Genomic DNA, 68,298 nt, shown 5'->3' with positions numbered 1-68,298 from the left:
TGGTCCGCTTGTCCCCGGACGTGGGTTGTAAATAGTTTGCTTGTCCCGGAACGTAGGCTGTAGATGGTCCGCTTGTCCCCGGACGTGGGTTGTAACGTAGATGGTCCGCTTGTCCCCGGACATGGGCTGTAGTTGGTCCGCTTGTCCCCGGACGTGGGCTTTAGATGGTCCGCTTGTCCCCGGACGTGGGCTGTAGATGGTCCGCTTTTCCCCGGACGTGTGCTGTAGATGGTCCGCTTGTCCCCGGACGTGGGCTGTAGATGGTCCGCTTGTCCCCGGACGTGGGTTGTAGTTGGTCCGCTTGTCCCCGGACGTGGGCTGTAACTGAGACCTGCAAAATGAAATTTGACATGGGACTCGTATAGACTATGATTGACTTGACCAACCGACTTGATCAAGCTTTGACTTGTCATGACATGACATGTGTATGACTTGTGATTGTGTGTGTCTTGAGTGAGTGTGCGCTGACACAAGCAATTAAAAATGCAAAAGCAAAAATTTTCCGTCATTTTTGTCATGAGTGGAGGGTACCGACTTTCTCCCGAGAAAGAAAGACGTGAAAAATGAAGTTTTGTTTTTGAACTTCCCCAAAATAAAAGTCATGATAAGAAAAGGGAAGAAGTTTTGAACTTCCTTGTTGAGCAAGACGAAATGAATCACATGGATTTTCTTCTTTTCATATTGAACTGCCCGTCTTGAGTATAATGTATGCATGATGTATGTTCTTAGGCTAGGAGGCTAAGGACAATTACGTCATGTGACACGATAGATGAATGAACTTAGGTCATGGAGCTAAGCATCACATATGGTGTAAAGAAATGATCTTGAACGTTGCTTAGGTTTGGAAGCTAAGCACGTATATAGATGAAGTGATCGATGAGTATCGCATAATGAATGTCACATAGGTCAAGGAGCTAAGCACAATATGCGATGTATGAAACAATGAACATTGCTTAGGTCTAGAAGCTAGGCAAGTATACAGTGTCTCTTTTGATGTTGTCTTGAAAGATGACGAAACATGCGCATCGTTGAAGTAAGAAATCATGATAGAAGGTTCCTAGAAGGAAAGGTGATATGGATATGTATGTGTGAGTGAAGTGTGTGAATGTGATACTAAGGATGGCTGCAAGGGTTATGGTGATGGAAATAGATGTGAGAAGAGTCAAAGATGATGACTCTTTAGGCTGGGTAGGCTAAATGATGTGGGTTCAAGCCCCAAAGTCTAGCTCTAAAGGGGTAGGGATAAGCATTGGATATTCTTTGACTCGATCATGCATGGATATGAATATGAATGTGGATATGAATGTGAATGTGGCCGCACCTCGATGTGAGGTTGCCTACGTATCCGTTAGGAATCAGGCCAACGTAGCTCTAACCGAACTTTGCACAAGTGTGTGTACGCCTCAAAGAGGTCTTTCAAGGGTTGTAAGGTTGTTAAGCTGAAGGTTTAAGGAAGAAAGGGGTAAAAGGCTCAAGACCCAAGAGAAGCCCCCAAGATATGCAATTGTGTATTAGACTTTGCAAGTTTTATTTTTCATATATTTTTTTTTTTTTGAATTTTTCTTTTTTTTTTCGTTTTTCCATTCTTGTGAATCAATGTAGGCAATCTCAGATCATGCGGTCCATCACTCACTTAGCATTCATGTTTCTCAGGCACGGTACCAAGCACTCAATGAGAGACGCAATTTGAGACATGTTCATATCGGAGACATTGGAACACTTGCCTTTAGACATTTTTTTTTTATTTACTTATTTTTTTCCCTTTTTTTTTATTTTTAATTTGAACTTGCTTTCTGATTGTTACACAAATTGCACACCTTCCCATCCCAGGGTTAAGTGAATGTGGGTTGAAGAAATGAAGGTCAAATGTTAGACGAGGCTCAAAGTGGTTGATGAAAAAATGGATATTTGATTGAATGGTTAATGGAGAATGAATGGGTTGCAAAGGTTCCTCAAATCATTGGTATACCTTGTGTTTAGTTCGGCAATTGATGAATCTTTTTTCTTTTTTTTTTTTGCGCAGGACATGATCGAATGCAAAGGAAAGAAATTCTCATTGATGGAACATGTCATATAGACATAAGGATAAGGAGAACCTATGCTAGACTTATTAGGGGAAAAGGGATGAAACGAAAGAAAAAAAAAATGAAATCTTGTATAGAGACTTGTCTTGTGCTTCGTCTTCATGGTTGCTAATGAATTATTTGTTACCGCCAGAGGAACAAGAATTTTGTTATTGCTAATGCTTTGATTGGAAGAAAGGAAGGAAGGAATGACGTTCCCCTTATTCTTCCAACTCTTAACTAGTGATTCTTGAACTCGAGTATTATGGAACGAAATGAGCTCACTTAATGCATTCACTCAATACTAGGATTGGAAAGGAAGAGTGTATGAAAGAATTTTGAAAACCAATGGGGAATAATCCACCGATTCCTATTACGACGGAAAACGACGCATGCATGGTCCTAGTATACGATCATAAACAATATAGTGCATTACTCGAAGACAAAGTGTGTGCAATGACTTAACATGTGTGATTAGGTGAGTTTATTAAGACTCGTGCTATGATCGCATGGCTAGACATGAGGACGTTGTGAAAAACAAAGGACCCAATGACTTAAATAGCACGGAAGACTAAAAGACAAACTAACTTGATTAATTTTGTCCAATTTTAACGTTTATGCTATTTACTCGGTGAAAACGGTCCATTGGCAATCATTAGTCATAAATATGATCAACAACAATCAAATCAAAAAAACACATGTTAAGGTTAGCACAAAAAATCACAAGAAACTAGGAAGAGGACTAGAATTTTAGAAGAGTTATAACTCATGGGTATAAAAAATAAATAAATAAAAAATAAAAATCTATAATTCTATATTATATGAGTTGACACGGATTAAAGGACTTGGCTAATACTAGCTTGACACGAAAAGTTTAAAAAAATAAATAAATAAATAAATAAAAATGAATAAGAAAATTGATGCTAAAAAGACACCTAAACTGGACAGGTTGTAGTATATCGGTTATTACTTTTGATCTGTGACTCTGATTAGGACGAAACCAGCTCCAAGTGAAAGATAAAACTCGGGGCTACATATCCATAGGTTACACGTAACTCTTTCTAGAACTCTGGCTATGACCAAAACAAGTTGACTCTTGTGCAGGATACGAGAATAAAAATCCGGGTTGACTCAAATTTTAAAAAAATCTATGACTCGACTCTAAAAAAAATAAAAAGGGTTTGATAAGAGAAAAAAAAATTAATTAAAAAAAGTCAATAAAAAAAATGCACATATAAGCACATCGTCAAGCATGATGCAATGAAGTTCGCAACCTAGAGTCAAGTTCTATGTTCGACTATGGTCAAGCTTATTTGGGTGTCAAAGGGTACCATGGTTAAGAGTTTGGACGCGTTAGCAAGGCAGCCTCCCTTGAGGGTGTATGCCAATGGGCGGCTCCGCGAGTTCGTGATTAAATCAAACTCGACTCCATGGTTTGGGTGGATTTAAAAACTCGGATGAACCCTTATTGCCATGAGCGTTTTTGGGTTGATAGAGCTTAAATCCCCTGGGCTAGCCACATACGTAGAACACGTACTATTGTGGCAAAATAGGTAAGCTAAAATGCATATCATATGTGACAATGCCAGTTAAATTGCAGGAATACAATTCAAGAATCTTTTAATTCTCACCACTCATCTCAATTAAATACCGATCACTCAAATCGATAAAAAAACCAAGAATCCTCCCCAATGGAGTCGCCAAATTTTAGGCGTCGTTCGAAGTGCGCCTACGTTAAAGCATGTGTGAATATGCTTGGCACTCTTAGGAAGTGGGAATTGATGTATACGATTAGGGACAAGGAAAGTAGGGAGTCGACAACAAGTTTTTAAGGAACTTGTAAACCGTTCACGGATCATAAAAAGGCAACCACGATAAGGGACAACGATTGACCCGTGAAGGTTACACCCCATTCATAATCCATGAGATTACTAACTACATATGGTTTGGAACCACGAAAGGAGGATCGGGGATGATGGTACGAAGTGAGTCATGGAGTCACATTCGCCCGTATTGGCCTCTACTCGATTCTTATTGTGAAAAGCATTCCTGCGATCTCAAAGGCATACAAACAAATATTCAATTTACTCCAAACTATTATTAAGCTAAATTGGTTGAATATTAATGCAACACATAATTCTATAAAATTTGTAATCACTTGAATTAAACAACAAGATTAAAAAGGATCCTAAACCGGTTGTCCAAATTATCTTATTAGGCGTGATTTTCAATTACATATTCCCTTTAAACATGCAATATAGTGATCATAAAAATAATAGAATAAACATTAATATTGGAAGTAATTTAACAATAAATTGTTAGTCAAATCAAATATAAAATAACCCTAATCATGATACTAGCAATATAAAATAATAAGAGTAATTAAATTGATTAATTACTCACATTCTACGCGTTTCTTTAAATTGCTACATCATGAATAAACTATTAGTAACTTCAATGAAAATATAAATCAAATGGAAATTAAATAAAACTAAATAAAAGTAGATTTAATTTGGTCCAAACCCTCAGTTAATTATACATTTCACGCCTTGGTTTAAGTAAAGAACTTCAGGTATTATATGAACTCCTTGGAGTGCTTAAGGAAGGAATAAAAGAATATGGAGGCTAGTGTTTAGGCTAAAGAGGGAGAAGAGAATTATTTGATGATCAAGCTTATTGATGAATCAAAAAGGAGAGATATGACCTCTATTTATAGAGAAAAAAGAAGGTTGAAGAATCAAGAAAAGATAAGAAATCGAATCGGATAAAATCCTTGCGATAGACAGCAGTTTTTGCGGTTTTGTTTTTATCATATCTTTTGATCCATAAATTGGAATAAGATGAATAAGATATCGTTGGAAATCTCTTGAAGTCTAATTTCTAAACCAATTAAAATCAGATTAAAATAAATTGTAGAACAAAAGATATAGCCGAAATAGTGAGACGGTGTAAGTTTTGGATAGAGTTTGACATTTTATTCATATCTTTTCCGTTATAGCTCGGAATTGATATTATAATATATCATTGGAAAGATAATTTCAAGGGCTATCCAACCATATAAAATTTGGATAAAAACTATAAGACACGAAAATAATATCTGTCTATCTTTGAACGTCTTTCAATTCGGATATAAATAGGATTTTCAAAAAGAAAAGTTTTATTCAATTTCAAACTCTTTAATCTTATCTTTTCAAAAAGGATAATTAAGATCTTTTAGAAACTTATAGAAGCTTCCAATTAATCTTAATTGGTTTAGGAATTGGATCTAATAATTTGGACCCTCCACATGATCATTGGGTCGTAGGTAAGGTGGGCTTAGGTTCGGTTTGGGCTAGTTTAATATTTTGGCTATAACTTATTCGTTATAACTCGGATTTGGGCTTATAATATATCGTTGGAAAGCTCTTTTAAATCCCTATCCATCTATTCAATCATTGAAATCATATAATTGACCAAAATCAATGGGATCAAACGTTTTTATAAAAAGGACACGAAATGAATGATTTTAAAGGACACGAAATGAATTATTTTGGGTTTAAAGGCACGAAAAGAGGAAAATAAGTTATGGTTTGCGGAAATGGGCTAGGAATTGGGTTGGTTTATGAAATGAAAATATGGATTTGAATATGGATTTAAGCACTCCAAAGATTAAATACTAAACCCGACCAATAATGGCGGTGAAAGGTTGTTCATCATCGGGTTTGGTTTTGGGGAGACATTTTTAGGTGTCTACAATAACATTAATTAATTGGTTGAACTAATGAATGAACGAGAACAAAAGAACTCTATTGTGCAAGAAACAAAAATAGTTAATATAGGAACTAACGAAAATAAAAGCGAAGTCAAAATTGGCTTAACTCTAAATCCGGAAGAGCGATCGACCCTCATATAGATGCTCAAAGAATTCAAAGATGTGTTTTCTTGGTCATTCAAGGGCATGCCTGGAATAGATAGGGAAATTGTTGAACATACCACTCCCTTGAACCCTACCTCTAAACCAGTATAACAAAAACTTCGACGAATGAAACCTGATGTCGCATTGAAAATAAAAGAAGAAGTACAATAACAGTTAGACACGGGTTTTATTCACGTATGTAATTACCCAGAATGGGTACCGAACTTTGTCCCAGTCCCTAAAAAGAATAGACGAGTTTGCATGTGTGTCGACTTTAGGGACTTTAATAAAGCTAGCCCTAAAGACGACTTTCCTCTACCACATATTGATATATTGGTAGATAACACGGCTGAACATGCAATGTTATCCTTTATGGATGGATATGGAGGTTACAACCAAATTTTAATGGCAAAAGAAGACGAAGAAAAGACATGCTTTATTACCCTTTGGGGTACGTATTGCTACATAGTCATGTCATTCGGTTTAAAAAATGTAGGAGCTACGTACCAAAGAACGGCTACGACTCTCTTGCATGATATGATGCATACAGAAATAGAAATGTATGTGGATGATATGATCGTGAAGTCCAAAGATAGAATGGGACATATAAAAGCTTTACGCAAATTTTTCACTCGCATAAAAGAATACAAAATGCGATTGAATCCAAAAAAATGCGCCTTCAGAGTAACTTCTGGCAAGTTACTCGGATACGTAGTAAGCACACGTTGCATCGAGATCGATCCCTCTAAAATAAAGGCAATTGTTGACATGCCTCCCCCCTCAAACAGAAAATGAAATTAGGGGATTCCTTGGCAAACTACAATACATTAGTCGATTTATCAACAAATTGACTATGACTTGTGAGCCAATATTTAAAAAATTGAAAAAAGAGGAGAAACATGAATGGGACGATCAATGCCAAAAGGCCTTTGAGAAAATCAAAGATTATCTCCAAAGTCCACCAATTTTAGCACCACCAGTACCCAAACTACCTTTTAGGCTATACATTACAGTTACAGACACAGCTATGGGAGCCATGTTAGCACAAGAGGTAGAAAAAGTCGAGCGTGCAATATATTACATAAGTAAAAAATTCATCCAATATTAAACAAAATATAGCACCTTGGAAAAGTGAAGCCTAGCATTAGTGTGGGCAAAAAAAAAATTACGACATTAGATGTTACCACACACTACTCATGTGATTTCTCAGCAAAATCTGATAAAGTATTTGTTTGAACAACCACCCATACAAGGAAGGATATCTAAGTGGTTGGTGATGTTGGCCGAATTTTAGTTAAAATATATTCCTAAAACATCAATGAAAGGAAAAGTAATTTTCGACTTTCTGGCACAACATCCAATTCAAACAAGTCGTTCAGAAACTACTCATCTTCCGGATGAAGAGATTCTCATGACACAAGATGACAAATGGGTAATGTACTTCGACGGTGCGTCCTATCAAAAAGGATGTTGCGTAGGAGTGTTACTCATAAGGCCACCAGCCGATCCAAGAAGGAAATTCAAACCTAATTGGATAGGTCCCTACCGCATAATTGAAATCCTATCAGAAGGAGCCGTCAGATTAATAGATATCGGAGGAGATGAAATTCGCCAATTAATAAACATTGATCGACTTAAGAAATATTACATATGAAATCCGGATAAACTCGTTCACTCATATAACCAATTTTAATTAGCATTCAATTGAAAGATTCTAAGTGTAATGCACTTTCTCGAATAACACGGTAAAATACATAACACTTGGGGGGTAATTTAGAAATAATAAATCGTTCTAAGTGTTCAAATTTTTTCGAACATCACGAAAAAATCTTCACACTTGGGGGGGGGGGTAATAATACATAATTTAAATTTTTTTCTCTCAAGATATTCGTAGCACAGGTTTCGCTCGCGCACAACTGGAAGAGTTGCGTGCAGATGTCACGCACAACAGATTTCGTTGCGTGCGACAGGCTCGCGCAACTAAAGATTTTGCGCGCTCCACCTGATGACAAACTGCGAACCCGAATTATTACGTTTGAATGAAGTTGCGATTTCTACTTGAGGCAAAAAGAGGGTGTTTCTTAAATATAACATATAGTCGGAAAATAAAATTAAACTTTGATGTAATTCTTTTAAACAAGGTTTGATTAATTTTTCATTTAATTTCTACCTAAGAGATTAAAGAAAATTAAAAAAAAAACATAAATAGAACTACGCAAAGACATGATTTTGTAATGTGAATACGTAGGCAATCTTTAGGATTCGGTCATATCAAAATATAAAAATTTAAAGCTCATTTTATTTCATTTTATTTCAAGAAAAGAGAGGCATTGTTGAACTAGATTGTAAACGAAAAAAAAATAACATAGTAGTGATTATACTTTATTCGAAATAAACTAATGATAAAATTTTGTAACACTCTAAGGTTTTACTATGTCCTCGATTGTCACAAATGATGGAGGAGTAGTTTCCATTGCAGTATTTTCAGAATCCTTGGAGCTCTCCCCTACACTCTTCTTTTTCACCCAAACATTGTTTTTCAATTTAGGGATTGAAGCCTTTGCAACCTGTTTTCCTTTCCCTTTGACTATTGGAGCTTTCTTGCGAGTATTTGGTGAAGGGTCTTTGATTTTCACACCTTGTTGCACGTGTTAGGAGGGAGCTTTCCTTTTTGTCTCTTTTGAGCGAGCCTTAGGGGATGAGAAGTCTAATTTTCTTCTCATACCTTTGTTTTGGCCACTAGGATGAGTAGTAGTGGTTGAATGCATCAAAGGCTTAGGTGGATTACGAGCGGCGGCGGTTTGAAGTTGAGACCGAGCTTTGTTTAATTCGTCCTTATCCGCCGCATTCATCCAAGCTTTGTAAAAGGAAGATAATGCAATACTCGCAGTAGGATTTTGTACTACCCATCTAGGAAGCCTTGACCAATACTCCATCCAACGAAAAATTCGATCGGGTTTAAAAGTCACATCTCTAGGGGTATCACAATCTTGCGGGGGAATAATTTGTTTCATCCCTTATTGTCCCATTACCCTGCAAGGAAAAATATAAGTAGTACTAGATAGGCCTAAAAGCCTAATGTAAGGGAAGTTGAGACTATTCCCAATCATACTATTTATGTTCCACCAAGGAATCACAAAACGTATGTCCCATGACAGAAAAACTACATCCTCTCTTCGTTCTTATGCTTATACAGGATTCGACGTCCAAGGAATGTCCTTACTCCATTAGCCTCAAGGTTTTGTGGCTGATCAACAATTCGCAAGTGCTCCATGAACCAAATCTGAAGAAAAAAAAAATTCAGTTTGTGATTTTTACACAAGCAGGTGGCGCGCGCATCAAAATTAGTTGCGCGCGCCCTCCGCGCGCAGCGAAGAAGATTGCGCTAGTCATGCCAGCGCAAATTTGTAACTCGCGCTGATAAACAACAAAAAAAACATACATGTAATAGGAGTGGACTTCCCGTGACACTGTTTTTGTTAGGGTCTCCTCTAAGGCGATTCAAACATAGAACGATTTCCGCCAAAGCCTAAGGAGCGGGTGAATGACATCCCTCTATTTGCTCTATTATGGATACCATGGAATAATCTTTGTATTCTTTGCCTGTCCTAAGTAAACAATTAACAACAAGACAATAACATAAAGCACGAATTTAAAAGCGTTGTTTAGTCATGTTGTCATGAGGGGCGACAAAATATTCAATAAATTGAATCAAGTTCACGCCTTCTTCAGTTCCAATGTTGGTCATATCATTGTCGGAGAAGACAAAAAATCTTTGGAATATAGGTTTGGGATCCAACAAGGTAGGCAAATAAGTTACAGGGATAGTATTTGTAGGGAAACCTAGCAAGGCCTCAAACTCACCGGGAAGGGGGACAATTTCGTCCCCTTTAAACAAGAAAAGATGGTGGTTAGAGTCCCAATGATTTACTACGGCATGAAGAAAATCAAAGTTAACCACTAGTTGCATATAATACAATAGAGGGTCTAGGTGGTAAATTTTGAAAGCTAGTTTGTCCTCGGTTGAAAGGGAAGTGACCCATTGCTTCAAACGTTGTTCAAAGGTCTTCACCATTGTTCAAAAAAAAAAAAAAAAAAAAAGAATGAGAATTTAGAGAGATTAATTCTTTTTACTTTCTTATATCACTAAGCGAATGAATGCGAGATGATCAAAATACTACACGAAATCACGTTTAAATAGACCCAAGACCTTAAAGGAAAGTTCACCAACAGGTGGTGCGCGCAACTAATGAGTTGCGCGCGACATCCGCGCGCAATTCTCGAAGTTGTGCGCGTCTCCCCTGTCGCAGCGCATAAGTTGGACTTATTTCCGTATTTTGGCTCACATAATGACGGAATCTTCAGGAAATCTTAAGACGAATTATACGCTTGCCTTTTAACCCTTTGTGTCCCTTTTCTTGCCTACTTTCTTATTTTCTTTTTTCTTTTTTTTTTTTAATTATTTTCCTACTTTCTTATTTTCTTTTTATTCTCCTACTTTCTTTTTCTTTTTATTTTCTTTTTTATTTTCCTACTTCCTTGTTTTCTTTTATTTTCTTTTTTCTCTTTTTTCTATTTTGTTTTCGTTTCACCTTCTTTTTTTTCAAGTTTTGGTTATTTTTTCGAGGGTGGTAAGTCGGGAACCCTTTCCCTCTCTAGAATTTTTTTTTAATAATAACGTAAACATGGAAACAAAAAATAATAATAATGATGACATATATACAAATGTGTCATATGTACAACAATGCAAAAAAATATATTTGTTTCCTAAAATAAATAACAATATGTGTACAAAAAGAATCAGGGTGATGGCGACTACTAGACGGTTGCTGCACATCCTGCAAAATCCAAAACAAGATTAATACATGAAATTTAATAACTTCGTTGAAAATAAAAGAAATAAAACTTACCGCGATCATCCGATGATCAAGGCATGATAAAGTCAAGAGGGCTCTCCGATAAGCAACTCGGAAAGCACGTAAAGTCCTCACCATGCCTTTCACGGTTTCCCGCGGAACATGTTCTAATAATATAAGGACAGTTAGTAAACAAACGTATATAAAACAAAAAATAAATAGAAATATTTAATTACATATACACAAAAGACATACCGACTCAGCCGTCTTAAGTACAAACAGTATCCCCTCGTCATCCTCTGCTGCTAGAAAGGTCTCACGAATTATCGATCCGACAGCATCGTTATACGAGATCTCCGCTGTAGGAGGCACCCAACCACTTAGCTCGACCCGCTAAAATATATATATCAAAAAACGATAAAAGGGTCAAAGTTCCGAAAAATAAATAAAAACAAGGAAAAAAGAGAGTTAGAGTACTAACTGGAACAAAAGCCGGAAAAGGAGTCATCCTGAATGCTATGAAAGCCGGATAAGAAACCTCCGGCAGCACCACCTGCTCCGCTAGATAACCAAGGATCGCCTAAGCTCGATCCTCGGCCGACAGCAAGTCCGGACGTAGCATTCGGATCGGAGGATCCGCAGGAACCAAAGGCTCCTCGGACGAAAGCTGCCAGAGAACACGCTCGCCTAAAAACCAAGCGTATGTCCTCTGGAGCACCGAGAGTCCAGGATAGAGGGTCCGAAAATGACAACAAATCATGCCAGACTGGATAACCTCTGAGACACCGACGATCAAACTCCAAGGACGGAGATCGATCTATAAAACACAACCACTTGAAAAATCGTCAGAAAATAAATAAAATCAAAAAATGCACATGTAGTTGGAATACTTACCGACGCACGAGTCGCCGAAAGGACCCTCTGGCGAAAGTCGTCGGAAGAAGTGGCTCGTCTCTTCTTAATAGCGACCAATCGATGGGCGATAGGAAAACGAGTAGCCCCAAGCACCCTGGGGGCTAAGAAAGGCAGGTACGAATATCCCCAAGCCTGAAACCGAGAAAAGATAAGCCTAAAGGAAAAAAGCAAAAGTAATAACAGAAAAAAGCATAAAACACGAACCTCAAGGATAAGGCCATGCCACGTAAGCGAGATCCGAGGCACTTCAGTAGCTGCCGCGGAATCCATCACCCGTGTTGCTTGCCTATAGCTGTAAGCATACGGGCATACGACACCTCCGCCCAACTCAGATCACCTACTTGACCCAAATCGTTGAGGCAAATAAGTAACCCAATGGCAAAACGCTCTCCTCGATCACTCAAGATGGTGACGGAAAGCACGTGAGCAATGTATATCCGAGCCAGCTGCTCAAGTATACAATGTCGATCAATCTCGTCATCCGACAACTCGTCGGCAAGAACCGAGTACGAACAAGACTGCGAATACACGTGAAGGGCCGATGCAAGACGGTCCCCCACAAGGTCGTGCAGTCTCTCGTCTGACCCCTTAACGAACTCTATAACTACGGGCTCGCCTCCGAAAGGAAAACCCATAATCATAGAGAAATCGAAAGGGGTAACCGTCATCTCTCCCCATGGTAAGTAGAAAGTGTTGGTGGAATCCCACCAAAACTCCAGTAATCCACAAAGGAAAGCTGGCGATGCAGGCTTACTCGATAAATCACGAAGAGCCGCCAGGTGGGAGTCAATCCCCAAAAGTACTACAATCTCCTTTGCCACCTCGGGCAAACTCTCAAAACGGGCTCGCAGGTCACCAGAGCCGTATAAAAGCATGCTAGGCTCACTCTAAGGGAAATAAAATAATAGAAATAAAAAAAACGGTAATGGTTTAAAAAGGAGAAGAAACAAAAGGAAAAAAAGAAAGAAACAAAGGCGTAAAAAACTCACGATGCCGCGCCACCCTCTGATCGAAACATGATGGTATGGCTCCCACTTAAGGACCCTAGGGTCCCAGTTGGGAGGAGCCTCCCAAACCACATCCTCCTGGCGACGTCGATCGGCCGCGACGCATCGCTCTTGAACTTCCTCTCGAGGACGAGCCACCCTCTTCCAAGGACGAACTACCTCGTCCGGACCACCAAGAATCTCCTCAACATCGACGAATAGAGGCGAGTCCATGCTATGATGGATAAACTTTCTATAATTAGTTTACTTTATTTCCTAAACTAAACTAATATACGTATTCTAGACCCATTTCGACAGCATAACGGCTGCCGATATGGCAAAACACGAAAATCGAATGTCACCCCTACTTGATGTAGGCGTCGTTCGAAGTGCACCTACGTTAAAAGCATGTTGTGAATATGCTGGGCACTCATAGGAAGTGGGAATTGACATAATACGATTAGGGACAAGGAAAGTAAGGAGCCGCCAACAAGTTTTTAAGGAACTTGTAAACCGTTCACGGATCATAAAAGGCAACCACGAATAAAGGGACAACGATAGGCAACAACGATTGACCCGTGAAGGTTACACCCCATTCATAATCCATGAGATTACTAACTCCATATGGTTCGGAACCACGAAAGGAGGATCGGGGATGATGGTACGAAGTGAGTCATGGAGTCACATTCGCCTGTATTGGCCTCTACTCGATTCTTATAGTGAAAAGTTATTCATGCGATCTCAAAGGCATACAAACAAAAATTCAATTTGCTCCAAACTATTATTATGCTAAATTGGTTGAATATTAATGCAACAAATAATTCTAAAATATTGTGATCACTTGATTAAACAACAAGATTAAAAAGGAGCCTAAACCGGTTGCCAAATTATCTTATTAGGCGTGATTTTCAATTACATATTCCCTTTAAACATGCAATATGGTGATCAATAACAAATAAAAGAATAAACATTAATACTGGAAGCAATTTAGCAATAATTCCAACAATATAAAATCGTTAGAAAAGTAATAGAAATAAGAGGAACATAATTCTTGCTTTGATTCTGTTTGTTTGCAACTACAAAATAATAAACGAGTTAGTAACTTCAAGGAAATAATAATAAAACAACAATTAAATTAAATTAAATAAAGTAAAGTTGATTTGGGGCCAAACCCTCAAACAGTTCTACCTTTCACGCCTTGGCTTAAGGATAGAACCACGAGTAAAGTATGGACTCCTTTGAGCACTTGAAGAAGGAATTTTGAAATGAGAAGGGGAAGGCTAGTGTTTAGGCTAAAGCATAGAAAAGAGAAAAATCAACTAGAGAATTAATTGATGCCCCGTACAATAGAAATGAGGGGGTATTTATAGGGAAAATGTGCTGAGGGAGCACACGGAACCCTAAAATGATAAAAACCCTAAAAAAAGTATCCCGCGACACGGCAAACTGTACCGTGACACGGGAAGTCCCACCGTCAGACGGGAAACATTCCCGTGACACGGTGCATTTTTAGTGTGACGCGGGAAATTTTCAGTAAACGGGGAAGAAAACGCGTTAAGGGTTTACGCGGAAAAGACACGGAATTTCCCGTGTCACGGCAGATTTCCTGTGTCATGGGAAATCCCACCGTCATACGGGAATGATTCCCGTGACACGGTGGATACCTGCCGTGGCGCGGGAATTCCCAGCCCGCTTTTCCATCTAAATACATTTTTAACCCTAATTTCATTCGGCATTTTAAGTGTCGATTGATAATTTCGGGCCTTTTCTGACTTATTAATAATTAAATTAAATAAATAAAATGTTTGGGCCAAAAATAAATAATAAAACAATAAAATAAAAAAGGTTTGGGCTAAAATTAAATAATAAATTTGGGCTGAAATTAAAACTATGCTTTTACCAAACATCAAGACTAGTCCATGGACTGTTAAAAAATCTGAATTTAATCAAATACGATTTTTTAAGCACTCTCGAGGTTAAATACTAAACCCGACCAATAGTGGCAGTGAAAGGTTGTTCATCATCGGATTTGGTTTTGGGGAGACATTTTTAGGTGTCTACAGAAGCCCCCACTTTGACTGAGTTTGTAGAAACGTCAGTTTCGAAAACGATAGTCAAAGTAGTCGATAGGGACGGAGAATGATTTAAGACGTTCTGCGATCCTAAATCACTCTGTATACGCCGATACCTGAAGAAAAATGTTAATTCCACAGATAAAAGAGTAAAAGGATAGAATACGTATCTGGCACCAGTGTATCGGTGACAAACGAATTTGGCAGCTTCCTATGCTTGAAGGAATCCACCGGGTGACATTTGTTGAAACGTCTTACATGCTTGAGGAAAGCCGACTGAAGAGTTTGGTAGTTTTCTAAGCCTGAAGAAACCTACCGGATAATACTTTCCATGCTTGAGGAAAGTCGGCGTATGAATTTGGTGTCATTCTATGCTTGAAGAAATCCACTGAAAATTCCTTCCATGCTTGAGGAAAGCCGACAAAGGAATTTGGCGGTTTTCTATACTTGAAGAAAAATCCACCGATAACGCTTTCCATGCTTGAGGAAAGCGGACTTGGCGGTTTTCTATGCTTGAAGAAAAATCCACCGATAACGCTTTCCATACTTGAGGAAAACCGACTTGGCGGTTTTCTATGCTTGAAGAAAAATCCACCGATAACGCTTTCCATGCTTGAGGAAAGCCGACTTGGCGGTTTTCTATACTAGAAGAAAAATCCACCGATAACGCTTTCCAAGCTTGAGGAAAGCCGACGACTACTGCATCATTGAAATTTTCAAATGTATGATTGTTTGATTATCCCCGAACGTGGGCCGCAAATGATTCACACCTTTAATCGATTATCCGACCATATTCTTGCTAGGGGTAAAATGGTAATTTTAGTCCCCTTTAAGTATCAGTTAGAATTTTCCGCGTAATTCCAGCGAAAAAATAACTGCCCAAAAGCCTCGAAAAATCATTCAAACTGGTCAAAAACGCCAGGAATATTCGCTGACAACACGCAGAACTACCGTGCCACGTGGCATTATGCCATGACACGGTAACATCCCCCGTCAGACGGTATGTAACCCCATGTCACGGGGTATTTTTTTTTTTTTTTGTAATTTTTGTTGTTTGAATTTGTCAACGCGTGGATTTTTATGCTTTTGACCCACAAATCCAAGCGCGCCACGTCATCATAGTACCGTTACACGGTAACGGTCACCGTGACACGGTGAACGGGGTGCTTTTTCTTGCTTTAAATTCAAGCTTCTTCTGCCATTTTCTCCATTTCCGCACTCCCCTTCTCCATTTTCTTCTTTTTTTCTCTGCTCAACTTATCGAGCCACGGCAAAAACACACCGGCACCAGAGTCGTTTCCCGTCAGACAGGGTCACTTACCGTGTCATGGCATTTCTGTGTTTTCGTCTTCTTCTTCTTTTTTTTTTCGCTGCAACTTGCTGCTAGTCGTTGCTGCTTGCTGTTAATCGTCGTGCTGTTGTTGCCTGAAGTCGCCGCTGGTGTCGCCGGAGCTCCGTCGTCGTCTCAGAGGCTCCGTGACACGAATGATAACCATCGTGTCGCGGCACTGCTTCCTGTGTCGCGGTGAGTGAGCTGGGTTGCCGGAGTTATTTTCGAGCTTTTGTTGCTCGATTTTTCACCAAATTCACTCCAAAATTTTTGCTATACTCCTCATATTCGAACCTTTACAAGGATCTATGTAAGTTCCTCTTAATTTTGTCTTGAATTTGCCTCAAATGAGTAATTTCATTAAAAACCTTTAGAAATCAATTTGGGGATTTTTTATTTTGAGGTTTTATGTTGAAATTCTTGCCATGAATTTACTTGTATATGTATGTATGTGTGTTTGTGAGAAATTTAAGACAAAAATTGCATGATTTGATGGAGAATTGAGCAAATCACCATTTTTTGTTACTACTTTTAGTGAAATGATGTTCTTGTTGTTCATGTTACTTCTTTGCACTTGAAATGGTGAAATATTGGTGGTAGATCTTTGTAAAATATGTCATGATGTGTTAATTCATCATTTTTGTGCAATTTCGAAACATATTTCGTGTATGTACTATATTGTCATGGAGAACATAGTATCATGCGGCTAGGAGAATTGTAGTATTAGTTTGTCATGGAGAAACTAAATACTATAAATACTTCCATAATTTTCCCAATTTTTAGCCTTGAGGTAAAAATTTAACGTATAATGCGATAAACAACTAAATAACTTAGGAAGTGATGCTAAGCATTTAGATTTTTTATTAAAATGCAACTCGAATTAAATGTCTTAGGAAATGATGCTAAGCATTTAGATCTTTATTTTTACAATAGCATGCCTAGGCGACGGGATCGCGATCTTTCCACCCATGGCCGGCGTCAGGCTTTTCGGGAGGACACTCCCCTATTCCCGAGGGTATGGACGACGATGTCTTAGAGTCCGAGCCTCGGGCTTCTACGAGTAGAGGTAGGTGGGTTCCACCTCTGTGGACTCCAGACCAGTTTGTTTTCTGTCGTGAGAACCACGTTTCTCATCGCTCACTCTCCGGCATAGTTGACGGCACGCTTCGCCACCACGGTTCTAGAGCTGTAGATTTGATTCCTCGACTTCATCAGATCATTACGAGGGATCCTGCTACGAACGCCTTATGGGAATCGGCTGGTTTAGCGGATTTTTACTCGGCGGTCGTAGGGTTTTTCAGCCCCCGGGGTTGCGGTGCGACGGTTGTTTGCACATTGTTAGAGTATTTTTGGGATACTACCAAAACCTTTCATTTTGCTTGGGGGGAGATGACAGTGACCCCTCTGGACTTCAGCATGATTAGCGGGTTGCGCTTCACTGACCGGGCCGTAGCTTAGATGTCTGATCTTTCTTGGGGAGCGGCTAAGGCAGCCGATTTGTTAGGTCCGATCGTTCAGCATATCAGGACCCGACCAGTGTCTCGAGGTAATCCTAGGAGCGGGCGATCAGAGTTGGCTTCAGTTCTAGCTCGTGGCTTCGACATGGAGGAGACATCGGCTGAGCAGCGAATGCGGATCTTCATTCTGATTCTGATCTCCATGACCCTTTCTCCTGATAGGAGTTCACGCGCACTCCTTTGCTACCTACCTTCTTTAGTCAGGATCAGTGAGATAGGATCCTATAGCTGGGCCAGCCTTGGATACGCCGACCTTCTCTTGTCGCTACGTCATGGCTGTCGGCAGCTGAACGACGAGTCTCCCATCACTGTCTACGGTCTGTGGAGAGTCGTAGAGGTGATGATCTTTTCCTCTTCTTGTTTATTTTAATTTGTTCGACTCATGTGCTCAAAGATCACTTTTCATTGCAGCTATGGTTCTACGAGTACTTCCCAGTCTTGGCTCCTCGACGGCGTCGTGGAGCAGTTCATGATTTCCCTGTCGGCGCCAGCTGGCGTGACCGAGGAGAGTCATGGATGGAGTCTGTCTCTGCGCTACGCGGGCTGCTACGCCGAGGCACCTCTTCTGTTGGTGTAAGAATTAGTTTTGTTGCCTGTCATTTTCTCTTTGACGTTATTTCCAGTGTTTCATGCCAACTTTTTATGGTTTTCAGGTTGCCATTGATGTCCAGTATCGTCCTTGGGCTGGGATGACTGATCTTTTCGAGGCCTTGCGTCTTTCAGCGCACCGCACCATTTTTGTTGGTACTGGACGCTTTGTCTGGTATTTGGGGGAGTGTGTCGTTCGTCAGCATAGCGGTGATCGTTCGTCAGCATAGCGGTGATCGTTTTGTGGTGCCCTCATCTCCACCGGAGTCGATGCTGGACTCGCGCCTGCTTAGGGAGTTGATAAACAGGGGAGAGCGCTACACTTTTCCTTGGCAGGAGCTTGTGCACATGGAGGGTGATTATGCGCAGGACATGCTTCCCTCTCTGGCTCCTCCACCCCGTCTTCCTGAGGTATGATTTCTCTTGAGGATTTTGTTACTATTCTCTGTTTAAATAGTCGAATAACTTGATTATTCGATCATATTTTCAGACGATTGTTCGCCTTGTGGGGAGGATTGAGATTCCGACTCAATCTGTCCGCTACCCGGGGCCGATTTGTATTACCGAGGACCATATTGCTGACGCGCCAGAGGGTTACAAACAGGCGCAAGAGTCTCTCCCCGAGGTCTTTGAGCCGGTAAGTTTTTTTTATGCATTATTCATCCTTTTATCATCGCTTGTTACTGATTTTCCTTTGTTTTATCCTCAGCCTAATCGCTCGGAGATGATGGGATTCATGAAGCTGGTTGACGCCCTGAAGTACTGCATCATCAAGCTTCGGTGTGGTGCGAGTTGTCGGAGCAGTTCTAGCGATGTTCTTGAGGTATGTTCATTTTTTTCCACTTCTACCATTTGTTTTATTTTGCGTTGTTGACGTCTTTTGATTTTGAATCTTTCAGGAGCAACAGAGGTCCCGCTCGTGCTCGAGGCATAGAGGCTATGACCAGAAGGAGCTTGGTCGTGGTAGACGATCTCCAGGGATTCACCGGCATTCTCAATACCTGCATTTAAACTCAGTAAATGGGGGCTTCTAATACCCACAAAAGCCATCCTATACCAGCATTAACTATGTATTCAAGGGAGTGTATTTCAAAAATCTCAAAGAATCAACTACTTCTAAACGAATAATATTAATATAAACATGGTTATCGTCTACCAAAATAATTTTGAAGTTTGAACATGGCAAGAGTAAGTGACGAGGGGTCGGGCTAGGTCGTTGGACTAATCCTCCCTAAGCCAAACAAAATTTATAAACACTTAACTAACCTAAATACAAGTATAGAGGTAAGTCAAGGGTCGAACCCAAAGGAACGGTAATGTCTAGGTGCTTTCATTTATGTGCCTAAGCTAGGTCGAAGTCTAAGGATAAAAGGTGACACTAACAACTACTTAAACGGAGAAACCAAACAAATAGGAATCAATATAATGAAACACTAGAGTTTAAGATCCTCAAATATTAGCAATGAACATAGCTAATTGGGATAGGAATTGACTAAGTCGAGTGATGCGAGGGAAAATTAATCATGCAACAGAAAGAGCATATCAGGCTATTTTCCTAGAGGTCTAACTAGCGTCAACTACGATAAACTCTAGCTAGGAACGTTATAAGACACCTCAATCGTTAAATGCAAGCCACAAATCAATGGGTCGTATCAATGTGAACCTACAATGCAATCTATTGTGAATAACTAGAGTGATCAAGCCTAAATCAAACACACACATGCACATAATAAATCAACCAATTTTATCACATCATCAACTCCATCAATTATCCCCCAATTTACATCAATCCATCACATCATATAAGCTTCACCAACACCCTAGCAAGCAAACTACTCTAGCAACATCATCGAATCAACTAACAACTATAGAAGACAAGAATCAACACTTAAAGAAGAACAATTACTCTAATCAAATATCAAAGATCAAAATCCAATCAAAACAAATCAAACAAACAGGAATATTAAACAAAACAATAATTGAGATAGAGTTTAGAAATGCTCATTGATAATAGAGAAGATCTCCAATACAATTGTCACCATTGAATCTTCAATCTCTCAATCACCATTGAAATTCATCACTTTCTCTCTCTAAAATCTACTCCTAAAACTAACCCTAAAACTAGAGAAATAGCTCTCCGCTAAGCTAAGAATATGATCAAAATCTAATATGAAACTTATTCTAAACTTGCCCCAAAAGATTACAAAGATATTTATAGAGGCGCGAAAACACCAAAAACCGAGCAACAAATACTCAGGGAGGCGCGCCCGCACAGCAGGGGAGGCGCGCCCGCACCATGGGGAGGTGCGCCCGCGCCAAGGGGTGGTGCGCCTGCGTCACCTTGTGGTGCGCCCGCGCTTCTCTGGGTTTCTTCGAAATTCTCGCGGCTTCGTGCGTTCGCTACGGTTGCACGACTATGATGATGATGAACACTAGGAGTGGCAGTAGATAATGCCCTTTATTAGTGGTTACACCACTTCTTAATGGTAGCACGACATGAAAGCGCAAGAGGCAAGACTTGGAATTTCCACTTCCTTTCATCTTGAGCTTTCCAAATGCCGTGAGCTTGCTCCAAAGGCTTTCTCCACCTTAGTAGATCACCAATATCAAGACCCGAACCTCGTACAATAGCTACAACCACGGAAATATAGAAAATAAAGGAGCAAAGGCTAGAAAACCAACGAAGTACACAAAAACTACAAAATAAGAGAGGAAAGGTAAAACTAAGCAACAAAGCATAAAACTAAGCATTTATTGAGCAAGAAAGCTATGAAAAGAGGATGAAATCAACGTAAATGTTCATCAAATTGGTGCCATTTATGACACCCATCAAATGCCCCCAAGCTTATCTTTTGTTCGTCCTCGAGCAAAACATAACCAAGGTAGTGAAAATCACGAGCTTATTTAAACAAGCTAAAGAGGAGAAGAGACAAGAATAAACACTAACTCACTTTCGTAGGAATCACGGTCAATTTTAGCAACTAATGACAAGCCATTTAAACCCCTAGATCGCCCTAGAGGACGAGTGACGCTCTCGTAAGGGTTTCCTAAGAGTTTAACCCATAACTCTCATAATAGTACAAACAAGGCAAAGCACGAAAAACAAGTCAAAAGGAAAGCAAAACAAACAAATGTTCATGAAAGGACTTTTCCAAATGTACAAGCACAAATGAATGCAAATCTTTCTAAACAAGTAAGGGAGTGCACGTTCCAAGATACCCAAGGTTGATTGAAACATAAATATGCTAAGCATGGGAACTAACTTTCACAATCCACTTTCATCCCAAACGATCTTATCACGTTCTTCCTACTAGTCTCATATCAACCTCTAGTGAGCATCCCAATGATTCCTCGAAGGAACCGAAAAAAGAGAATTTTTAGGCTACTCGACTTCTTGACTATGCATCCCTTCTCCTTAGGCTAAAACTCACATTTCTCTCCACCAATGAATGACTCAACCACTTAGGTCAAAAGGTCTTTCCCCAAGGTTGTAACGTTAGGCAAAAGGATGAGGGTAGGCTAAAATTTAAATTTTGGTGGTTAACCTAAATTGTGAAGCAAAGATTGCGCATTTCTTTACACCATAACCAAGTAATCACCAAACAAAAAAAAAACACCCACAAGCTTATTCAAAGCTATAAATCACAAACATATACACAAAAAGCGTGAGAACACTTCCCCCCAAGCTTAAATGGAGTATTGTCCTCAATGCTAAAAAAGGAAGAATACTCACATCAAAATATTTTTGCATTTTTCATTTTTCACTTTTTATTTCTTTAATAGTGCTTTGTCCTCGCCTCTTTTAACTTTGGACGGCTTTTCAACTTTGCACTTGCTTTGTCCTTCCCTTTTTTAACTTTGGACGGCTTTTTCATTTATTCACTTGCCATTATTCACAAAAATATTCAAAACACAATCTTGCATTCATTTGAACCAATAACCATACTAATACACCACAAACTCCAAAGTATGACCATTTGCTTCACAAAAACCAAAAATGGAACAAAAAGAAACAAAGGATCAAGAATCTAAAGATGTGGCTTGAAAAGAAGGGAAAAAGCTCAAATGGTTAGCAAGTAGGCAAATGTAAACCCAAAAATAACAAAAAAGATGAATACTATCCTAGAAAAAGAAAAATTACCACCCCGAAAAGATGCCTTTGTCCTCCCTAAATGGTTCGGTCTTGGTCGTAAGAAATATGAGTCAAGATTCTAGATTAGGTCCGCAATAGTCAAGGATCCATGCCGCTCATGCAAATAAATGTTGAAGGATTGAAAACGTATAAACCTCACATGGATGTAGCAAAAACTCACTATTGGTGTCAAATCGACTATAGGAAGCAACTACCTAACATGCCACATACAAGTAGAATCCGATTTCATGATCCCACTAGTTCTAACCAACTACCTTAGCATGCTTTATCCTAGAATCAACCAAGCATACTCTCAAACCGTGCACACCATTACCATTTAAGAAGAATAGCATTCAATTATTCAAGTCCAAATGTTATTATGTCCAAAGCAAGAACAAAACAAAACACATTGCAAATTTGCCTTGATAGAAAAAAAAAATCTTTTTGGAGTTTTTCAAAATATAAGAAACATGGAAAAGCATATACAAAGGTGCATAGCATATATGAATCAACATCCCACCAAACATTATAGAATACCCTCCCCCAAACTTGAATGAGACAATACGCTCAAACATAAATCAAATAATCCATGGGAGGGGAAAACAAGAAGATCAATCCAACATACCAACATATGTCCAACAAGTCATCATCCACTAGAGAAAGAGCAAGGAAGGATATTACCAGATATTAGGTGGGTGTAAATACCCGCAAATGACCGATTAAACCTTTCAAAGCTAATAGGAGTCAACCTTCCTTGATTTTTGATCCAAATCGAAGCACCAAAGTATATCAAGTCATGTACATATCAAAAGGCACACAAACACTCCCGTGAGAGAAAATCTATTCTAAAAACAAAAGAAAATCTAATCTAAAACACTGGTTACTTCCCAATAAAGGCTTGCTTAAGGTCCAAGCTTGACCGCTCTAGTAAATAATATTGCAATGAACGCAAGAGCTTGTCAAATGCACTACTACACATTTCATATGAAAGCAAGTATGCACATGACAAAAATAAGGCATGTAACAAGCATAGTGTACACCTATGAGGAGAGAGATGCCAAGAGAAGGAAGAAGAATCAAAAGAAAACTCAATAAAATAAGAAGAAAAAGAAAAAGAAGGCAAACTCTCCTCAAAATATTTTTGGGTGGCAACATCACCCTTTTCCTCAATTGGAGACAAATGAGCCTCATACAAATCATCATAGACAAGGGGGTCCCCAATAGGCTCACTAATAAAGGAAGGGAGGAATAAAGGAGTGTAGGAGATATGGTTGAAACTCCTTGAGAAAGGGGCGTTAGAGGAGGAAATAGGGGCTATGGTCTCTCTAATGGACTCTTCCTCACCACCATGCCTTAAATCACCTATAAGAGCATGGAAATCAATCATAGAATCCTGAAATGAAGAACACTCATGACCACCATCTCCCTCAAACATCCAACTCCCAAGAGGAACCACAAAATCTCCTCCACTACATTCATGAACAACTACACCCTCAACTTCCTTAAAGCCCAAAGTCTCAAATCCATGCATGAATGGATGCAAATTTAACTCAAAATCATCTCTCCCATGAAGCATCCTCAATGAACTTGCATAAAAGGCTATGGATATTCCTTATACACTCAATAAACACATTTGACATATCCTCAAACGAGTCCAAATACTCATGGATAGAAGAGTCACATTCATACACTTGAGACTCATCACAGTCAACAAAGGAAGAGATGTCTAGACTTAAAATATCATCAAAATCATCATCACTCTCGACTCTCTTTCCTTCACTCCAATTCTCAACAATAGGATACTCACACACTCTTGGTTGCTCGAAATTATCATCATCACCCTCAACACACACATTGGATTTGAAATTTTCCCATACAAGCATCAAAGATGAGAATTGGCTTTCTAGCTCTTCATTTCTCTTTTTTCCCTCCTCAAGACGCTCCTCACTCTTTTTCATCACCTCCAATTGACTTTTCATAGAATTAAGAATCGACTCCTTTTTAGGCCCAAGATCGTCACTAAGCTCAATATGCCTAATTTTAGTTTCCAAAGTAGCAATAAGAGATTCAAAAGGTGTGGGAGATTGAGGCTCAACAAGAGAAGGAGAAGTCCAACCAAAGGTAGGATCATCATCATTAACAAACATGAGCATTTTCATTAAATAGGGGATTGGGAGCATTTTCAAATGTATGAGATTTGTTAGCTTGAACATGCAACTCATATCGTGAACAAAAGAGAAAATAGAATTGGAAGCATTTGTTCTAGGTTCAACTATGGGATCATGTGACACATAATGGTAAATCATGCTAACATTGGAAGAATTAACACATTGCACATCAAAAATAGAAGCACAATTACCCTTATTATAGAATTCCCAAGAAAACCAAACATAAAATTCCAAAGCATCTTCAATAGAAAATGCTCTAAATCTACCATTATGCATTCCTTCAACTATACCCCTAGTTTGCTCATTCAAACGAAAAATAACAAATCTCACAAGCCTCCCAAAGACATACCATTTTTACAAAGAAAACAAAAACAAATAAAAGAAAAGTGAAAACAAAGACACCGGTCCTTGGCAACGGCGCCATTTTGACGAGGGGTCGGACTAGGTCATTGGACTAATCCTACCTAAGCCAAACAAAATTTATAAACACTTAACTAACCTAAATACAAGTATAGAGGTAAGTCTAGGGTCGAACCCAAAGGAACGGTAATGTCTAAGTGCTTTCAATTATGTGTCTAAGCTAGGACGAAGTCTAAGGATAAATGGTGACACTAACAACTACTTAAACGAAGAAACCAAACAAATAGGAATCAATATAATGAAACACTAGGGTTTAGGATCCTCAAATATTAGCAATGAAAATACCAAATTGGGATAGGAAGTTGACTAAGTCGAGTGATGCGAGGGAAAATCAATCATGCAACCAAAAGAGCATATCAGGCTATTTTCCTAGAGGTCTAACTAGCGTTAACTACGATAAACTCTAGCTAGGAACGTCACAAGACACCTCAATCGTTAAATGCAAGCCACAAATCAATGGTCCGTATCAATGTGAACCTACAATGCAATCTAGTGTAAATAACTAGGGTGATCAAGCCTAAATCAAACACACACATGCACATAATCAATCAACCAATTTAATCACATCATCAACTCCATCAATTATCCCCCAATTTACATCAATCCATCACATCATATAAGCTTCACCATCACCCTAGCAAGCAAACTACTCTAGCAACATCATCAAATCAACAAACAACTATAGAAGACAAGAATCAACACTCAAAGAAGAACAATTACTCTAATCAAAGATCAAAGATCAAAGATCAAAATCCAATCAAAACAAATCAAAAAAACATTAATATTAATCAAAACAATAATTGAGATAGAGTTTAGAAATGCTCATTGATAATAGAGAAGATCTCCAATATAATTGCCACCATTGAATCTTCAATCTCTCAATCACCATTGAAATTCCTCACTTTCTCTCTCTAAAATCTACTCCTAAAACTAACCCTAAAACTAGAGAGAGAAGCTCTCCAATAAGCTAAGAATATGATCAAAATCTAATATGAAACTTATTCTAAACTTGCCCCAAAAATCGGGTTACAAAGATATTTATAGAGGAGTGAAAACACCAAAAATCGAGCAACAAATACTCAGGGAGGCGCGCCCGCGCAGCAGGGGAGGCGCGCCCGCACCATGGGGAGGTGCGCCCGCGCCGCCCAGTGGTGCACCCGCGCCAAGGGGTGGTGCGCCCGCACCCGAGCTCTGCGCGCCCGTGCTTCTCTAGGTTTCTTCGAAATTCGCGCGGCTTCGTGCGTTCGCTACGGTTGCACGACTATGATGATGATGAACACTAGGAGTGGCAGTAGCTAATGCTCTTTATTAGTGGGTACACCACTTCTTAATGGTAGCACGGCATGAGAGCGCAAGAGCTAAGACTTGGAATTTCCACTTCCTTGCATCTTTAGCTTTCAAAATGTCATGAGCTTGCTCCAAAGGCTTTCTCCACCTTAGTAGATCACCAATATCAAGACCCGAACCTCGTACAATACCTATAACCACGGAAATAGAGCAAATAAAGGATAAAAGGCTAGAAAACCAACGAAGTACACAAAAACTACAAAATAAGAGAGGAAGGGTAAAACTAAGCAACAAAGCATAAAACTAAGCATTTATTAAGCAAGAAAGCTATGAAAAGAGGATGAAATCAACCTAAATGCTCATCAAATGGGTGCCATTAATGACACCCATCAGTAAGCTAAGAGTATGTTTCGCGCCATTTTTCAACAATTTAAAATTCACAAAAATGAATTATGAAAGTAATATTAGTTCGATCACTATAACATACTTCATAATCAGCAATTATAACATAATGAGCAAGAAAAGGCAATAAAATCAATCAAAATTCGATGAAAAAGAGCAAGAACGAACTTGAACAAAGAAATGCTCATACAAGGTTCAATACTTAACCATTTTTCATGAAATTTGTTGCAAAAAAACTCCTTAAACATATCTTAACAAGATGGAACAAACAATTTCAAGAATAAGACCAAATTAAAAGCCCCCAAATTCGAAATTTAGGGTTCAACGGTTCAAAAATCGTCCCAATTAAGCCTAAATCAAACGCAAAATAACAAAAAAAACTTACATTGGATTATGGCAAATATGAATTAAGGACGAAATTTGCTTCCTTTAGCTTCGAAAATCGCAAGAAACCAAGCTCTTTAGAGAGAGAAAGGGGCGAAAATAGATGAAGGAAGGAGAGAGAATGCGAAATGAAAAATCGCGTTTGCAATTTTCTTTTTGCTGAACTGAGTGTCGAGCGCAACTAAATCAGATGCGCGTGACATAACAGCGCAACTCAAAATGATGCGCGCGCCTGGCCAGCGCGACCCCCTGAGTTGTGCGCGGATACTGGTCACTAAAATGACCGGAATCTTGATTTTGATCCGTTTGATCATTTTTTTAAAGGTTTTTTCTCGTTATTAGACGTAATGGCGCGCAAATTATCAAAATCTTTTTAAATTGCTTTGCATATTGTAGTTTGTTTTTCTTCTTTGTTAGTTTTTTGCATCATTCTTGCATGCACACCGTGCTTTGTGCCTTCCCCAAGCATATGTATTGAACGTTTTTCGTAAGAGTGCCTTAAGACGTTCCGTGGTGGTGCTTTACGTAAAAGCACCCATAGACAGGTTTGTCATTTTACTATACTGACGTTACAAATGTCCGGGTTTTCTTTTTTTTCACGTCCAAAGCAAAAAGAAAGGCGTTTTCATGCAGCGTAAAAATGCAAATGGCGTAAAGTACGGCGCAAAATTGTACGGCATAGGTGTTGCGTAAAGTTTCACTTCAGTCCAAGCTTTGCGAGATCTACCTCTCTATCTAAAAGGTAGAGAGTTACTGTAGGCGTTAGCTCACGAGTCGACAGGCGCCCTGAACCATCAGGAACATGCACTTCTTGAATGGGAGCAAATACGGTAGTTAGTGCGCTTACTAACTTACCGGACAGTTAGGGTATCAAAATCATCCCCTGTATAAAGAAGCGACGAGACGATGTCGCGCCTATGTAGTCACGTGCCCCCAGTCCTGAGACACGTGTACTCATCTTGTGGACAAAACTGCTGAGAGAGCTGTTGACTTTCTTCCCTCTCACTGGATTTGGATATATGCCTCCAATCCTAAGACATGTATTTCTATCTTGTGGACATCCAGCTCAAATACCGGACCCAGCTCGAATACCGGACCCTTTCGGCTCAAATACCAAAAACCCCTTTTCATATTTTTACTTTATTAAAATCAGGCTAAAGTTTCAATGACATATCGAGGGACTTTAGACCAACGATGACACGATTGAGAGGAAATCTTCCCCTTTTATCCTTTTAAAACCGATCTCTTCTCATGACTTGACATCACCCAAGAACACCTTTACTTATAAAAGTGTTCTACAATTGCAAAGGATCAATCTAAATTCTTAAGCACGTTAAGACTAGGAAAAACTTTTTCTAGCCTTAATAGCTACTCGTTTCAAACACTTAGCAAACCAAGGATTGTTTCGATATCCTTAAACATTACTGAAAGATTCTCTATCCTTAGAGATTTTTGCAGAATGAGTCTCGGATTTATTTCCTTGACTACTTTGATCATCGTCTATTCTAGGCTCAATCAAAGTGGGGGCTAACTGTAGACATCTACTTTTGGCCACCTGTCCCGACAGGAAGTGCAATGACGATAAATAAAACCATCTTCGTGTTAGATCAAAGTGAAGAACACTTATGGATAATTGGTTAAGCCACAAAACACAAAAGCCCAAATTAAAGATAAAAGCCAAAACAAAGGTCCAATTAACTAAACCCGATCATAATTAGGCTTAAGCCCGTGCTTAAAACCCAATAATGACAGATTTAGGAGCGCCTAGGTTGAATCTTAGTGCTTCCGCAGAAAAATCTGCATGCATCTCAAACAGTCGTGCTGGACACCCAGTGCAACCTCCAGAGTTGCGCTGTTGAAGATTCACAATTATACAGAAAAAATAAAATCGAATCTTACCATAAAGCCGTGCGCAAGACAATTAGTTGTGCTGCCCATAGCAGCGCAACCCAATCACTTGCGCAGGGATGCCGCGCGCAACTCATCTTGTTAAGCGCAAAACCTACTGCGGCAGAATGCTCGATACCTAAACCAAATCATTCCCTATAAATAAGAGCTTAAACCGAGGCTTAGACAGATAAAAAACAACCTAAAACTCTGGCAAAATACTTGTGAACTTGTGCAACCTAACCCCTCTTGTCCTAAACACTCACCCTTTTGATATTTTGTTACTACGGTGGAGGTTCCCCAACAATAAGGAGTCCCTAAGTGTTCTAAATGGAGATCTAGCAAAATGAAGTGGTTAATTCCCGAGCAATTAGTTAAATCGTATTTATTTTCTTGTTTAAAAGAACCTTAATTAATTAAATAGTGTTGTTTGATCACCTTTAAAATAATTAATTAATCTATTCCACATAGTATCTTGCGTTAAATAAAGATTAGAATTAAATTAAATAATTGTTGGTTGATCACTTAAGCCAAGGCGAATATTGTTTATTTTCTTGTCCTTTTCACGAATTTGATTAAATAAGAATAACGATTAATTCCTACGTGAATTAATATGTGTAAAAAAAATCAACTAACATAGTTTTAGGTATCGCGTTGCATATATTGTTTGGTGATGAAATTGTAAAAAAGGAAGAGCTAGTAGAGGCCGCACTAGGGCTAGGATAATGATTCCCCTCTAAAAAGGAACGTTATTTTAGTACCCTCGCTCCCGAACTCATTTCTGGTTTATAAACCAATTTAGGCATGGGTGAACTTATGATTCGTGCTAATTATTCCATGAACTCCATATGGAAGAAAGGCATGAATGAGGTTTATGAGTTTTCCTAAAAATCATTGGCGACTCCCTACTTGTTTCTTACAAAAAAGCGTAATGATAGAATCAATTCTAATTCAAGGTCCCCAAAACAGTCAGGAATTCAAATCCTACTACACCCTAACAAGTGTAAATTCCTAGGCTTTTAAGTGGCTATGGGCAATTAGGGAGAGTACCCCTTACGATGGGATCACCCTCCTTACAGTGGCGACTCCACTGGGGACTTAGAGCTTACATGATTAATTCGTAGTTAAGGTCCTAGGTTTCCAACACTAGGTTGCCTATGGGTTGTAACGAGAATTAACTTGGATAATCTCTAGTTAGATAGCGAGACTTGAACGCATAATATCTTCCTTATGCACAAGATTAAAAACTAAACAAGCAACATTGCATCAAGCATAAGCATAGCACACTTAAACAATTGGTGATTGGCTCATTAACTAGGGGTCGCCAACACTAGGCTTCTATCCCGAAATTAATAACAATCATCCCACCCATATCGCCAACAAAATGTTGGGAGGGCGATGCCATGAGTCAACACGTTGAGTGATTGATTTGTGCTTTGTTTCTTAAGATATGGTTGCCTACTCATGTTTCCATTAGATCCCCTTGTGGAAAAAAGATGAAGAGAAGATAACATTCGTCACTGATCAGGCGTTATTCGGTTATACTGTGATGTCGTTTAGCTTGAAAAATGCGCCTGCTACTTTCCAACGGATGATTAATATTGTCTTCATTAATCAAATTGGGAGGAATGTAGAGGCTTACATAGATGACATGATAGTCAAATCCAAGCAATAGACGGATCACCTTACTAATCACCGAGAAACCTTCACCACACTCTGGCAGCACAAGGTCATGCACAATCCCAAGAAGTGTGTATTCGGTGTTGAGTCTGGGAAGTTTCTCGGATATTTAACTTATCAAAGGGGCATCGAGGCTAACCCAGAGAAGATATAAGCGCTGATTGACATGAAGTCACCCCGCACTTTAAAGGAAGTTCAAAAACTTACCAGTTGTCAGGTGGAATTAGGGAGATTTCTTAACTGGTCAAGTGACAAGTGCCTCTATTTCTTCCAAGCGATCAGAAAGAAGATAAGGTTTGAATGGGGGGATGATGCTGAGGTAGCCTTCTACCCAAAGAGATGCTCTAAATGTACTTTGCTGTTTAATATCATGCCCTCAGTGTTATTCTCCGTATTGAGAGAGACATCATTCAGCTCCAGGTCCATTTCATTTTCCATGTACAAAAAAAAATTCTGAACTACAGTACCTTATGATTGAAAATTTTGGCCTTGCTTTTCACATGGCTTTCAAGAAGTTGAAACCTTACTTCCGGACACATCTAATTGTTGTCTACAAAGACCAACCTCTCAAGGGCCAATGAAAACTCTGGAGTCATCCAGTAGAATTCTCAAATTGGCTATTGAAATGTAAAGTCTGCAATCAATTTCAAACCAAGAAAGGCAGTGAAGGGTCAGGCGTTCGCCGACTTCATTATCGAAATGTCAAGGCCGGTTGCACCGGATAATACTGATCAGGTTTGAAAAGTGTATGTAGACGGGAGTTCTACCATGAACAGCTATGGTGCAGGCATTATCTTTCAATCTCCTAAAGGGGACAAGTATGAGTATGCACTACGGTTCAAGTTTCATGCCTTAAATCATGAGGCTGAGTATGAAGCCCTGCTAGCCAATATCCGTATATGTAAGACGGCAAGGGAAACCAAAATTGACGCCTTTTTTGATTCAAAATTGGTCGTTAGCCAATACCATGGTGATTATAAGGCCACCCATCCGGCTATGATGAAATACCTTCAGGCGGTCAAAGCAGAATCAAGGATACTTGAAGAATTTCATCTAAGTTAAGTGCCTAGGTCTTAAAACAATCAAGCGGATGCATAATCAAAATTGCCATCATCCGCCTCCTTTGATATGCCTCAGTAAGTCTTCTGGGAAGTTATGGAGAAACAAAGTTTTGTTGAAGAAGAACCTATTGGAGTACTTGACCGAAGCTTTACCTGGATGGACGGCATCCGAGCATACTTACAAGATGACATGCTGTCTGATTCACCACATGAAGCGGCTTCCATGAAAAAACGTGCTGCAATCTTCGAGATGAGAAATGGAGAACTCTTCAAAGCAGGTTTCTTAAAGCCTATGTTAAAGTGTGTTACCCCAAAAAAGGGGCAGGAAATTCTCAAACAATTGTATGCGAGACATTGCGCCTCTCATGTAGACGACAGATCACTAGCAGTCAGGGCGAGGTGGCATGGGTATTTCTATCCCACTCTTGAGTTAGACACCATGGAGATGGTTAAAAAATGTGACAATTTTCAAAGGTTTGGAAAGCACATCCATCAACCAGCCATTAAACTAACGGCAATCCATAGCCCACTCTCATTAGCTAAATGGGGCATGGACATTTTGAATCCGTATACACCTGCACCAGGTGGAAAACGGTACATCCTCATGGCTGTGGATTACTTCACCAAGTGGGTGGAGGCTGAAGCGGTCAAAAACTTCAAGATAAAGGATGTCATCTCTTTCATTTTGAAGAATATCATCACCCATTTTGGGGTACCTATTTCTATGGTTTTTTAAAATGGCCCTCAATTTGAGACGTCTCAGCTCAAAAATTGGTTGAGAGATCAAGGGATCTCACATTGTTTTTCATCAGTCGGCCGACCCCAAGCAAACGACCTAGTTGAAGCCTTTAACAAACTCATCTCAAACGACATTAAAAAGAAAATTTAAAAAGGGGCAATCAGTGAGACTTCGTTCCTCATGGTTTACGATGATGAATCTGTCTTGACCATCGAGCATTATGATCCGAATTTTTAGGTCATCCTATACAATGAAGATGCAAACTAGGATGCCCTGTGGCAAGCATTGGACTCACTCCTGGAACGCAGGGGCAATGCCGCCTTGCATCATGAGATTTACCGTCTGAGTATGACATATGGCTACAACAATAGAGTATACAAACGACCCTTAAAAGTGGGTGATTTTATGTTAGGAAAAATGGAGGCAACCAGTAGGGTCAATGAGCAAATAAAGTTAACTCCTAATTGGGAAGGTACCTACCGGATCTATAAAGAAGTATGAGATTGCACCTACCGCCTGGATACTCCAGACGGTGGGCAGTTGCCTAGAACTTAGAATGTAGATAACTTAAAAAAGTACTACTTCTAAGAGTTGTAAATATTTGTAAATGAATAGCCTATTAATTAAAAGTTGCTTTTTGTTTTAAATTCTTTTATTTATTGCTTCATATACATGTAAGATATGACTGAACAACCGCTTGAACAATGTACAGGCAGCCCAATATTATGAAAATATAAGCTAAGTTAAAAACCTAGTTGCTAAATGGACGTCTTGAGAAGACATGAGGCCAATGTCTGGATGATATTGAAATTTATAAATTTGTCTGCTCCAACATGAGTATGGCGTCCGGCGACACCCATTCGGGTGAATTCGTTCAGAGAGAATCTCCTATTTTGGTGGCACATTGCTCTATAAACGCTTATAGACGACTAAAATTGAACGCCTAATTAGCCAACTCATAGTCGTCGAGCCTAAGTAAACTAAAAAGAACTTAAGTACACAAGAACCGAATGTTTAAACACATCAGCCAGTGACCAAGCATAGTTCTAACTTATATTGTTTACTGAAATTATACAAATCCTTCCAACGGACATAGAGTATGATTGGATTGCTAACACCCTAGAGGTTGGAAAAATAGTTCAATGTAACTATTTATATCTCCTGGGCCAACGACTTGTCCGCCTGTACGATAAGACGGATGTTTACTTGGTTTGGGGCCATCACTATTGTGGACGATGACTTAGGAGCATCTCATACTCTTTAAAGTATCAAAATTCCCAAGTCAATCAATCAAGTTTTGAAACCAACCACATAGCTGCCCAGGAGCAAAGCACAACCAATTTTCTAGTTGTCGCATGTATTAAAGTTTTAGGCAAAAAAATCAAGTATATATGCAAAAATTGAAAGTGCAAAAAATTGAATCAAATTGAACAAAACCGACTCAGTCAGCACATTTCATAGGTATAACCCGACCAAATGGTCGGACGATAATGTCAACTTGATACGCATCCGGGCAAAGATAAAAAAGAAGATTGTTGAATTACCCGACTCCTTAGTCGGTAAAAATACAAGGATACTCGGAATGCAGGCCAGAAAAAGTGTTGGGTTTTAATAAGTCTGACTCATCGCAGAATAAAACCCGAGCCAAGATCACACTCACAATTAATATAATCAAAAGACATAATTAATAAGAATTAAGTAAAGACCTAATTACCTTTGACGCGTGCTTTGCTCGTACCCCAGCTCTTAGTTGAGAAAGTTTAAGTCTTGTAACGGGCGAAAACCTCGTAACGTCGTACGGTATCCACCTGCAACACGACCCCGACTAGGTCTATTGCTTAGAGGTAGCTAAGCCCGACCAAAAGTACTCGAGTAATTATGAGCTTAAAGGTTTTCTTAATGGAGATGCCTTTTCTAACTCTTACTCAAGTGAGTTTTCCCTCACCCCAACTTGGGTATTTATAGTGAAACTCATGAGTAAAATCCTCTCTCCCATCTGTGTGAGATAGTTGGTAAAATCAATCTTTTTCCTTTATTTTTAAATCAAAAATAAAATTAAGTATCTAACAACTAATTAATTATCAAGTGGCAAAGTTAGAGGAGGGGTTAGATAAGGACCACACGGAAGGGGGGATAAAACTTGATCCCCAAGCACTCCCCATAAATGGCAACCTATACCAAACAAGGCTCTAATGAGGCACAACCACGTGGCAGGCCAAGCCTCGGCACCCAAGTTTCCTAGCAGCGCTTGGTGCGTTGGGATGGGCTTGCTGCTGTCCACTTGGTGCTTGCAGCGTGGCTGCCGCGTAGCAGCGCCGGCCTAGCAATCTTGCTTGCTGCTTGGTGCTTGCTGCTGAACGTGGCGCGCCAGCACGCACGAGCTGCTAGCTAGCTAGCACTACACGCTAGCGCGCTGCCAGCTAGCTTGAACTGCTAGCTTGATGATGCTGGTGCTAACACATGCTGGCTACGCTTGCTAGCCATGGCCAAAAATCGTGCTAGCAATGATGGGCTAGCACGCATCAGCCAGCCTTGGCTTGGCTTGATGCTCATGCTAGCCACCCCAGCTATACCAAATGCCCCTAAAACTCAGGGCATTCCGATGCTAGGGGTATTTTGGTAAATTGTTGATTAATTAGTGATATTACCGTCTCGTCTTTTATTATTTTGACTCAACTTTCATCGACCGGTTTTGACGCTCCTAGCTCGAAAAACCGATGTCCAAATATTAATTACTCGAGCGACTCGTAAATTCCTTCCGAATTAATTCGTCATGTCGGATCGTTTGTTGCTTGGGTGTGACTGTAGACACCTAAAAATGTCAACCCAAAACCAAACCCGATGATGAACAATCTTTCACCGCCATTATTGGTTGGGTTTATTATTTAATCCCGAGAGTGCTTAAAAAATCGTATGTAATTATAATCAATTATTTGAATAGTCCATGGATCATTCTTGATGTTTAGTCAAAGCATAGTTCATTTTTAATTTTGGTCCAAACCTTTTTATTTTATTTATTTTCCTTTGTTTTATTATTTTGGCCCAAACCTTTTTATTTTATTTAATTTATTTTATTTAATATTTTGGCCCAATTAATAAATAACAAATCAGAAATGGCCCGAAATTATCAATCGACACTTAAAAAGACTGAACAAAATTAGGGCAAAAAAATGAATTTAGACGGAAAAATGGACTACAGATTCCCACGTCACGGCAGTAAGCACCGTGTCACGGGGCACAATGCCGCGCCACGGTGTGCTTTCCCGTGACACGGAGCCTGTACAGTGACACGGGGCCACTCTGTGTCCTTTCCGCGTAAACCCTTCACGCATTTTATATCCCGTAACCTAATTATTTCCCGAATCACACTGTTTTCCACCGTGTCAAAGGATTTTCCCGCATCTGACGGTACCTAGCACCGTGTCACGGTGTGCTCTACCGTGTCGCGGTGTTATTTTTTTAGGGTTTTATCTTTTTAGTGCTCCATGTGTTCCCTCTACTCATTTTTTCATAAATACCCCCTCATTTCTAATGTACGGAGCACCAATTAACTCTCTTTTACTCTCTTCTATGCTCTAGCCTAAACACTAGCCTACCCTTTTTCTTTCAAAATTCCTTGTTCAAGCACTCCAAGGATTCCTTACTTTACTCATGGTTCTGTCCTTAAGCCAGGGCGTGAAAGGTAGAACTATTTGAGGGTTTAACCCCAAATAAACTCTATTTAATTTAATTTAATTATTACTTTATTACTTTTCCTTGAAGTTAGTAACTTGTTTATTATTTTATAGTTGCAAGAAAACAGAATCAAAATAAGAAATATGTTCCTTTTGTTTCTATTATTTTTCTAACGATTTCATATTGTTGCTAATATTATTGAATTGCTTCCAGTATTAATGTTGATTTTTTTTATATTTGTTGATCACCATATTGCATGTTTAAAGGGAATATAAAATTGAAAATCACGCCTAATAAAATAATTTTGACAACTGGTCTAGGTTCCTTTTTAATCTTGTTGTTTAATCAAGTGATCACTAATATTTTAGAATTATATGTTGCATTAATATTCAACCAATTTAGCTTAAGAATAGTTTGGAGCAAATTGAATATTTTGTTTGTATGCCTTTGAGATCGCAGTAATCACTTTTCACTATATGAATCGAGTAGAAGCCAATACTGGCGAATGTGACTCCATGACTCACTTCGTACCATCATCCCCGATCCTCTTTTCGTGGTTTCGAACCATATGGAGTTAGTAATCCCATGGATTATGAATGGGGTGTAACCTTCACGGGTCAATCGTTGTTGCCTATCGTTGTCCCTTTATCGTGGTTGCCTTTTATGATCCGTGAACGGTTTACAAGTTCCTTAAAAACTTGTTGGAGGCTCCCTACTTTATTTGTCCCTAATCGTATTATGTCAATTCCCACTTCCTATGAGTGCCAAGCATATTCACACATGCTTTAACTTAGGCGCACATCGAACGACGCCTACAATTTGGCGACTCCACTGGGGAGGATTGTTGGTTATTTATCGATTTAAGTGATCGGTATTTAATTAAGATGAGTGGATGAGACTTGAAAAATTCTATAAAAATATTCCAGTGATTAATTTGGAATTTTTTGCATAAGAATAGACGTTTTAACGTTGCATTCAGGTCTTTCCCATAGGAAAAATTTAATAACTTGATTGCGAACGTAGAAAAACAGGGCACCAGTCAAATTTTCTAACTGTCGTGCCATGGCAGATTCTGTCGTGTCCCGGTGCAGTACACCGCCAAGCGGTGTGCAGCATCGTGACACGGTGCTCTCTGTCGTGTCACGGTACGTAGTTCTTAAATCAGTCCGGTGGCTTATTTTCTCTTCTCACAGTCAACTTCCTTCGATTTTTCTGAAAAAACGTGTGTGTTCTACATGCATCTTAGCCCTGGGGAATTTAAGCTCTATCAAATCAAAAACGCTCATGGCAATAAGGGTTCATCCGAGTTATTAAATCCACCTAAACCATGGAGTCGATTTTGATTTCATCACGAACTCGCAGAGCCGCCCGTTGACATACACCCTCAAGGGAGGCTGCCTTGCTAACGCGTCCAAACTCTTAACCATGGTACCCCTTTTGACACCAAAAGCTTGACCAATAGTTGAACTTAGATCTTGACCTTAGGTTGTGAACTCTTTTTACATCATCGTGACTAAATGCTACGTGGTTTATTTGGTGCTAACCCACATGTGTTTGCTTATTTTGTTTAACTTGTGACCGAGGGTTTTTATTTCCACATAGTAATTAGTACGGACTTAAAATTGATTAAAACCTAGAAAATACGCAAAATTTAGGCTTGGAATTGTGCACCGTGTCACGGCAGGTTTGCCGCGCCACGGTGTGCAATGCCGTGACACGGTGCAGTTTGTCGTCTGACGGTGCACTGTACCGTGTCACGATAGTCAGCACCGTGACACAGTGCCCAGAAGGCTTGTCCAGCCAGTCTATTTTGGTATTTGTGCATGCTTCTGTGGTTCGTATGTCCGGTTTAATGTCATGTCTAGTTGTACGGTCATAACACATGTCCATAACCTCAATTAATCACTCACATGTCGTGTCAAGTTCACACACTTTTCCTTTAGTCGTGCACCATTTTATGACTGTACTTTAGGATGGTCTTGTGTCGTATTTTTTTTTTCCGGAGTAAGTCGGATGGTATCCTCCCATACATTTTTTTTAAAAAAAATAAAGCAAATTTCAAAAAAAAATAAAAGTTTTTTTTTCTTTTCCTTATGGGTCAAGGTTAAGTCTAGTCTTTAAAGGTGTGTTTATTTCGATGTCACAGCACTTGGTCAAGAAGCAGGGGTAGATTGTTACGGTTTGAGTCAATACCTTAACAACCTCTTATACCAAAGAGGAATACAAGGAAACCACCACAATCATCTCCACAAAGTCCGTCTCCAGTCTACTTTCAACCAATGGCTACTAAGGAGGATATTGAGAACATCAACAGGACCATTGAGATGTTGTCTAACATGATGCAAACACTCACCACTAGGGTTAACACGGTAGAGCAAGACAACTAAAACAATGTCATTGTCGCTGCAATGGTCAAGATAAAAGAACAGATGAGTAAGATCTCTGAAGAGTTCACTTATGTGGAGCAACCTGTCACCTCTTCGTCCATAAGGGAAAATCTTCACGAAAAGTTTTCCACTGCTGAAATTCCCAAGATCAAGCCTATTGATAATCCGCTATTCCACTTGAAGGCTTTTTCTGAGACCGTGGCTCTTAAGGGATTGAATGTGACAATCTTCCCTACTGTGTTCCCTCTTTCCTTAGAGCATGCCTGTCAACAGTGGTTCTACTCTCTGGAATCCAAACATGTTGCGACCAAGGAGGATGTTACTAAAAGCTTCATGAACCGCTAAAAGTGTAACATCCAAGCCCCCGAGTAGGGTTTACCGAACCACGAATATTGTGGTTTATCATCCATTGAAAAATTAATTAAATTCATGTCCTTTAACTTTTTCAAATAAGAGGAATTCAAGTGTCCTAAACGGTTGTGCCAAACATCAGAAGACTAAACAATATAAGCAAAAGAAGTACTTCCATTCTCATTCATAAAATTCAAAACAAACAAACCACTATTGAGGTAACCTTTCCCAACAAAGTCTCCATTCTTAGTCATTACAATCTTGTCGGCCTCAAAGACAAGTTTTAGGCCGGCTTTGTTGAGAAGGGCTCCCGAAAAAAGATTTCTCCTAAGAGAAGTAACATACAACACATTATTGAAAAATAAATTTTTCCGGAGGTGAGTTTGAGATGGACCTTTTCTTTGCCAAGGAGTCCAGCGGTGCTACTATTGCCCATGTAGAAATGATCACCATCGGTAACATCTTTAACTTGGTCATCAAGGCCTTATTAGCATAAAAGTGCCTAGATGCTCCGGTGTCCAAAATCCACTCCACTTTGTTCTCCACCAAGTTAGCTTCTACCACCACTGCCGCAATGATTTCTTCTTTTCCACCACATTGTCTTGGGAGGTGTTGCCATCTTTCTTTACACCATGCCTCCGGTTCCATTGGTATGCTTTGTGTCCAACGATCCCGCACACATAGCAAGCACCCTTTGGCTTTTGGATTTTGTTGTTTAAAGTGAGATTGTTTTTGGACTAGTTGTTTCCCTTCTTCTTAGAATTGTTCCTGTTTTTAGACACATTCAAAGAAGACTCGACAAGATTAGCTTTAGAAGAATTAAAAGACAAATTCTCAAACTTATCCTAAAGGTGATTAGCCTCTTCGGTTCTCATGTGACTTATGAGCTCTTGGAGGGTCATGTGCTTCATCTTGTGGTTCAAAGAGTTACGATAGTCATTTCAAGAGGGAGGGAATTTCTCCAAGAGAACATTAGCTGGAAGGGTCTCACACATCTTCATGCCTTCACCAAGAATTTCAGTCACCATGTTCTCATACTCATGGACATAAGACATGATAGGCTTCTCATCATCCATCTTGAAATTGAGCCACTTACCCACCACGTACTTCTTTTTCCCGGCATCATCTGCTCCATACTTTTTCTCCAAAGCGTCCCAAATAACCTTGCTTGACCTGAAATTGACAAAGAAATCCAACAAAGTATTGTTCATATGGTTGAGGAGATGTCCACGAACAAGCTTGTTGTCCTTCTCCTTCTTCTTCAAGGCATCGGTGATGGCCGCCAGAATGGGATCCGTTGCAGTCTTGGCCGCTTCCTCCGCCTTCTCCAAAATTTCAATGACATCTTCATTCAAAACATAATCTATTTCCACTTGTTCAAAAAAGATTAGTAGCTTTTGTGACCACCTCTTGTAGTTGTTACCATCGAGAGGTTCTAACTTAGAGAGGTCGGGAAGAGACTTCATAATACTATTACCAATAGACATAATTTTGTTTTCAAATTGTTGTAAATATAGAAGAAATGTATAGTAATAGCACTACGTGAAAAAATGAAATTGGCACCGTTTCAAACCCAGACTAAGGCACCGATTTGAACCAGTGCCAATGTAGGGGGTGCCAATAAGTGGTTTAAAAAGGCACCGGTTCAAACCGGTGCCAAACTCGGAATTGGCACCGGTTCAAACCGGTGCCAAACTCGGAATTGGCACCGGTTAACTGGTGCCAAAAAATCCCAAAAAATTTTAATTCACTGTTTTTTGCACCGGTTAACCGGTACCAAAAATGCCAAAAAATTATTTTTTTTTTTTTTACTTAAAAATTAAATAAACTAAAATTAAATGAGAATACAAATTATAAATTGAACATCACAATCAATGTAATCAAATCTGTTCAATATATATATAATCAAAAAAAATTTACACTATAGATCAATAAAAAAAATTACAACATATAAATCAAACAAAAAAAATTACGACATATAAATTAAAAAAAAAATTACAATATAAATCAAAAAAAAAATTTACAACTTCACAATCAAGAAAAACCCATACAACATCTAAATCAATATACTTGCATCTTGATTCTTCAATTTAAGATCTAAATCCATATACCTAAACCAATAAAAACAACCAAAATGAATCGATTAACATGATTTAGCTGCGAAAAAACTAAAAAATCAAAACCCAAAAAATCAAAAAAAAAAGAAAATCAGTTCAAAAACCCAGAACATCAGTAAAAAGAATTGAACCCAGAAAATCATTTGAAAAGAAAATCAAAAAATAAAAATATAAAAAAAAAACCTGAAAAAAAAAACCAATTAAATTAAAAACCAAAATTGATAATCAGAAGAAAAAAAACCCAGAAAAATTAAATAATTTCGAGAGAAAAAACCCAGAAATTAAAAAAATCGAACTAAAATAAGTTTAAAAATCGATTAACCAAACCAGAAAATCGAAAATCACTTAAAAAAACAAATTAAAATCGATTAAAATAAAAAATAAATCGAATAAAATAAAATAAAATTCGAAAATCAGTTAAAAACCCACAAAATAAAAAAATTTGAATTAAAATCAAGAAATTATATCCTAACCTTGCTCATGCATGTGTTCGTGGTGGATTAAACCAAAAAAATTTCGAAGAAACCCATAAAAGATTTCAAAGACACTCATAAAATCAATTAAACCCAAAATCAAATTCGAACAAACCCAAATCAACTTGTATTAACTCAAAATATGCAACTTCGAACAAACCCATAAAACCCAATAATGCATGCATTAACCCAATAATCGATTATTGTAACCGAAAATTAACCCATAAATCGAAAAACAATGAGGAAATCGAGTTACAACATCGAAATTTGTGGTGTTGATGTTACGGTGGTGGCGGCGGCTTTGCGGTGGTGGCGGTGGTGTTGTTGTTGTTGTTGTTGTTGTTGTTGTTGTTGTTGCGGTGGTGTTGTTGTTGTTGCGGTGGTGTTGTTGTTGTTGTTGCGGAGATGATCAAAGAAAAAGAGAAGAGATTGGGAAGGAGAAGAGATTGGGAAGGAGAAGAGATTGGGAAGGAGAGCTATAGGAGAGAGAAGGGAGAGTAGAGGAGAGAGAAGGGAGAGGAGATAGTAAAGAGACGGAGTGAGAGGAGAGAGAAGGACTTAGGGTTTTTTAGGGTTATAAGTAAAAGGCCGGTTTTTTTAAAAATAATTAAAAGGTCCGGTTCACAAAGGCACCGGTTCAAACCAGTGGCCTTTATGTTTTTGGCACCGGTTTGAAGTGAACCGGTGCCTTTTATTCTGGTTCAGCTTCCCACCAATTTTGTAGGCCATTTTTGGCACCGGTTTGGACTGAACCAGTGCCAATTAGGGGGTGCCTTTTTGATATTTTCTACTAGTGTAGTATAAAGAAATAACAAGTAAGACCGAAAAATTGATCTCACAAAACAAAGGAACAAATGGTGTGTCGTGATGTAAATCACTGACTTGAAAACGAAATTCCGGCGCAACCACGGTGCTCAATTGTATTCGCCGGCACGTTCCATAAGGTTAACACACCTCTTCCACACAAAGGTACTTTTGGGTGGAAGGTTGGAGTCAAGTATCTTATGCCCAAAGAGAGATGTGTTTAAGCTATTGTGTTTGAATGTATTCTCAAGTGTGTGCAATCTGAAAATCATTCTGTAATTTATAATAGAGATTGAGATAGATGAAAAGATCATAGAGAGAATATTCTTGAACAATAAGAATGAAATCAGAATTATTATGGTGATTAAAACACCATAATCAACCTCTTAAATGGGGTGTTACAAGAAATCAAACTAGAAGAGGAATCCAAGGGATCCGTTGGAATCCAACGGACAAACACGTGCCCGATCGGGCCGACACTGTTTTTTTTTTCAGACGTCTTCTCGCGCCCGATCGGGCGGCGGAACTCCAGAAATTTTACATCTCTTCTCGCGCCCGATCAGGCGGGCTCGCCCGATCGTGCGCCCAGTCTGGCGCCCGATCGGGCGGAGCTCGCTCGATCCGGCAACGGAGCTCTATAATTTTACGACTCTTCTCGCGCCCGATCGGGCGATGCCTGCCCGATCAGGCGCCCATATCTGACCCTTTGAATTTCCTTTCTTTATTTCCAACAATATGACCCTCCGTTTGGGTACTGATTTAATCCAGCTGAAAAGAAAAAAAACTGTGGAATCTTGTATTAATGTTACTGACAGATTTAAGTTAGATAAAGAATATGCTCGTATGATTTATCCTTGACAGCCCTCGATTGATCGATTTCGCGAAAATTGGTCAATGGGTGTGGATTTCTCGGCGCTTTAAGAAATGGTGGTGAATTTTGCGGCAGTTAGGTATGGGTTTTGCGGTAGTTTAAAGGGCTTAGGGTGGATTTTGGGGTGGGGGAAGGGGAGAAGAGGTGGAGCGGCGGTTGAAAGGGTGGTTTTTGACGGTGTGGGGGCAAGGGATGCTGGCGTCATTCGCGACTAGGGCTGGTGCAGGGCGGTGGGATGGTTGGGTTATGGGTAGGTTTTTTTTCTTTTTTTTTTAATTAATTTATTTAAACCTCTAGTTACATGACACATGTCTTCTAGGGCCCCATTAACAGATTTCATCCAAAAAAAACCATTAAGTGGTGGTGAAATTAATTTTTGGGATTTTTTTGTTGTGTTATAATAAAAGTTTTGTTTATTGTGGTTTTATAATTAAAATTGGGGGGTTTTTTTGTGGTGTTATTTTCTAATTTTTCCTAAAATTAATTAAAAATTTGATCTTAAATAATAATTATAAAAAATTACCTAATTAAAGCTAAAAACGTGGGGAAAAGGCAAAAATACTCAATTATGACATAAAGGAAGAGAATAAGCAAATAAGTGAAAAAAAAGGGAAATAGAATGTTTTTTTTTTTATAAAAATAAACTAGAACCAACTGTAAAATAATACCAAAAAATAACACAGTGTCAATTATCACTTATTCAAATAATTCCTATTAATATAAATAATTTCATTGTAGCGCCATTACTAGAAAACACATCATTTGCAGTTAACCTATATGTATAACATTTTAAATCAACCTTAATTAATGAGGGTCAATAATTTAATGACCTATAGTGTGTAGTATTTTGTACCCCTTTGTGTTCCTTTTTAATTAAGTATTACACTTAACAAATGCGACAGATTTTTTTTTAATTTTTTTTTTATTTATAAGAGTTGCACTTAACTTTTTTCGACAAAAAAGTGAAGATGTAAGTGTAAAAGGATAAGTCATCCAAGCACATTCTTTATCTAACTTAAATCTGTCAGTAACATTAACACAAGAATCCACAATTTCTTTTTCTTTTCAACTGGATTAAATTAGTACCCAGACGGAGGGTCATATTGTTGGAAATAAAGAAGAAAATTCAAAGGGTCAGATATGGGCACCTGATCGGGCGGGCATCGCCCGATCGGGCGCGAGAAGAGTCGTAAAATTCTAGAGCTCCGTTGCCAAATCGGGCGAGCCCGCCTGATCAAGCGCGAGAAGAGTCGTAAAATTCTAGAGTTTCGTCGCCCGATCGGGCGCGAGAAGACATCTGAAAAAACAAAGAGTGTCCGCACGATTGGGCGAGCTCCGCCCAATCAGGCGCGTGTTTGTCCGTTGGACTCCAACAGATCCCTTGGATTCCTCTTCTAGTTTGATTTCTTGTAATCCCCCATTTAAGAGGTTAATTATGGTGTTTTAACCACCATAATAATTCTGATTTCATTCTTCTTGTTCAAGAATATTCTCTCTATGATCTTTTCATCTACCTCAATCTCTATTATAAATTACAGAATGATTTTCAGATTGCACACACTTGAGAATACATTCAAACACAATAGCTTAAACACATCTCTCTTTGGGCATAAGATACTTGACTCCAACCTTCCACCCAAAAGTGCCTTTGTGTGGAAGAGGTGTGTTAACCTTAGGGAACGTGCCGACGAATACAATTGAGCACCGTGGTTGCGCCGGAATTTTATTGTCAAGTCAGTGATTTGCATCATGACACACCATTTGTTCCTTTGTTTTGTGAGATCAATTTTCCGGTCTTACTTGTTATTTCTTTATACTATTACTATAGATTTATTCTATATTTACAACAATTTGAAAACAAAATTATGTCTATTGATAATAGTATTATGAAGTCTCTTCCCGACCTCTCTAAGTTGGAACCTCTCGATGGTAACAACGACAAGAGGTGGTCACAAAAGCTAATATTCTTTTTTGACCAAGTGGAAATAGATTATGTTTTGAATGAAGATGTCATTAAAATTTTGTAGAAGGCAGAGGAAGCGGCCAAGACTGCAACGGATCCCATTCCGGCGGCCATCACCGATGCCTTGAAGAAGAAGGAGAAGGACAACAAGCTTGTTCGTGGACATCTCCTCAACCATATGAACAATACTTTGTTGGATTTCTTTGTCAATTTCAGGTCAAGCAAGGTTATTTGGCACGCTTTGGAGAAAAAGTATGGAGCGGATGATGCCGGGAAAAAGAAGTACGTGGTGGGTAAGTGGCTCAATTTCAAGATGGATGATGAGAAGCCTATCATGTCTTAAGTCCATGAGTATGAGAACATGGTGACTGAAATTCTTGGTGAAGGCATGAAGATGTGTGAGATCCTTCAAGCTAATGTTCTCTTGGAGAACCGATGAGGCTAATCGCCTTAAGGATAAGTTTGAGAATTTTTCTCTTAATTCTTCTAAAGCTAATCTTGTTGAGCCTTCTTTGAATGTGTCTAAAAACAGGAACAATTCTAAGAAGAAGGGAAACAACAAGTCCAAAAACAATCTCACTCCAAACAACAAAATCCAAAAGCCAAAGGGTGCTTGCTATGTGTGCGGGATCGTTGGATACAAAGCATACCAATGCAACCGGAGGCATGGTGCAAAGAAATATGGCAACACCACCTAAGCCAGTGTGGTGGAAAAAGAAGAAATCATTGCGGCGGTGGTAGTAGAAGCCAACTTGGTGGAGAACAAAGTGGAGTGGATTTTAGACACCAGAGCATCTAGGCACTTTTGTGCTAATAAGGCCTTGATGACCGAGTTTGAAGATGTTACCGATGGTGATCATGTCTACATGGGAAATAGTAGCACTGCGGGAGTCCTTGGCAAAGGAAAGGTCCATCTCAAACTCACCTCCGGAAAAAATTTATTTTTAAATAATGTGTTGTATGTTACTTCTCTTAGGAGAAATCTTGTTTTGGGAGCCCTTCTCAACAAAGCCGGCCTAAAACTTGTCTTAGAGGCCGAAAAGATTGTAATGACTAAGAATGGAGACTTTGTTTGGAAAGGTTACCTCAATAATGGTTTGTTTTTTTTTGAATGTTATGAATTAGAATGGAAGTACTTCTTTTGCTTATATTGTTTAGTCTTTGGATGTTTGGCACAACCGTTTGGGACACTTGAATTCCTCTTATTTGAAAAAGTTAAAGTACACGAATTTAATTAATTTTTCAATGGATGATAAACTTGACTAATTTGATATTTGTGTTGAGGCCAAACATACTAAGAAACCATTTAAGCAAGTGGTCTCAAGAAGTACCAAATTATTTGAATTGATTCACTCAGATTTAGCGGACTTTAAAAAATGCACTAGTAGGGGTGGTAAAAATTATTATATTACTTTTGTTGATGACTTTTCTCGTTTTACCAAAGTTTATTTGCTTAAAACTAAAGATGAAGCCGAAAGGGCATTTTTAAAGTACACGGCCGAAGTTCAAAATCAATTGGACCTTAAAATCAAAAGAGTTAGAACCGATAGAGGTGGTGAATATGAAAAAGATTGTTTAAAAGATTTTTGTGAAGCCAATGGCGTCATACATGAAACTAGTCCACCTTACACACCCCAATAAAATGGCATTGCCGAAAGGAAAAACAAATCTTTAAAAGAGACTATGAATGCTATGCTTCTTAGTTTCGTTTTATCCGATAACTTGGGGGGAGAAGCAGTTCTTTCCGCTTTTTATGTACTCAATAGAGTTCCCCATAAGAAATTGGATGAAACCTCCTATGTATTGAATTTGGAAGGGATATAGTCCAAATTTTAGTATTTTAAAAGTATGGGGGTGTTTGGCTAAGGTGGCTTTACCGGACTTTAAAAAATCCACTATCGGGTCTAAAATTTTTTATTGTGTGTTCATTGTAATGCTCGTAATAGTGAAGCCTACAGGTTCATGTTATTAAGTGATAGAACAATTTGTGAAGCTAGAGATACGATATTTTTTTAGCATATTTTTCCTATGAACAAATCTTTGTCTTCTAATGTAGACATGCATGCTAGTAAGTCAAGTATGGATGTGCCTTTAGTTGATTCTATGCCTAGTTATAGTCTCCCTTCTTCCTCTACTAAAGTGGTAGTAGTTGAACCTAGGAGAAGTAAGAGACCTAGAGTAGAGTCTTCCTTTGCACCGGATTTCTTGACTTCTTTTCTTGTAGAAGACTTTGATGTGGATTCTTTAAGTGAGCATGTTGTGTCTTTGTTTCTTTTAGAAGAAGACCCTAAGACTTATGATGAGGCAATGAGGTCCATAGATGCTAGTTTTTGGAAAGAGGCCATTAAGAGTGAACTAGATTCTATCATGTCCAATCACACTTGGGATCTTTGTGACTTGCCTAAGGGTTCTAAACCTATAAGTTGTAAGTGGATTTTCAAGAAGAAACTTAGATCGGATGGGACCATAGAAAATTTCAAGGCTAGGCTTGTCATTAAAGGTTTCACCCAAAAAGAAAGGTATAGATTTCTTTGACACCTATTCTCCTGTGACTAAGATAGCCACCATTAGAACCTTGGTAGCTCTTGCGGCAATTCATGATTTAGTGGTTCACCAAATGGATGTTAAAACGGCTTTTCTTAATGGAGACCTTGATGAAGAAATCTATATGACCTAACTGGAAGATTTTGTGGTGAAGGGACAAGAACATAAAGTGTGTAGACTTAGAAAGTCTCTCTATGGTCTTAAGCAAGCTCCTAAGCAATGGTTTGAAAATTTTGACAATACCCTTAGGAGTTGTGAGTAATGTGTCTAATTCCTTGGATTCTTGTTTGTATTCTAAGGACTTTGGATCATCATGTGTTATAATCTGTTTATATGTTGATGATATGCATATTGTTGGTACTAATCTTAATGTTGTGAATGATGCTAAAGCTTTATTTTCCACTAAGTTTGAAATGAAGGATATGGGAGAAGCCGATGTTATTCTTGGAATTCATTTAAGGAAGACTAAGAATGGTTTTTCCATAAGTTAATCTCACTATGTGGAAAAAATACTCAAGAAGTTTGATTCTTTTGATGTTGCTCCTAGCACTACTCCATATGATCCCAACTTAAAGCTTGAGAAAAAAAAAGGGGTACAAGTGTATCTCAAGAGCTCTATGCAAAGGTAATTGGTAGTGTGATGTTCTAATGAATTGCACACGACCCGATATTGCTTATGTGGTAAATAGACTTAGTAGATATACTCACAATCAAAGTCAATATCATTGGATTGCACTTCGTCGGCTATTAAGGTATCTCAAAGGTACTATGGATGTATGTTTGCATTTTAATCGCTTTCCAAATGTTTTGGAAGGCTATTGTGATGCTAATTGGTAACCGATAATGATGAAAATTTACCCTATGCTGGTGATCTCCTTCCCGGAGTTTCCTTTAAAATTTTCTCCCCCTCCTCGTCTCATGTATCTAAAAATTCTCCAGGCAAGGAAATTCCTATGACTATCCATGAGTTCTCAAAGTCAAAAAATCAACCAAAAAATAAACAACGATCAAACCCCAATTCGCCAATCAGTCACCAAGCCCTCGATTACGTTGCTTCTGGCCAATAAGACAGATGTCTCGGTGACCCATAACCAACAGGAACCCACCCGCCCCGCCATAAACACAATTCCAACCCAAATTCAACATTGTTCCTTTATCCTCCAGCCCGGACAGGTTTACAACCCTCACCCAATCCTATTTGCCCTGCCACCCCACATAATTTCTCCTATAATTTTACCCCATGTTCCAACAATCAAACCATTTCTTCAATCCTCTCTATGCGGGGTTCACCACCATATCTAATGCATCATCTCTTCCTAACCTTCTCAGCACCAGCCATATGGCCAATCTTGGCAGAGTCGCCAATTCCAGTAGAAAAAATAAGCAAGGTAGATGCAGGGATGAAATTTCTGATGAATCAATTTGTCCCTCCATCTCCCTCTAATTACGGAACAACTCTCAACTCAATGTTGCAATCACAAAAAAAACCCCCCGAACTTCCCGTTGCAATTAGCTAGCATAAATTTAAATCTCATGCTCCCTCAAAATCTCCTAGTAGTTCTGGAGTCTCGGAAGGAGGTAGTAGGAGCAGAGTTGGTACTCAATCACATTCCAACTGGGAATCTGATGCCGGAAATCAGATTAGCAGCTAACCCTCTATAATTGGAGGATGTGTGGGCATTAGGGAAGATGAATTTATGGGAGGATTGGAGGAAGATGTTTCTGGCCTCGACAACTCTCAATGAGCTCAAGTTGGGAGTTTTTCCAGATATCAATATCAATTATATCTCGATGAAAGTTATCCAGTGGAATGTCAGAGGTGCAGTTAGCAAAGAATTTTTACCTCATGCTCGAGAGGTTCTGAAGGCTCATAACTCGAATGTAGTTGTCTTCCTAGAAACAATGGCTAAAGACAAGGTAGCTAATCAAGTCTATAAGCTGCTAGGGTTCGACAATTACCATACTATTGAGGTAAATGGTATTAGTGGTGGCATCTGGCGTTTTTGGAAAAGACCTGTCGAAGTGCTAGAATTTGTTGTTAAGTCTCCTAATCTTTTCCACTCTTTATTCAAGATTAGTCCGGGCAAACCGGAAATTTCTTTCACTAGGATTCACACTCCATCGACAACCAGGGATAAAGATGAGTTGTGGAGGGGTCTTAAAGCTGATATTCCTCCTTCGACTACTCCTTGGTTAGTAATGGGGGATATGAATGAGGCAGTTGGCCTGTCAGAGAAAGCTGGTAGAAGGTCGGTCACTAACTCCCAAGGAAGGGAGTATGTGACTTGGACGGATGCGGCTAGAATCATGGATCTTGGGTATAATGGGCAGAACTTTACATGGGATAATGGTAGGGATGGAATAAGCTTGATTAGGGAAAGGATCAATAAAGCTTTAGCCAATGCTGAGTGGTTGAACGTCTATCCTCATTCTCAGGTATTTCATCTTGCAAAAACTTATTCAGATCGTTGTCCTATCTTAGTTAGTACTAATTCCTTGAGTCATAAAGGGTGTTTTCCTTTTAGATGCAGGGAGTCGTGGATGCATAACACTAAATTTGATGATTTCTTTCGAATAACTTGGAATAAAGGAAATAATATTTTTAATAATTCTAGAGATCAATTTATCCAGGATGTCAAAATTTGGGATAAAAAAGTCTTTAACAATATTATTAATAATAAGAATAGATTAATAGCCAGAATTCATGGCATTCAGATATCACTGTGTCATAAGTACTCGTCTTTCCTAATAAACCTAGAGAAGCAGTTACTTCATGAGCTTAATGATGATTTGAAATTAGAACGGATTAAATGTGCGCAAAAGGCGGGGATTGATTAGCGAAAATATGGAGATTGGAACACCAAATATTTCCATATTTTGGTTAAAGTTAAAAATAGCAGGGGAAAATTTTTGAGCTTAAAAGATAATAATGATAATTGGGTAAAAGATCAGGAAGTGCTTAAAGCTATGTGTGTTAATTACTTTAGGTCCATTTTTTCCTCCAAACAATTGTCTCAGTCTAGATTAATTAATTTTATCCCTAATAAAACTATTTCTATCTCGAATAAGTCATTCCTTGAGAGTAAGGTCAGTATTATGGAAGTTAAGAATGCTTTAAATTCTATGGCTCCCGTGAAATGTCCTGGTCTGGATGGTATTCAACCGATTTTTTTCCAAAAATATTGGGATATTGCGGGCAAGTCTATTTATGACCTAGTTTATAAGAGCTTTGAAGAGAGTAGAATCCCCCCGGACTTTAATGAATTATATATCTATCTCATCCCTAAGAGTGAGCATCCTGCTACTATGAATGACTTTAGACCAATAGGACTTTGCAACTCTATTTATAAAGTTATCACTAAGGTAATAGCTAACCGGATTAAGCCCCTTTTGGGTGCTCTCATTAATCCGGTGCAATCTAGTTTTATAGAGGGGAGAACAATTGATGAGAATATTTAGTAATCAAAGAGGTTGCTCACTTGTTTAAAAAATCTAGTAAAAGGCATCTTATGGCTTTTAAAATTAATATTTCAAAAGCTTATGATAGCTTGGAATGGGGTTTTATTAGGGAAACGTTACTTGGTCTCAATTTCCCTGATAAATTGGTTAATCTCATTTTAAGTTGTATTACTACTCCCTCGATTTCCATCCTTTGGAATGGACAAATCACGGATAGTTTTACCCCTTCTAGAGGTATTAGGCAAGGTGACCCTCTCTCGTCTTATATTTTTGTTCTTTGTCTTGAGAGACTTTCTCTTTTGATTGAACAAAGAGTCGATAGTGGTCAATGGAACCCAATCATGATTGATCAAGATGTGATATCTCATTTATTCTATGTCGATGATGTGTTCCTCTTTGCCAAAGCTTCGGTGGAGAATATGGAGGTCATCAAGAATACTCTTATGGAGTTTGGAGCTAATTTCGGTCTCTTTATTATTCAAGCTAAGTCTAAGGTATTTTTCCTCCAAAGATGAGCCTTACTCTTAAACTTGCTATTCTTGAAGCCTCACACATCAAAGGAGCTCCCACTTTTGGGAAGTACCTAGGAATTCAAATTAGTCCTAATAAACTCAAAAAAATGGATTACAGTGATCTTCTTAATAAAACCAAAAGTAGGATTAAAGGGTGGCAAGCAAATCTTCTTAACATGGCCGGCAGATGTACTCTAATAAAATCTGTTATTAACTCATACCCTCTTTATGCCATGCAAACCACCCTTATTCCCAATTCCATTCTAGTTGATATTGATAAGACTTATAGGCAGTTTCTTTGGAATAAAGTCGATAAATCTCACTATCTTTCTAGAATTAGTTGGGAGAAAAATTGCCTTCCTTTGGGGATGGGGGGTCTAGGTATGAGAAAGCTTAAAGAGTGGAACCTTGCTTCTATGGCTAAGTTAGCTTGGAAAATTATCAAGGATCCGGATAAACTTTGGGTAAAAATTTTAAGAGCTAGATATTTCAAAAACTCCACCTTTTTTAATTGCTTTCCTAGACCTACCGATTCTCTCCTTTGGAAGGATATTCTTAAAGGAAGAGACATTCTTCTCAAGGGTATCACTTATAGGATTGGTAATGGAGAAGATGTGTGCCTTTGGTATCACCATTGGGTAGGGGAGAAACCAATTTACTTAATGATTGACACTCCCATTCCGGATTCCATAGCCCATTAGCATGTGAGTAACATCATTCCTAATGATAAATGGAACTTAAATAGAGTTAGGCATATTATTCCGGAAGAGTTATGCAATCAAATCGAAAGCATCCCCCTTCCCTCGGTTGCTAGTATGGAAGATTCCATTAGTTGGGGGTTGGAGGCTAATGGGCAATTCAACATTAAAAGTGCCTATAACTTCTGTTGTAATTTTGTCAAACATCCCACCTTCCCTCCAATTAACTGGAAGCATATTTGGCACCTTAGTATTCCTTATAAGTACAAAATGCTTATGTGGAATCTAGGTCACCAAATTCTTCCTGTAGGTACGGTGTTAGCCATCTCCATTTCTGGCTTTAATCCCCTTTGTAATAGATGTAATTTGGATAATGAGAGTCACATTTACCTATTTAGGTATTGTATAAACTCGAGGGTCTTATGGTCTAGAATTTTTGGAGGAAACAAATTGGACCCCAAGTTTAATTATCACCTTTTCTTTAACTCTAATTGGAAAGATTGGATTATGTATAATTTGTTCTTGGATAATAATTGGAAAATCATCTTTGCTGTGGCTATGTGGCACATTTGGAAAGCTAGGAATATTACTGCTTTTCAACAAGCTATGCAACACCCTATATCCATGTTTAATAGATATATGGTGGACTTGGTTGCAAACTTACACATTTTTCAGGTTAAAGCAAAGGCTCCAGCCAAGTTGAAGCAAGCTATTACTTGGAAGCGCCCTCGTGAGGGAGTTGTGAAGATCAATACTGATGGGGCCTGGCGTGGAGAGGGCTTTGCAGGTGCAGGCAGCATCATTAGGGACGCTGAGGGCATTTAGTTAATGGGGAAAGCATGGAAAACCAAAGGCAGAAACCCAACTAAAGCAGAATTATTGGCTATCAAGGGAGGGATGCAAATGGCAATCGACGCGGATTTCAAAACAGCCATCATTGAGACTGATGCTCAATCTCTCAAGAAGGTCATCGAGGACATTTGGAAGATTGGTACTAGTGAATTGGCAGCCATCCTGGGTGATATGCAGGGTTTAATGAAGAAGGGCTGCGAGTTCGAGTTCATTTATATACCAAGGGAGGCTAATGCAGTTGCTCACTACTTAGCCAAGTTGGCTGTGGAGAAAGAAGGTATCGATGGTATGGGAACGTTTTTTGATGTTGCGCCTCAAATCGTAAAGGACATATATGAAGGGGACTTTATTGCTAGTACTAGTGCACCATGATCTTCGGTAGTCACTCTCCATTCCCATTAGCAGTTGGGTACCAAGTGATTTAGGAAGTTGGAGTAGTTTGGTTCTTTCAGTTTTTGTTGCTAGTGTTATGAATTTTGTTAAAGCTAGCTATTGCTTGTCAGTTGTTTTGGAAACTCTTGATACAGAGCTTGGTTGCGGTTTTATTAATTAATTAATCATCCTTTTATCCTAAAAAAAAATAACCTTCGTTTTTATATTAGTTTTTAACAATAGAAATAATTTTTTAAATTAAAAAAATACCCCTTACAAAACTTGTTGCATTTGTTATTACATAAAGCATTTGTTTTTAAATCCAAAATAGTACTACTCGCATAATTGTACATTTTACAAAATAATACTCACGTACATTTTACTGAATGAATGTGAGTAATTAATTGACTTTTAGGAATAACACTTTATGACACCGTACCAAACCTTAACTAATACGAAGTATACATTGTTTTTTATACGTTAACAGACATATTTTTTTATATAACATAAAATGAATGAAATAAACATAATTACTTAATAATAGAAATTTATATAGAAAATGAATTATATTGCAGATAGCAATGAAATTTGTTTACATTTTAGTGCCCCCTCTAACAAATATAAGATCATTTACAATAATAATTGTTCTTCAAATTACATTATGCTACAACTTTCAGAATCCCTGCACATGAATTTTTGAAAATGACTATTAGTGGATTACATAAATATGTGTTGAATATATTAGAGGCATAAAGTAGTTAAAAATGAAATTCCTTTTACCTTTTAGCATCTTCATAGTAACTTATTTTCTCTTGAAATTTCAGCCACATTGGACATGTGTCCTCAAGAGTTACATCTTTAGGTCCGAAAATGAAAGCTTTTACAATAAATTGTGGAGATCGTTCCCTATCATGTGAATAACATTATTAGCAACTATTATCCTTCAAAAAACATTACCTTTATTGTTTTATGTTAATAAAACACTTGAGTTTACCTTCCTTCATATTCCGATAACCATGTCACATATGCTGCACCAAAATACATTGATACAAAAGGCTTTTTTAAATCCTCTACAGATTCTACTTTATATGCCTTGTAGCCAAGCGCACTAAATAAAAGATAACCAATTACACAGATGTCAAAAAAATTATAGTACATAATCTTAATTTTTAATTCAGATAACCAATTACACACATCTAAAAAAAAAAAGATAACCAATTACACATCATGTTTAAATAAGCGATAATCTAATTTAATATAAGTAAATTGGTAAATAAAATGTATTAGGTAAACCTATCAATCTGAATTAATAAATTGCGATAATCTAATTTAATATAAGTAAATTGGTAAATAAAATGTAATAGGTAAACCTATCAATCTGAATTAATAAATTGATATAGAATTAAACCACTAGATAACTGATTAAAATTATGTTTATTGTAAGAAATATAGTTTGATTGAAATTGTACATATATTATCATTGGCAAAATCAATAAAATCTTATAAAAAATTTTGACAAAAAAAAAAAAAAAAAAAAAAATTCGAAAAATATGTCTTCGATTATAAAAGACACTGCTTAAATAATATGGATTATATAACTTAACACAATCAACGTAAGAAATATGATCATGTAAACCTTAAATTCCAAAAGAACAAGTCTAACTAGGGGTGAGCAAAAATTTCGGGTACCCGGGATTGGAACCGGAACCGATTAAGAACTGGCGGGTCCGGAACCGGAATTGGACCCGGTGGTTTCAATTCTGGGTAATAAATTAAGGACCCGGTTATAACCAATTCCAATTCCAATTCTCAACTTTTTGGACCCGGAACCGGTTGGGTACCCGGTTACCCAATATATGCTAAACTAAATTAAATTTAAATAATAAAAATACATTGAATGTATCTAATCTGTAAAATAAAAAAGTATTATTAATACCTAACATAATTACAAATAGCTTAATGCACATATAAATATAAGTGTTAAATGCTAAAAGTGAACCTAACTAAAATAAAATTATAATTTGTATTATATTTTAAAAATTACATACACAAGTGGGTACCCGGAACTGGAACCGGTACCCGGTGGTTCCAATTCCAATTCCTAAATTTTAGGACCCGGTTGAACCAATTCCAATTCCGGTTCCGAATTTTAGGACCCGGTTCCAACCAATTCCAAGTCCGGGTCCTAAAATTTTAACCGGGTACTCGGTTTGCTCACCCCTAAATCTAACTATTAATTTATTTGCTTGTTTTTGTCTTTTATTACTTGCACTCATCACTTTCACAGGTAATGAAATATTTCAATCAAAATATATATTTTTATAAGGATTTTTTGTATGAAAAAATGGAAAAGAATAATCCCACCTTTACACGGTCTTCCGAAAATAATCCCACCCTCAATTATTCCAGAAATAATCTCACCTTTCACATCAATCTTCTTCTAACAGGCGATGACCTGTTTTGTTGGGTTGACAACCGGTTAGAGGAGGTAACGTAACACCTGTCACTTTGTACTTGATTATTTGAATAATAATTGAAGGAAAAAAAATGCTCCCAGCTTTCCCTTCTGTTCTCCTTTTCCTCTTCCTCTGCCCACCGGAACTATAGCCTCCCCACATGGCAACCACCCGCCGACCCCACCCCCACCTTCCCGCCGGTTTGACCAGCCCTACTTTCTCGCCGGTTTGATTAGTCCCAGCCCACCCCACCCCCTTCCCTTTCCCTTTCCTCTTTTTCACCGAAACAATATCATCACCCCTTTTCCTTCCTTTTTCTCCATTATTGAATTGTACTCCAAGTTCTCCATTAAAGAAGCTTCTGAGTTATCTCACCCCCATTAAAGCAACTTCTAAGGTAGCATTTTTTTTTTCAATTAATTTATTTATTTATTAATACTGGTAGGCCAGTGACAGCCAGTATAAAACTTCGTCACATCCCATGACATGAGCCAAACAGACATTGATTTATTAATACTTAAGGGGTGGCATTAGCAGTGGCAATAGGTGGTGATTGTGAAGAGGAAAGATATTTAAGAAAAAAGAAAAAAAAAAATAACCAGTCAAATAGGTAACCAGTCAAAAGGCTTGTTAGTAGAAGATTGACATCAAAGGTGAGATTATTTCGGAAATAAACAAAGGTAGGATTATTAACGGAAGACCAAACAAAGGTAGGATTATTAACGGAAGAGCAAACCAAGCCTTTGTTGAACTAATCACCCTTTTTTTTCGAAAATAAAAATTACCACCCTTAAAGTCAAAACTTGAAGATACCACCACCCTCTCCATTTCGGCCAGTGTTCCAACTTAGGGTATACATGCACCACGTGTTTGGTAAAAAAAATTAAAAACTAAAAATTAAATTAAATTTTAAAAAAAAAAAACCTATCAGCTACCCACTGCCCCATCTCCTACCACCCCACCCAAATCACCCACTTGCTGGATCACCCCACCCCAACTAACTACTTCTTCTACCAGTGAACCCCACCAAACCCTATCCCTTGCTCGCAAAACCCCCACCAAACCCCCACTCATGCCCAAAAAACCCCACCGCCCCCTCCCCTGCCACAAAACCCCATCCCTAGCCAACCTCAAAACCACCCCATCCCCAAATGGCGGTGGAGATCGATGCTTCAATTGACTCAAAATTCACGTTGCTCGTTCCCCCGCGTTTTCGCTTCCTCTGCTAAAAACGAGGTTACATTTATTAAAAATTTTAACTTTTTTTTTTTGTTTATTAGGGTTTAATTTGTTCGTTTAATCAAATAATTTTTCTAGGTTTTATTAAGGTGGTTGAATTTCTATTTGAAGTTGATTCTAAAGAAAGGTGATTAATAACAAGGTTGAAGGCTACCCCCAATTCATACTTATTCTAAAAGTCTTGGCTTGAAATAGAGATGAGGAAGGAAGGGATTGCTGGAAACGAGGATGGGGAAGAGAGAGGGTGTTGAAATAGAAAATGGGGAAGGGGAGAGGGTGCTGGAGGTGGAAAAGTTGTTGCTACCGAAGATGGTAGGGGTGGGTTTGGTTTTTTTTATAATAATTTAATTTTAATTTTATATTTTGTGAGCCCTTAACTCAGAAAATTTGTCGGACTAAGTCGAAAAAATAGCCGAAACTAGGGAAGGTTGCGTATCCAATGGTTTTGACTTTTAGGGGTTGTTAATTTTTTTAAATTTGGGTGGTTAGTTAACAAATGGTGCTTTCAAAGGTTATTTTTTTTAAAAAAAAAATAAATAAATAAATCATTTTTATAATAATAAAGTAAAAATTTTAAAAATTTGTAAAAGTATAACACGAGAAGATCTTGCAAGATCGCACATAACTATATCAAAGAGTTGTAACTAAAAAGAAATGTGATAAAATATTTTAATATTGCAGTCATCATGTCAAGGATAACAGGTTTTTCTTTATCATGAAAAGTTACTTAATATACCATGTATGTACTAGAAACAAATGTAATGTTTACATCTTCATAATACAATAACAATAAGTACTTCATAAGTGATTTTGCGCAAAATTTAGTATATTATCAACTCTCCTTCATTGGTGTAATGACCATAATTAAATAAGTGGAAAATACAATTAATTATTATTTTATTTTTCTATGTTATGTTAATGATGGTTGTATTCTTAAAAAAATACATACACAATTCTCAATTTTGCAAAGACATATACTCTCTTTGTTTTTAAATACTTGTTCCATTTCTCCATGCGCGGAGTTTTAGGAGAAATTGGAGAAAATAATAAAATATGAAGGTAGTGGGGTAGTTGAGAAAATAAAAAATTGTAAAAAGCAAAAGTAGTGGAAGAATAGGAGGAGAGAGAGTATTATGTTGGGTCCACTAAGTGTGAGAAATGAATTAAATATTGTAAAAACTTTCCAAAAAAGGAAATGGAACAAGTATTTAAAAACGGCCGGAACAGGAAACTAGAACAAGTATTTAAAAACGGAGGGAGTATCTATGCAAGTCACAACCCTAACAAATTAGAATAGATGCAAATTTAACGTTAGGTTAAGCCATAATAATAGAATAAGTGGTCAAGTGAAACTTAATTAGTTGTAAGTAGATAAGGTATTTCTATGCCCTTATGAGGTTTATTTGGCCTTAAAAAAGGATGAGTAGGATCTAATTGAATATGCATGTTTTACTATTAGGTGTTCAACTGTGATTTATGAACTTTAGAAAATTTTCAATTATGTACATCATATTTAGGAATTATGTACTTCCTTCGTTCCTGAAAGTTCTACTCATTTACTATTTATGTAGTCAAAATAAAATAACTTTGACCGTAATCTATGATTTAAACAATAGAAAGAATAAGCATATGAGATCTTATTGGATTTCCCTTATTATAAAGTTTCCAAATATAAACTTTTTATAATTTTCACTTATACAAAGCCAAATATATTTATAGTCAAAGATGTTCATTGGACACCGTGCAAATTGAAAGTGAGTCAAACTCTCAAAAACAAAGAGTATACATCGGATTCAAGTCAAAAATATTTTCCCATTTAGTTCGAAAGATACACACATTTAGTACTAAACATAGGCACATAAAATCATTTTTATCATTCTCATTTTAAAGATCTTATCATTTAACCGTACCTTAATTTAGCTGATTTTTATTCAATGTACATTTTTGAAATTTTAGTTCATTACTTTCAAAATGTTAAAACTTTATTTTATTATTTTTAAATGATAATATATGTGATTAAAGATGTGTACTAGCAAGCGTGAAAGTCCAAATGTGCAATTTTCTCAAACAAAATATCTATATTGAATTACACAACCATGTGCTTTTAAAAGGGATGATTGTGTGCTTTGTGAATGGCATGCCATATAAATTGAATCATTATGTAAATTAGCTACACTTTATCGTTTGTTGTTTTTTTTTTTTAGCTTGATTTATGTTAAGGTGTAGTATCTATAATTATATTTTATATTATACGAAGACAGCTAACGCGCACGTTATGCGTTTCATAGCTAATCATGCTGGGGGAGCTCTTTTAGTTTGGCCTTATGTCACAACTGTAATTCTTGACAACATTATTGAGAGAAGATATGTAAACCAATATATTTAGGGGTATAAATGTCCGCACACTATTTTTAAGAGTTTTTAAAAAAATAGGTAATTAACAGTTATGAGGGCAAATAAGTAAATACTTCCTCGGTTTTCTTAGATAAATCACTTTCAATACAGAGAAGTTTTAATTTAGATGTAATAGCATAACACCCAAGATCAACATGAGCCCACTAGTATTGTTCTCTCTAAGCCCTAACCAGTAAGGACTTGCTTTGGTAAATGACAGAAGTCCTACAAAAATATGGTGGTACCTCAACCTATTAGAGGCCTTTTGGGTAGGACTTATGTCCTACGCCAAAGGAAATCCTTATAAGCTAGGCCAAGCTAGAGATGACAATATCTACTAGTGGGTTCATGTTTACCTAGGGTAATACAAACATTTTCCCTTTTAGTCCATAAATTCTCTCTCCTATTATGTAGGCAATTAAGTAGTAGTGAAACAAGTGAGTAGAAAAAAAAATGAAGAGACTAAAATGAGAACTTAATAAACCAAAAAAGAAATATAAAATTTATATTTAGTGTAGAATTATTTGATAATGATCTACAATTGCAATATGAGTTACCAAACATTATTATTCATTATTGCATACCTTAATGTATGTATTTGTGTTGTTCTCCAAAAATAATTGGTTTTTTTTTTAAGGGCCTCTTCTCATTGACTGAACTCAGCTAAACAGAACTGAACTGAAATGAATATTTTATAAGAGAAGGAAATTAGGAGCTGAACTGAAATGAATATTTTATAAGAGAAGGAAATTAGGAGCTGAACTGAATTGAACTGAACTGAGCTGAGCTGAACTGAACTGAACTGAACTTCAACGTATGAGAACAGACCCTAGTATTAGCTTCAACTTTTTCAAATCTTTGTCATTGTATATTGATTTATGAATTGAACTGAACTGAGCTGAACTGAACTGAACTTCAACGTATGAGAACAGGCCCTAGTATTAGCTTCAACTTTTTCAAATCTTTGTCATTGTATATTGATTTATTTTTTTCTAAAAAAATATGGAGAAAACACAAGTTTATCTCTTTGATAAACAAAATATGTTTAACAGGTAAAATTATAAATATGTTTAAATCAACAACTTTTTTTTTATTAAAAATGGACCCACAATAGTTGATTTATATACAAACATGACATGATGTCAAAAAATGGACCCCATACTAGTTGATTTATTTACAAATTTAATAACTAGGCAAAATTGATGATTTATTTATTGTTTGATACACAAACTTTGTTTATCAAGGAGATAAATTGAGGCTTCCTCATAAATATGTGTAGTCAACTCGATTCTCAACCTACCCTCTTTTATTTATTCATGGATGACAGTTGGATCAGAAGTTAATATTGTTTTTTATAAAAGATGAAAGAGATTGGTGGTGGTGCATAGAAGACTCATGAATGGATGTGAGTTTAGCCTCACTTGTTTCATTGCTAGTTATAATAAGTAGCTATGATTTAATAGGAAAACTTCTTGTCAATAAAAGTAATAAGAAATTAAGTGGGCATTCTAAATAGCACTAATTTGGTTCAATATTTTGCGGGTAAAATCAAATTCCCTTATTACTTGTCACCAGTTCTTTGAATTGTAAGCCTTATTATAAAATTGGTAATACCACCATTCATATGAAAATTATTTTCACACCTATCATGATCTATGCAATAGCTTCGTATAAAAAAAAATTCATTGTACAGTTATATGATCTACAGTTTGAGAAGTTAAATTTGTTAATTGTTTATAAATTTTATTCAATAAAAAAAGGTATGGAGTATGTGATAAGAGTTTAATAAGTTTTCTAGCTACTAATATAAAGTGAGACCCTAAAATTCAAGTAGTAAGGAGAAGTCGATATTCATGTATTAGAGCCTGTTCTTATAGACTGAACTCAGCTGAACTGAACTGAAATAAACTGAAATAAACTGAACTGAAATAAACTGAACTGAATTGAGCTGAACTGAACTGAACTGAGCTGAAATGAATATTTTATAAGAGAAGGAAATTAGGAGCGGAGCTGAACTGAACTGAACTGAACTGAATTGAGCTGAACTGAGCTGAACTGAACTGAATTGAGCTGAACTGAACTAAACTGAATTTTAATGTAAGAGAACATGCCCTTAGTAGAATCAAAATAGAAGTATAAATAGTATTTTTAAATAAATAGCTAGTAATGCATATTTTATTTTGGGACAAAATATATACTCAATACTTTACAGATTTGAAGTTTCTAAATTGTTATATTTCGTCCTGTTATTGATAATTTTAATTAGATGTCTATAATTTACCTTATGCAGCTATCTTTGCACAGAAAAATAGTTAATAGCTTAAAATTTACAATATATATTCAACATTTTTATTTACCATTTCATATGGTGGATGCAAGCGTGAGTTTGTGAAGAAATGAGTTTCACATTAATTTTTTATGTGCGGCCCTTTTGTTTTAATAACTTTTCTTTATGCAATATGATGGTATAGTGCAACTATGGACAAAAAATTAATAAAAAAATAAAATAAAATAAACCATACTTGTGAAGCCATTCGGCAGTTGAATAGTCAATCCCCATTAATCCAACTCTTGAACCCACTCTATTTAGAAAGCGTCCACTAACCATCTCAACTATAGCACATAAAAAGGCCTAAAAAATATAAAATAATTAAATAATTATGAGATGCATATGATCTTGTAATAATGAATTAAAATTTACTAATATAGAATATGAGTATGACTTATAAAGCATAAATTTACTACTTACAGGTTTAATCACATGTGTGCTAAAATGCTTGGAAAGAAGTATTTCTGCAATTGTCTAGCATAATAGAAATATATAAAAAGGATTATAAAGTGTTGAAGATCACTACAAACATAATAAAATAAAGTAAGGTAGAGACATAAGAAAAAATATCTCCATATATTTATAAGTAAATTTTTTAAACATTTATATAAATATTGTACTCCCTCCGTTTCATAATGTTAGTCTCATATACTATTTTGGGTGTTTTAAAAAGTTCTACCCATATTGAATATATTTCATTTATGACTTGATTTTTTTTGACTTTAATTGATTGTGGATTGATGACATGACTCTAAGTAGGGAAATTTTTACCTTAAATTATGCAATTATGACTTGTGCTTTCCTAATAAAAAATAAAAAAAGTTAAATGAGGTAAACTAATTATGAAATCTGTTGTACTTTAATGATAGATTCCAAATATATTTGTTTTCTTATTTTATGTGATTGATTCCATATGAGACTAACATTATGAAACGGAGGGAGTATTTAATATGAAAGACGATTAAAGGAGATCATTAACATAAGAATTGTCAAATCTCATTATAGTAGAACAATTAAAATATGAAGGAAAAAAATAATAACTATAAGCAATGTTAATATACTACGAAACTTTATTAGTGCTTCATAATTCAAATCTCAAATCTCAGAGTCAATTTAATAATTTCACATATCATTATTAAAGTATAATTAGAAATGATTACTAAACCTATATAGTCCAATCTAAATTTGGTCAAATTGAAATTGGATCTTTTATAGCATTTGTAAATTAGACATTAAACTTAGTATGTAGGTTTTCCTTATGGATAATTTGATGATTTAACTTTTAATCAAATTCTTCACTTGTAAACTAATTAGCCAATTCCACTTATAAAATCAATCATTCTATGATACTCAAGTACTCAACAAACATCTCAATTGTTCACCAACTTAATAGTTAGGCTTTTTCCAAACGATAACACCTTCTTCGTGCCAATGAAATCTTTTATAGAGCACACACACAATTTTTGTAAGTAAAATATTGAGCACGAAAATTATCATAATTTCTAAGTCTTCAAGCAGATTAATCTCTAAATGGACATCATATATACTTGATTTTTCCTTTCAAATGAGCCCCAACACTCCATGCTTCATTTTATGCCAAGATCGATATATTTAAGGGATCGGTGTAGCAACCTCTCTTTTACGCTAGATATATTTCAATTTTCATATTCAAATCATCAAGGAACAACATAAAAGTATTCTTGGTTAACTGATGGTATAAGAATACAACTTCAATTATATATATATGATCTTTTGTTTATATATTGCACTATTGTTTTCTTATCATTGCTCTTTTGTTATTCTCTATTATTATTGTTTTATCTTCTTTTCCATTGCTTCTATAACTATTGTCATGTAACTTCTATTGACATTTATGCAACCTCTACGACCTTGCTCATGCTTTGTATTATGTAATAGATGTAGTGTATATATGCAAAATCTTGTAATAGTAATTAGACATCTCTTTCTCTTAACCTCAATTTGGATGCTAAACCACCCTTATGAATGTAATTTGACTCATTCAAAGTGGACACAATCTCACAGAGCATTATTTGCTAAATTGAAAGCCCACCTTTATACTATGTTCAAAATATTGTTTGTAAACAAATGCTTTGAAAAATACACCTAACGATTGGAATAAGTAGCCCATTTCCAAACCTAAGCTATTGTAGTCAAAGACATACTATGCTTTATTCAAGTGGAGTTTATATTGAGGTTTTCATCAGGTCGTCCCAATAAATTTGGAGGCCTAGTGCAATTTAAATTAGACAAATATAGGCCCTTTAATTTATTCATATTCTATATTAAAGATACGCAATATACAAAACTAGATCCAAGTAGTGTAGTTAGCTTTTAAATAAATAGTTACAATTAGTCATTTGATTAAAGAGTATGGGAAAAAAAGCCTAGAACAGAATTTTTTTTTTAAATTAATTAAATATATTGATGACTTTTTATAATCGAAATAAATAAATTAATGAATAAAAAAAAACAAAGAAAAAAATACGAACTACCATAAGATTCGAACAGTTTGATCTATTTGCAACAAAATAGTTATATTCAAGTTTGGGGGGCCATCAGATTTTGGGCAGAGACCCTTAATGGCCCAAACATATATAAACCCATACACATGAAAACTAATTTTTTTTTTTTTTTTTTTTTTTTTTTTTTTTTTTTGTCATTTATCGAATTGCATTTTCATTAGCAGTATAATATTATTTACGAACGATTTCCCTAGAAATTGTTTAAATCAAAATTAATTCCCAATTTGCGTCGTTTAAAAAACTTATTCCCTGGATAATGTCCACGTAGGATCGGGTATTAGCTTTTTTTTTTTTTTTGGTTCAGTTTAAAACCGCAATTGGTGATAGCGGTTTTACATTTGCAAAACCGCAATTGTTGGCAACGGTTTTATGTTCTTTCTGCAAAATTGTTTGAAGTTCTTGAGGTTGATGTTGAGATATTCCCCTAAAATTAAATCATGAAGTAAAAAAAAAAAATGGGAATTCATAATTGTATAAAATTGCCCAGAAAATAGTGATATTAATTCGCAGCAATTTCAATGGCGTCCAAGCTCTCAACTTCATCCATGAATTCCGTCTTCTTCTACTCTACTCAAGTTCAACATCATCTTCATCTTCAATTTCATCATAAGTCGGCTTTGGTTTCAGCGTCTTTATACTCTTAATAAACTTGTGTTTCAAATAGTATGATTAAATCAAAACAAAATTATCAAAAAATAGTGAGATTATATCAAAATAAAATCACCCAAAATTTTTATTTGTATGAAATTACTAAGAAAATCAATACAAAATTACAAATAAAAACTGGTGTTTTAGAGAGAGAAAGAAGAGAGAGAAGATCTAAGAAGAAAGAAAAGGTTTGAAATGAAAAAACAAAACAACATTGAAACTTGAGGAGAGAGAAATGGGAAGAGTGGAAGACAAGGGAGATGTCAGATGTGGTAAAATACGTGCGTAAGAACTACTTTGTATAACTGCTATCATTGATTGCGGTTTTACCCTTAAAAAATATACAAAGCTAATACCCGATCCTACGTGGACACTATTCAGGGAATAAGTTTTTTAAACGACGTAAATTGGGAATTAATTTTGATTTAAACAATTTATAGGGAAATCGTTCTATTATTTACATTTGTACTTTTTGGAATTTCTTTTACATATTTAATTGTAAATACTCCCTCCGTTTTTAAATACTTGCTTCACTTTCCTTTTCCGGCCGTTTTTAAATACTTGCTCCATTTCCTTTTTTAAAAAAACTTTTACAATATTTAATTCATTTCTCACATTTAGTGGACCCAACATAATATTCTCTTTCATCCTATTCTTCCACTACTTTTGTTTTTTTACAATTTTTTATTTTTTCAACTACCCCACTACCTTTATATTTTATTACTTTCTCCAATTTCTCCTAAAACTCCGCGCATGGAGAAATGGAGTAAGTATTTAAAAACGGAGGGAGTAACTCTTTTTAAAACTAATAATTAGAATGATTATACACTATTTTAAATGAACTCTTACAACCTCATCTTATCATGTACTTTCTGCATCACAATATATTGTGTTCACTTATCAGAGTATATAGTTATAAGTTGTAGATCAGTGTTTGTATATGAAATAATTTATATAGTATGGTATCATATTTTATGGAATGAAAGAATGTATGAGACCATAACTTTAAGTGGCAGAAAGAGTGAATATTAAACATAAAATAGGTTCTTACAAAAAAAAAAAAAAATGAAACCAAATTGGCACACTTAGTATAACTTTTTGGTAACAACTTAATACCTTAGGCAGCATTTGGTTATTGTATGCTTTTTTCAACTAAAAAATGTTTTTTTTTTTATTTTTTTATTTAATTAAGTTTTCTAATTTTCCAAAACTAAAACTATTTTCGTACTTGGGTTACCCCTTCAAAGTCACTCATTTCATCAGATCTCCATGTCACCATTTTTTAGCTTTCCTCCCATTAACATCACCTTTCTGTTGTAGCACCCTTATCATCCCAAGAACAACTTATCATCCCAAGAACAGATAAACACAAAAATAAAATTACATCAACTCAACAAAACCATGCTTAATTTATCCTATATAATTGAACAATTAGCTCAATGATTATTCAATGTTAAAAAATTTAACAATTAATCACTCTCCCGAATAACTTGAGTTTCAAACTCCCTGTTTCATCTTATTATACTCTATTGTTCCTAATTCATTATGATGCTAAATTTTCACATGTATGGCAGGTCACTACTTTCTGTGCCATTAGATGTGAGAGAAAGATAAAAGGGATAAGGAAAAAGATGGGAATGAAAAAATTAAATAAATCATTGTTAATATATACCCAAATTAATTACATTAAAACACTCAAAGGGAAACTGAAAAGCAAGGCTCATCGAGCTACAGTTTGATAAAAAGAAAATTAGTGTAGCAATCTAGATGAAAAGTAAGTGGGAAAAAAAAAGGATAATGTTTTTCACATAACAATGATTGTGATTAAGATAGAGAAGGAGAAAGAGTGAAAGGGTGGTTCTAATTTCGCAAAACATAATTTATAAAACCATGAATAGTGTTTTCCATGTTATCATTGTAGTTTTACACATTATAAGAAAAAGTTGTTTTTTTGTAACAATTTTGACAAACATGTTTCATTTTGCACTGGTTCTTATCATACTCAATTGCTCCTGCAGTCTTGCTAATATACTTCCTCCGTTTTCTTTTACTTGCAACACTTCCCTAAAAAGGAAATGTCACAATACTTGCAACTAGGGGTGTTCAAAAAAACCCGACCCGAATGTCCCGACCCGTTGTCCCGCTATCCCAGCAAATACCCGATGGGAATTTTTAAAAAAAAGCCTGTTTTTTCGGGTCGGGTACCCAACCCGGGAAAACTGCCTTCAATCCGGGTCGGGACATGTGGCGGATTTTTTCAAAAACGGGTACCCGATTACCCGAATTAAAAATTAAAAAAAAAAAAAAATTACCCCCTCAAACTCCTCACCTCGTCAGACCCCCAAAGGCCAAAGCCCAGCCTAATTTTCACGGGTTAGGGTTCTTTCCCCTCTCTCTCTCTCCGCCGCTCCCTCTTTCCTCTCTCTCTCTTCCTGCCCCTCTCTCTCTCTCTTCCTGCTCTTTCTTCTTGCCTTCTTCTTCCTGCCCTTCACTAGTTCCAGCGAGTTCCAGTGAGCTCAAGGCTTCAGTCTAGGTAATTTCTATTCTCATGCTATTTTAATTTCGTTGTAATTTGTGGTAATCCAATTGGTAGTGTATTTCGTGATAACTGATAGTGTATTTCGTGCTAATTGATAGTGTATTATGGTGATTAATTAGATGACAAATTCATACATGCTCGAATTCTTTCTTATCCTTATTTTTCATTTTTATTTTTTGCTGATTTGCTCGAATACAAAATTATGATGCGTTATTTTGAATTATTTCATTATTTGATGATTAAATTATCATGTGTGACCTGAATTTCAGTTTCAAGATAATATATAGATTATCAATTCGGTATTTAGGCATTGACAGAATAAGTGATTAGTGTACAATGTAATTTTCAGTTTTAAAATGAATGGACTGATTTATGTATGTTTATTTTTTTACCAGAAAATGTTAGATTCAGATGATATGATGGTGACAAATTCAAATGAAACAGTTGGGAACCAAAGATCTGATGATAGTGATGAGGCAGAAATTTTGGAGAAGGCTCCGAAAACATGGCATAAGAAGAAGAGAGCGGGGAAAAAACCAAAAGTCGAAAACAGATCCGGGTACCCATGTCCCGACCCGAATAATCCGGGTACCCGGATTATTCGGGTCGGGACATGGGACACGCTAACAAGTACCCGAAAACCCGGGTACCCGGATTTGAACACCCCTACTTGCAACACACTATAAAATT

The 68,298-nt window shown here is 37.1% G+C and overlaps 3 protein-coding genes across 3 annotated transcripts; 2 read left to right on the top strand and 1 right to left on the bottom strand.

The window, feature by feature from the left end:
* Positions 1-31,737: 31,737 nt before the first annotated feature.
* On the top strand, positions 31,738-32,379 carry LOC145643020 (uncharacterized). Its single transcript, XM_081694185.1, has one exon. The coding sequence runs from the start codon at positions 31,738-31,740 to the stop codon at positions 32,377-32,379; it is 642 nt and encodes a 213-aa protein (XP_081550311.1).
* Positions 32,380-39,736: 7,357 nt separating this feature from the next.
* On the bottom strand, positions 39,737-40,282 carry LOC145643019 (uncharacterized). The gene has a single exon (XM_081694184.1). It carries the CDS (start codon positions 40,280-40,282, stop codon positions 39,737-39,739), a length of 546 nt encoding a protein of 181 aa, XP_081550310.1.
* Positions 40,283-51,537: 11,255 nt separating this feature from the next.
* On the top strand, positions 51,538-52,239 carry LOC145643018 (putative mitochondrial protein AtMg00310). The gene has a single exon (XM_081694183.1). It carries the CDS (start codon positions 51,538-51,540, stop codon positions 52,237-52,239), a length of 702 nt encoding a protein of 233 aa, XP_081550309.1.
* The last annotated feature ends 16,059 nt before the right edge of the window (positions 52,240-68,298 follow it).

This window comes from Chenopodium album, chromosome 8 (genome assembly GCF_948465745.1).
Source record: "Chenopodium album chromosome 8, dcCheAlbu1.1, whole genome shotgun sequence".
NCBI classification, from domain to species: Eukaryota; Viridiplantae; Streptophyta; class Magnoliopsida; order Caryophyllales; family Amaranthaceae; genus Chenopodium; species Chenopodium album.
Note: the sequence above shows the minus strand (reverse complement) of the source record. Positions and strands in the feature narration are given on the sequence as shown.

Coding starts and splice junctions, on each gene's coding strand:
- LOC145643018 (XM_081694183.1), top strand. CDS start 51,538: ATGAGCCTTACTCTTAAACTTGCTATTCTTGAAGCCTCACACATCAAA.
- LOC145643020 (XM_081694185.1), top strand. CDS start 31,738: ATGGAGAAACAAAGTTTTGTTGAAGAAGAACCTATTGGAGTACTTGAC.
- LOC145643019 (XM_081694184.1), bottom strand. CDS start 40,282: ATGTCTATTGGTAATAGTATTATGAAGTCTCTTCCCGACCTCTCTAAG.